The sequence below is a fragment of the Geotrypetes seraphini genome, chromosome 2, assembly GCF_902459505.1.
Source record: "Geotrypetes seraphini chromosome 2, aGeoSer1.1, whole genome shotgun sequence".
Classification (NCBI taxonomy): domain Eukaryota; kingdom Metazoa; phylum Chordata; class Amphibia; order Gymnophiona; family Dermophiidae; genus Geotrypetes; species Geotrypetes seraphini.
Genome location: NC_047085.1, coordinates 177,064,375 through 177,136,463, shown reverse-complemented (window position 1 = coordinate 177,136,463; position 72,089 = coordinate 177,064,375). Strand labels below are relative to the sequence as shown.

The following is a 72,089-nucleotide window of genomic DNA, read 5'->3' as shown; positions in this document are numbered from 1 at the left end:
GGGGAAATCCTGAAAACCTGACTGGATTGCGGCTCTCGAGGAGGGACTTTGACATCTATGGCCTAGAGCAAGTCCAATGAGAAACAATGGGCCCATCATTCAGCTATAAAGGCAGCCTGGATACCTTCCGCGGTTGGCACTGACAGAGAATATTCAATATTGGGCCATTTCCAGTGACCGGCATTGAATATCTGTGGTTTTTATGGGCCGCTAAAAAGATAACTAAGTCAATATGCAGTTTATAGTGGCCAATGATAGGACTGCTGTTTACGTGTTCCAATTTGGCTGCTAACAGTAGCTGGTCATTGTGTGATATAGCCAGTTAACCTTTAGCCACTAACTGTGAATATTCAGTGGAGATAACCAGGTATCTCATGCTGAATATAACTGATTAATTGCATTTAATTGGTTAATCTGTCATTTCTGGCTGGTTAAATAGTGCTGAATATTTGCCGGAATGACCGTACTCTTTCAAAGTGATAACATGGAAGGATACACAAGAGGTAAGGACTGTTTCTCATCCGGGGAAGAGTGCATTGATCCTGCATGTTCTAAACAATGTGTTTTCTTCATTTGAAAGTGTTGTGGTCCACACTTTTGTGTTATCATATGTTGTGGCTTCTAGGATATCAAATTCTTCTGCAAAGGCTCAAGAAAAAGACTCTTTTTATTCAACAGAGCCCTTTTGGTCTCTTTTATTTTCATACAAGTCATTAAAACAATTTTTATACTTAATTGCATCTTGCTGGTATGCATAACAACAAAATAAAGACCCACTTACAAACTTTTAAAACCACAAGCAAAATATATATATATATTGGATAGTTTAAGCCTATATAATACATTAAGCAAACAAAAGATATATTGCTTTCCAAGCCATCCCAATCTTAAAAATGTGAATGTAATAATTGCAAACTCACATGAATAAGCTTAGGATTATTTTCCATCTATATTTATCCTTACTAGGAAAATAATTATACTACAAGGTATTAATAGATGAAAGCTTGTAGTACTAATTGATAAAATATTATATAATGAAGATAAAAACATATTGTAGATTTTTTCACATCTTGTTCACAGTTTCCATGTACAGAGCAGCCTTTCTTTATAATAACATTTGTTCATTGCAAAATATACCTATACCTTGTGATTATCTCTCAGAGATAGTAATGATTCTTTACAAAAGTAAGCAAAGAGAATTTTCACAGAACTTATAAGCTTAAAATATATCACATAAATGCAGGGAATAGAGGTGCACTCTTTTAAAACATGCAGTGGTTATCGGTGCATTGAGGAACATAATATAGGCCAAAGGTGAAATCTTATCAATACCTGATCTTACATTTTTAATTTGTCTGTACTTTTCAGTAATCTATTTGATTGTGCTGGAGCAGTGATCTCAAACTCAAACCCTTTGCAGGGCCACAGTTTGGATTTGTAGGTACTTGGAGGGCCTCAGAAAAAATAGTTAATGTCTTATTAAAGAAATGATAATTTTGCATGACGTAAAACTCTTTATCTATATATATAAAATCGGAGGTATGTATGTGTATATGTATGTGTGTGTGTATGTGCCGCGATCACGCAAAAACGGCTTGACCGATTTGAACGAAACTTGGTATGCAGATCCCTCACTACCTGGGATGATATGTTCTGGGGGTCTCGCGGCCCACCTGCACACGTGGGCGGAGCTACAAACATAAAATCAGATTTCACCCATTCATGCCAATGGAAAAAATGTAAAAAGCTGCCATTCTCACAGTAATTCAAAAACGGCTTGACCGATTTGAACGAAACTTGGTATGCTGGGGTGATATGTTCTGGGTGTCTCGCGGCCCCCCTGCACACGTAGGCGGAGCTACAAACAGAAAATCAGATTTCACCCATTCATGTCAATGGAAAAAATGTAAAAAGCTGCCATTCTCACAGTAATTCAAAATCGGCTTGACCGATTTGGACGAAACTTGGTATGCAGATCCCTCACTACCTGGGGTGATATGTTCTGGGGGTCTCGCGGCCCACCTGCACACGTGGACTGAGCTACAAACAGAAAATCAGATTTCACCCATTCATGTCAATGGAAAATATGTAAAAAGCTGCCATTCTCACATTAATTCAAAAACGGCTTCACTAAACTTGGTATGCTGATCCCTCACTACCTGGGTTGATATGTTCTGGGGGTCTCGCGGCCCACAACTCTATGTTGCTTGCTCAAGGGTGGGTTCACCCAAGAATTTATATGTTCTTGCTCCAGGAGGTGAAACTAAAATTGTTTATAATCACGTTTTGCGTTAGTTGTATTGTATTCATTTTGTCAAATATTTCACATTATTATTTGAATATTGTACTTTTTATTAAGCTGTAAAAAAATACTTTCATTCACCACTATAAAGTATCTTTATTTGAATCCATTTACAGTGTTATTGCTATAATTAAATACCCGTGCAACGCCGGGGCATCAGCTAGTAGTTTATAAATCTTTCCTTTTGGCTAAGTCTTAATAATAATATTGTCATTTATAGCTAAAGAAACACATGATCAAGAAACTGTTTTATTTTACTTTTGTGATTATGATAAACATACCGAGGGCCTCAAAATAGTACCTGGCGGGCCGCATGTGCACGAGTTTGAGACCACTGTGTGTCTCATTTTCAAAACAGAAAAAGTTCAAAAAATGGCACTAAGCAGCAGATGGATTTTGTTTTCACAAAAAGGTCCAAATCGCTATTTTCAAAATTCTTTCTCTGTAGTGCATCTAAATCTCAAGGAGGAATGTTAGGGATGTGTTTTGCATGGGACTAGGGTGGCTACATCAGTTTCATTAATGACTAACGGCCTCTTTCATAAAGGCTGCGCTAACGGCCCGAAGCCCATAGAGATTTAAAGGGCTTCGGGGCTGTTGCCGCATGGCAGCTGTTAGCGCGGCTTTGTAAAAGAGGCCGTATGGACCAGATTCTATAAATGATTTCCTATTTATATGCCGCTAGGCACCCTAATGGCAGCTCCCTAGCAATGCCTACGAACTTTATTTTTTTAAAGGTGAGAGTGTGGCGCAGTGGTTAAAGCTACAGCCTCAGCACCCTAAGGATGGGGTTCAAACCCACGCTGTTCCTTATGACCCTGGGCAAGTCACTTAACTCCCCCATTGCCTACCAGGACAGAAAGGGAAAAATGCTCGAGTACCTGAATAAATTTTTGTAAACCATTCTAATTCTCTGGGAAAACAGTATGGAAAATTGAATAAATAAATAAACTGGCTTAATCAGCATGGTAATTGACCATGCCAGTTTTCAGACCATCCCCAAAAATAATAAGCAATTTAAGAGCTCCATTTACTAAGGTGCGCTAGCGTTTTTAGCGCAGGCAGGAAATTACCATGCGCTACACGGCTAGAACTAACGCCAGCTCAATGATGGCGTTAAGGTCTAGTGCGTGCGGCAATGTAGCGCACGCTATTCCGCACATTAAAGCCCTAACGCAGCTTAGTAAAAGGAGCCCTAAGGGTTTGGCACTTAAGTCTTAGGACACCTAGCAACACCTAAGTGGAGGCACTGACCAATACCTAGGGACACCTAACACAGCCTGCATTAAAAAGTAGAGATAGTTATGGGCAGAGAATAGGCATTGGTGCTGACAAATTAGGCAAGTGAAAAGTTGGCCTAATGGAGTGGTGCCTATATCTAGGACACCTAATCCATTTAGGCCAGTGGTCTCAAACTCAAACCCTCTGCAGGGCCACATTTTGGATTTGTAGGTACTTGGAGGGCCTCAGATAAAATAGTTAATGTCTTATTAAAGAAATGACAATTCTGCATGAGGTAAAACTCGTTATAGTTTATAAATCTTTCCTTTTGGCTAAGTCTTAATAAAAATATTGTCATTTATAGCTAAAGAGATATATAATTAAGAAACTGTTTTATTTTACTTTTGTGATTATGATAATCATACCGAGGGCCTGAAAATAGTACCTGGTGGGCCACATGTGGCCCCCGGGCCGCGAGTTTGAGACCATTGATTTAGGCACTGCTAGACATGATTCTATTACATGGTTCCATTTTTCGATTAAGTCACAAGTGCTAAACAGTGAGGTGGAAACTCTCAAAGAGTATAGGGTTGAGAGGTCAAAATTGTAAACTGAAAATAGTGCAAACAAGACTTCTCAATATATGTCGAGCTAAAGTAAAAATGCTAGAAAATAAGACTATATAATCTTCACATACACTCAGAATTGTGTAATCCGACCAAGAGCTGAGGCTCCTATAGCCGAACCCACCGTCCCATTACTGTGTATGGCTGTTAGTGCAGGAGTGTTAATAAAGGCAAAATGCTCATTATATTTTTCAATGGCAATAGGAGGAATCACACTGCTATTTTCTTTGGCATTTGAAGTCAAGGCCTTCTTTTTTGGGTTCCTTGAAAAAGATCCTCGAAACATGGCCCATGTCGGGACCTACAAACATCTTTAAGTTAAGTGGATACTATTTGTTCCTCCTATTGCCATTGAAAAATATAATTAGCATTTTAAGAGCATTTTGCCTTTATTAACACTCCTGCACTAACAGCCATACACAGTGATGGGACGGTGGGTTCGGCTATAGGAGCCTTGGCTCTTGGTCGGATTACACAATTCTGAGTGTATGTGAAGATTATATAGTCTTATTTTCTAGCATTTTTACTTTAGCTCGACATATATTGAGAAGTCTTGTTTGCACTATTTTCTTTTTATTTCCATTTTTCGATTGACAACTATGCTGAGTAGCACCTACAATGTAGACACCACTTGGTGCTATTTATAAAATCTTGCCCTAAGTGCCAAAAAGGTACTCAAACTGACCAGATGACCACCAAAAGGGATAAAAAGCATGACCCCCCTTAATTCCTCAGTAGTCACTGACCTCATCCCACCCCCTAAGAGGTAGAAGAGACAGTGCATAGTAGGCTCTATGACAACTGCAGATATAATGGACATTCTTCTTAGAATAATAAACAGGTCCCTGGAGTAACCTAGTAGTTGATGTTCCACTTTAACTGGTATGCTTGTGGTGGAAAGTGTAAGCATCCCACACTCTACAAATTATGTTACCTACTGCAGTGGTTCCCAACCCTGTCCTGGAGGACCACCAGGCCGGTCGGGTTTTCAGGATAGCCCTAATGAATATGCATGGAGCAGATTTCCATGCCTGGCACCTCCGTTATATGCAGATCTCTCTCATGCATATTCATTAGGGCTATCCAGAAAACCTGTCTGGCCTGGTGGTCCTCCAGGACAGGGTTGGGAACCACTGACCTACTGAACACATTGGGCTCCTTTTACTAAGCCGCGTTAGGGCATTAACGCATGGAATAGTGCAAGCTAGACGCTAATGCCAGCATTGAGCTGGCATTAGTTCTAGCTGCATAGCACGGATTTAGTGCGCGCTAAAATGTTGGTGCTAAAAATGCTAATGCAGCTTAGTCAAAGGAGCCCATACAGTATATAGGTAATACCTGCAGACATAAGGGCTATTGTAGTGGTATACTGTACAGTTGGGTACAGTACATTTTTTTACTATTCTTAGAGGGATTACCATATGATGTAATGGGGTTATCATGTGAGGTATACCTGGAACCTTTTATGTGAAGTTCATTTGGGGAAATCCACTGCTTAGTCCTAGGATAAGAAGGATAAAATCTGTTTTGCTACATAGGATCTAGCTAGGTACTTGGATTGGCCATTGTTGGAAACAGGATGCTGGGATTGAAGGACCTTCAGTGTGTCCCAGTATGGTAATTCTTATGTTATATTCTTACCCCCCCCCCCTCAGGCTTCCCCACTACCCCACCACTCTGCTGAGATGCCTGTGTAAGACTACTGACTCCCAGATATCTCAATGGCTTGTTTTTGTGCATTTTCCTTCAACAATTTTTATTTGGAAAATGATCAAAAATGTCTATAACACAGTTATTTTCAAACCATAAAGATAGATATTTTTCTGGGTCAAAAATGACCATGTTTGACACTAGATTTCTGGACACTGTTTGCAAATTGTCCAAAATCAGATTTGGATACAATATCGAAAATACCTCTCCACATGTAAAAGAAAAGGCATGTTCAATTTAGAAACATTCTTCCATTTGGCTACTTCATAAATACACTAGACTACATTTTCTACTGCTTTAATAGAATAGACACAGAGTGAGAGAACACCTAGTGAAAATGTTCTTTTAGACTTTAAGGCTGATGTCATGATGGTTGTGGTTGTCTGGGTCTTGCCACATCTGATTATGTTGAAGCAGCCATGTTTCATCTAAAAAGTAGGCTGCATTAGGGGCTTAAAACAAAAGGGATCCACTAAAACAGGGGTGCCAACTGTGAAGTATTTTGTGCGGCCCCGGTCGAGGGTGATGCAGTGTTTTCTTCTGCTGCCCCCAGGTGTTTACCATCTTGCTGGCTCCCTCCTCTGTCTTGCTGCAGCGTTTACGCGTTTGTGCAGCCCCAGAAACATTTTTTTTGGGCCAATGCGGCCCAGGGAAGCCAAAAGGTTAGACGCCCCTGCACTAAAATAACCTTCCCTCTATAGGACAAACAGGCAGAAAGCCAAATGTAGTCACAACACTACAGTTCATTTTTGAGAAGCGCTAGTAAAGGGAAGGAGTGAGGGGGCTGTGCTCCTGCCCCTGACCCCCACTGGAATACCAGGTATACACATAGGTCTGGGGGGGGGCTATTCAGACATTGAGGGGGTAGGCAGGTGGGGACCATTTCGGGGGGAGGTTTTACCACAGGTTAGGGGGAAGGGGAGGGAAAGAGGACATTGTTGGGGGCTCAGGAGGGAGTTCCCCTGCTGATATTCAGTGAGGGCTCACATAAGTGAAGTGGATGAATTTAGGACAGCTTTTGATCTATCCTAAATTCACTCACTTTGCTTGAGCAGTCCTTGACTAAATATTTCTAGCTCTCACATAATACCTGGCTGCTCCCCAGCACTACCCCCTGGCATGTTCCCGACTGTCCCACTTTTTTGGAACCAGTCAGAGATGATATTCATCGGCACTGATACCAGCGGTTGGATGTTGATAGGCGAATTAAGTGGACAAGAGCCTCTCTAGCCCATTTAAATTGCTCTATCGGCCTCAAATGTCCCTATATTTAGCTGACTAGAAGGCACCTATGTGGCACCTGCTCTATAAAGAAAAGTAGTTGTCTACTTTCCTTTATAGAATACTAGTATAACAGGTTAGATAGATGCCTATAATTTAGGCATGGGTTTTTATGCCAGCTGTAGAGCTTGTGTAAGAGCTTGAACCTAACTGCTAGAGATGTGTGTGAAAGTGTTAGTCCTACCCATGCTCTCCCCAGTCTCTGATTACGAGTATGCCCATCTGTCAAATACACATCATATAAAATATGTAGATATTTATAGAACAGTACTGCATATACTGGAATATAAGTCGATCCGAATATAAGTCATAGAAACATAGAAATAGACGGCAGATAAGGGCAACGGCCCACCAAGTCTGCCCACCCCAATAACCCTCCCCTACCTCTCTCTGTGAAGAGATCCCTCCCCCCAAAGGAGAAAAAATAGTTAACTCGAATATAAGTCAGGCAGCTTAATATTCAAGTGCCCTGCCCTATCAGGCTCTGCACACAGCACCCTTCCTTCCTTCACCCATCATACTTTGCACCCTCCCTTCCTCCCAGGCTCTGCACCCTGCCCTCCTCCCTACCCTAGCCTCATACCTCATCTGTTGATATCCGTCTCAATAGTCAAAAAACAAACACGCATTTTATCATGTTATCTGCCCTCGTTCTTTTTTTAATTTAATTTCTGTTAGAACTGAAAATCCAAGTTTGCAAAGATAAGATCCAAACTCTAACAAAGCCTTGATTGCTTTGTTGCTCAAGTTAGGATAAGTACTGCTTAAAAAATAAAAATAAAATTACTTGCAGTTAGTTTTCAAGGACCAATCACATCAAAGAATGATGATTATCTGGGTGGTTGTATCTTTACGCACCCAGATGCTCATAACATTGGCAGACTCTTGCGTACGCATGTCATCTATCCTAGTGTATACTTGTGAAGGAAATTTTTAATAATAAAGTAAAAATTTGGAATCTTTTGTGGCACACAGTTTGAAAGACACTGGGCTATTCTTTATAGATGACGGGGGAGAGAAGGGTTCTGCGCTTATCAATACAAAAAATTAAGAAAATAGCTATCCATGGCCTCTCTATAAATGCAATAATTGGGGAGCTAGCATATTATGAACCTTTCAAAAGGCATAATACTGTTGGGAGTGAGGGATGGGAGCTTTTGCCAAATAGCAAGGAATTGTCCTCTCTATATAAATACAGATGATGATATTAAGCTTTGGTCTTAGAGGGGGACAAGTAACTATTTCTGACCTTTTGAGAGATGCTGTGAGTGTCCCTGACCTCCCAATTTTAAAAATGTAACATGTACACAGACTGGATAGTAGTTTCCCTCTCCCAATTCTTCTCTTACCACCTCCGCAGGTGCCAAGGCCTCCCCTCCGGAGGAAGACGTGCTCTCTTTCTTGCTACTGCTGCTGCATCGGCAATGAATGGGAACTAGAGTGTGAGGGGGTAGGTCCCGAGTATCAGTTCTCAAGTAACCTGGCACGCAACAGCTCATTTCGCACACTGAAGCGGTGGTGATGGCGCACATGCATCTACATAAGCTGGCCTCACAGCATCTGCAAAATGCTGTCCCAATTGCCACGTGGGGAATAGCGGGTCCGAGAGGTGGGACGCGTAGAAAATTATAGTATCCGTACCATACAACTATATTAAGACTGTCGCCAGGCTGCTTGTTGGGATCGGCAGATGGGATATGAGGCTAGGACAGGGAGGGGGCAGGGTGCAGAGCCTGGAGACGGCGATCGGAAATAATTCTGGGAGGGGGCGTTGGTTCGAATATAAACTGGGACCCCCATTTTTGGGCCAATATTTTGGCCCAAAAATCCCGGTTTATATTCGAGTATATACGGTACTTAGGCAAAATTCTGGCATTTTACACATACGTGTGCACACATATGAGTAATAAGTGCATAAATGTAAGTGCCCACTTTACAGAATTACCCTCTACAAGCTTAAATCCACTAGTTTGCAAATATGCATGCTAAAAACAAAATAATTTCTTACAATTCAGAGACTGGTGATCACTCAACCAATTCCTTAATTTGATTACTATTTTGCTGTCTAGCATTTACAGTCTATCTATCTGTGTGTGTGTATGTGATTAAACTATAACTTAGAATAATGTTTATTTCTGCTGGTTAAGATTAGGGGCATTACTTTCAAATAACAAAACTGTCATTAGCATGCAGAATGGTTTCTAATAAAGCAGTGTCTCTCAAACTATTTTAGCTCTAGCACACTGAGCTGAGCAAATGCTTTTCACGGCACATTATAATTGAAATAATAAACCTGCAAAACCAACAAAAAATTAAATTTGAGAGTTATTTATTTAAAGTTCTTTAAGCTATGTATGAGTAATTGTAACAAAGGTGAAACTAGAATAGAATTGCTAATCAATGTGATAGATGTGCTTTTTTTTTATTGCAAATTAATTCTATCAGCAGTAATTCTCTTTTTTTGATTTGATTTGTCAGAGCTGAAAATCCAAGTTTGCAAAGATAAGCGGCAACAAAGCCTTGATTGCTTTGTTGCTCAAGTTAGGAGAGCTACTGCATAAATACTACAACTAACCCCCTCTTTTACAAAAGTGCACGCCAAATATTAGCGTGCGCTAAACAAACGCTAAACGCTAACATGTACATGTTATCCTAAGGACGCGTTAGCGGTTAGCGCACGCGTTGATTTAGCACACGCTAAATGCGCGCTAAAACGCTTAGCACACCTTTGTAAAAGAGGGCTTTGACTACTGCAACATCCTATCTCCCCTGCCCCACAACAATGATAAAACAACTACAAACAGTACAAAACACAGCCCTGAGACTAATCTATTCACTAAGAAAACACGACCACATCACCGAGGCATACCTCGACTCACACTGGCTCCCAATTCAAGCAAGAATACTATTTAAATTCTACTGTCTACTATTTTAATCCATAAATGGTGACAGCCCAGCCTACTTGAACAACCGCTTAATCCAAACTACCACAACCAGACACAGCCAAGAGTTCATTTTCCCCACTTGAAAAGCCAGAGTTTTGTCTAAGAAACTTTAAAAACGACAGATTTTCAGAACAGGGTACATAAACATACTGAGTTTCTTGTGTTCTTATTTGATGAGAATCATTTTAGTTAGCATGATGATACCGTGTTTCCCCGATGGTAAGACACTGTCTTATTTTTTTTGGAAGGCCAAAATATGCTCTAGGGCTTATTTTCGGGGGGATGCCTTATTTACCCTTTCATGTCCCCTCTGTATCTCTATCCTTATTCAGTAGGTCCTGCTTACCCTTTCTCTTCTTTGTGTCACTATCTCCATTTTCAGCTTTCCCCCCCTTTTCCTTTGTTACTGCACCCTGTAGCTAGAATCTTTCCACCCTCCCTCCACTCTGGCCCAGCCCAGTATGAAATATTTCCTTTTGTTTCCCTCCCCTCTCTCTTTCTCTCTCTCTTCTCCTCCCTCACCCACGAGTCCTGCATCTGGCCCTCTCCCTTCTACCTGCACCTGGCAACACCCCCCTGCTCAGCGGCTCTCTTCAGCAACTCGTCAGCAGCAGTGATCAAGACAAGCTGCCGACATCGAGGCCTTCCCTCTACGAGTCCCGCCTTTGTGGAAAAAGGAAGTTGAAACAAGCGGGACTCGCAGAGGGTAGGCCCCGACGTCAGAAGCTTGTGTCGATCGCTGCTGCTGAGCTGCCGAAGAGAGCCGCGGAGCAGGGGATGTGGCCGGAAGCAGGTAGAAGGGAGAGGGAGATAGGAAGGCTGTAGATCTCCAGAGCATGACACCGACCCCGGCCAGGATGATTTCTTTTTCAGGCGTGCACCTTACAAGTCCGGCGTCGCGGCGGGAAATAGCCATGCTGAGCAGTGAGCTCAGCACTACACAGATGAAAGCCTTGCTTGCTGATTGGTCCGGCGGCACGGCCGCCGGACCAATCAGCAAGCAAGGCTTTCATCTGTGTACGTGCTGAGCTCACTGCTCAGCATGGCTATTTCCCGCCGCGACGCCGGACTTGTAAGATGCATGCCTGTGTGACACACTACCGGAGCCACGACAAAGGTGGAAAAGAGCCGCATGCGGCTCTGGAGCCGCGGGTTGCCGACCCCCGCGGTAGACGGAGGGACCACACGGAGTCACCCACCGTACCACCCGATTCGGGTAAGCGCAGGTATCGGTGGGTGGCTTATTTGCGGGGGGGGGGGAGGGGGTGCCTTATTATACAATTTTTTCTAAAAAGGGGGGGCTGTCTTATTTGATGGCCCTGCCTTATCATCGGGGAAACACGGTAGTAGTCCGAAGAGTGCTTTATAACAAATGCAGACAAATTTAAAAATAACTCTAGATTCGAAAGGGAGCCAATGAAGTTGCACATAAATCACTAATGGAATGGAATGTTAGTTTTCAAGGACCAATCACATCAAAGAATGATGCTTGTCTGGGCAGTTGTATCCTTATGCACAAATACACTCATAACATTGACAGACTCTTAAGTGAGCAACATACATGTTATCTATTCTAGTGTATACTTATGAAATGAATTTTTACAAATAAAATAGAACTCTGGAATCTCTTCGGGGCACATTTTGAGAGACACTGTAATAAATGAATGCTAAAACTTTGTTCCCATCCATTCTTTCTTCTCTCCTTTTCTTTATATCTGTACTACAATTATTAGCATTATTTTCCTTTTTATTTATATATATATATAATATATAAATGTATATATCTTTATTAATTTTCATTCTAAAAACAGTGCATACAAAAATTGCATAACGAGTTGCTTGAAAAAAACAGCACTTATATCCATCAGTGACATACATAAGAATAATTTTCACCCCCCCCCCCCCCCCGATTTCAATATCTTCAAGATACCCCTACAATAGTACTAACAACTCATAAATAAACCAGTCCCTATACATTATCCTTCTCCTTCCCACCCACCCCCTTCCCTGGATGTAAAAAGTATAACCAAAAGTAAAGGGAAAAACCATTCAATTAGAATCAATAAAATTGGTCAATGGACCCCACGTCAGATTAAACCACTTAATATTACCCCTTTGTTCAGACATCATTTTCTCATAACGATAACACAAGCATATCAAATTCCACCAAAAAGTGAAATTTAAGCGGTCACAATTCTTCCAGTTTTTCGTAATCATTTGGATGGCTACCACAGTCATTATACCCAATAACCTGTTTTTATGCCTGTCTACTGGAGATGTATGAGATAACAGCGTCCCACATAATACCGCTGCATATGACAGCGGAACCAGTCTCCAGAATCAGAGTAATATGTCCCCATATAGATCTCCAAAAACTGAGTATCAAAGGAAAATAGAATAGATGATCCAGTGTCCCTATATCGAGATGACAGTGCCAGCATCGATTTGACTTAGAACTATCTAATTTCTGCAAACGAACAGGGGTCCAAAAACTTCTATACAACAACAAAAAAAAACAGGTTTGTCTCATAGATGCTGACGCTGAACACCTCATCCTCCAAGGCCATTCTTTTCCTTTTTAAATGATGTACAGCGCACTGAAGTTTCAACAAAAAAAGGTATATAAATGCTAATAAACATAAATGTTATATTTTAAAACTTATTCTAACCAAGTTCCCTACAAACTGGGAAAGAGATACCCATGCCAGAACTCGTAATATCAATACTAAAACACCAGACATAGCCAGTCTTCTCTCCAAACCATATGTCATAATCATATGCATACACAAACACAAACCAAGTTATCCGTGTCATGAATCCTAATGAAATAAATGTAATCCCTGAATATGACCAGGCTCTTCTAAATTGTAAATCGCATTAAGCTCCTTCAGGGGCATATTAGCGATTCATAAATACTAATGGAATGGTAATATAAAAGTAATTATTTTGGCATCACATGCTACCTATGGGATCATCATAGACTTCTCAGAGAGAGAGAAATACCGGACTGGAATTTTGGTGCCCTTTATCATCAGCATTCTGGGCCAGGGCCTCACCTGGTCCATAGGTTGAGGTAGCAATGCAAAAATAAATTTGCTGGATTCACTAACCTGCAATACTTAGGGCTCCTTTTACTAAGCTGTGTTAGGGAATTAATGCGCGGAGTAGAGTGCGCTACAATGCCGCAAGCGCTAGATGCTAACGCCAGCATTGGGATGGCATTAGTTCTAGCCGCGTAGTGCGGGGTTAGCATGCGCTAATCTGCTGCGTGCGCTAAAAATGCTAACGCACCTTAGTAAAAGGAGCCCTTAGAGGCCCTTTTACTAAGGCGCGCTAGTGCGTCTTAGCGTACGCTAAATGCTAACACATGCTAATGCATCCATTATATCCTATGAATGCATTAGCGTGTGTTAGCATTTAGCATGCGCTAATTTTTAACGCGCACTAAGACACACTAGCGTGCCTTAGTAAAAGGACCCCTTAGATACGACAAGCTAGTGAATCCTATAGTGAATATTCCTGTAGTTTAATTGCACACAAAGCACTATCTTTATCATGGTTTAATAAATAAGGCTTTTAGGGGGGAATTCATCAAACGGCGCTACCATATTAGCATGTGCTAATCACATTAGTGCATGTTAACGATTAGTATGCTAAATGCTAACGACGCCCATATAATGTGCTAACATGGTAGTGCCCATTAATGAATTCTCCCTTTAGTGACCTATATACAAAGCATTTTTCTATGCTAAGGAAATGGGAACGATTCTTTAGTACATCAGGCTGTAACCTGGCCAGCATGCTGATTCTAAGATTTTTAAATAACAGATGATACAGAGTACTAAAAGATGGATCCTACTTCGATTATTGGACCCACACCATGTGACATTTCACAAGGATCTCCTGTCTCCCCAGTACTATATAACATCTTCATAACCACTCTAAATTTAATTACATTGAAACTTGGGAAATGGCTTTTTTTCCTTATGCAATGTTTTTCTATCAAGTCCCACAAACATGGACCTAGCAAATATGGCCATCAAGTTGTCAAGACCATTAATCAGAGTTCAAGAATTGTCAGCAAGATATCATCTTAAACTAAACACAGAAAATCACAAACTGCTATGGTTCGGATGACATATACACCTAATCCCACTCACTGTTACACTAGCAAAGAGCTAGCTTCAACACTGAAAAATTGTCCAATGTTCTGAGAGTCAATTTGAATAGCTCACCGAAAGTTGATAATTATGTTAACAATTTAATCAGGAAATCTTTTGGTACACATCAGAAGTTAAAAAGAGTCAGACCCTACTTTTTTCCATCAACACTACGGAATACTTGTACAACCAATTATGCTGTCCTCCCTGGGATACAGTAATGCATTACGATTAGAAATCTCACGGAAATCGATGAAAAAAATCCAGATGCTACAAAACACTGCAGTAAGACTTATACAAATCAAGATTGGATCATGTCACACTGCTCCCGATAGAAACACAGACTGAGTTCATGTTATGCTGTATGGTATTTGAAACCCTATATGGAGATACATCTGATAGCTTCCCCAGATTCACTGAACTATTAGGCAGATCCACAGGTCATCGTAATTCTGACCAATTAAACCTATCATTTCCATCTATGAAAGGTATAAAACATTAAAAAAAAAAAAAAAAAAAACACTGCAAATCTTTTAACTATCAGATCACAGGAGTATGGAACTCACTTCCAATGGTGATCCGTGTTACCAATGTGTATACTAGGGCCCTCTTTTACTAACCGATTAGCGCGCGCAAAACGCTAACACGTGCATGTTAGTCTATGGACATGTCTATGGACATGTTTAGCACACGCTAATTGGTTAGAGCACCTTAGCATAAGAGGGGGTAAGTTACACAAATATCTGAAAACATGGCTCTTCAAAAACCTCTATGAAGGACCTAATATGTTCTACATTTCACAATGAAGGACTACTTGATGCAATGAGAATGCTATCAGTAACCCTCTAGCTATGAAAGTGTTCTGTAATATCGCTGTTTCTGTTATCTTTGTTAAAGACGTAACAAATTCTTATCATTTGCTGTAAGTTCTATGTAGCGTATATGCTATTTGTAACCCACCTAGAATTCCGCCCTGTGAGGATTTGGTGGGATAGACGCCTACACATAACAAAAGAACATAAGAGTTGCCGTACTGAGACAGACTGAAGGTCGATCAAGCCCAGTATCCTGTTTCCAACAGTGGCCAACCCAGGTCACAAGTACCTGGCAAGATCCCAAAAAGTAAAACATATTTTCTGCTGCTTATCCTAGGAATAAGCAGTGGATTCCCCAAGCCATCTCAAAAATGGCCTATGGACTTCTCTTTTAGGAAATTATCCAAACCCTGTTTAAATCCTGCAAAGCTGATTTCACCACATTCTCTGCAATGAATTACAGAGTTTAATTACATGTTGTGTGAAGAAATCTATTCTCTGGTTTGTTTTAAATCTACTACCGGTACTTAGTAGCTTCATTGCAAACACCCTGGTCCTAGTATTTTTGGAAAGAGTAAATAAGCAATTCATATTATTTATATTGGATTTTATGTAACTACTGCCCATTCTGCTTTCCATTTTATCTAGGATTGACAAAGGGTCCAAGTTTTAGTGACAGCAAATATGAAATTGCACACTTTTGTCAGGAGAAATTTCTGAGATTGAAAGAAGAGATTACCATTAAAATAGAACAATAAAAAACAGACATACTTACTACTACTTATCATTTCTATACTGCTGCTAGACATATGTAGCACTGCACATTAAGACATACAAGAAACAGTCCCTGCTCAGTAGAGCTTACAATCTAATTAGTAGACGAACAGGATGAGTAAGGGGCTAATGATAAATATTTTAGCCAATCACTTGCAATAGTCTCATCTAGACTATTCTGTCTCCTTAAAATCCTTCAAGGCATTATCTGCTTCCTAAAGTGCTGGGGTTTTTTCCATGAAAAATGTGGACATAGAGAACGAATGATTACAGAAGTAGGGGTTCCTTTTCATGGAACATAAAAAATATGATTAAGAATTATAGGCTGAAATTTAGTTCTAGTATATGATGGCATTTAGTAAGAGTACATAAAGAAATGACCAATCCAAAGAAAGATGGTAGGTTGAAAAATTTTAAACTTTCACAATGAACAACAAAATCCCACTATTCACCATGCAATAAGTGGGATAAAGAGAGGAAAAGGGTCTCAGAAACCTGCTTGATTAGTCAAGTAGAATTTTAACCAAGTCTTACAAGGTTCCATTTTTCTATCATCGACCCTGAAAACCCCTCAGTTTATTTTCTTTTTTCCTTATTCAAAACTTTTAAATATGTTTTTAAAAGATTTTTACCTCATATATTTTTATACAAGTGATCCTAATTCACGCTGTGTGTTTTAACACATATACGACATGAGGGGCATAATCAAAAGGAACGTCTAAGTCCATTTTCGTCTAAGTCGCAAGTCGTCCAAAGTAAAAAACAGGTTAGGACACATTTTCAAAAAATACATCCAAATTTTTTTGTTTTGAAAATCGTTTAAGTATATGTCCTATCATCTTTATACCACATTTTCGTCCAAGTCAAAAACGCCTAGAACAAGCCCTGTTGGACATGGGAGGGGTCTGAACATCCAGACATGGCACCTAAATAGTGGGGTACCTTACAGGGCAATGATGTGAACTTCACAAAAAGGGTGCCATATCTTCATCTCACTACAGCTCCCTTATAGGTCATGGTGAGCCCCCCAAACCACCTCCAGAATCCCCTAGACCCACTTACCTACCACCCCAATAGCCCGTATGGCTGCAGGAGCCACTTATATGCCAGTAAAAAAGGGTTTTGGGGGTGTATAGGGGAGTGCACATTTCAATATCAATGCAGTGATTACAGGGGGCTTATGGGCATGGGTCTTCCTCTCCATGGATCCCTAACCCACCCCAAGATGGTTTAAGACGTCTCTGTGCAGCACGACTAGGCTTTCCAATGCCAGGCTGCCAGGTGATGATGTTCTGGAGGCACAATTTTCAAGTTGTGATTAATATTTTATGGGGGTGGGGGGGTCGGTGATCACTGGGGTAGTGTGTGGGGGTCTGTATTATGTGTTGGCAGTGCTTATCTGGTCACTTTTTGTGGGCTTTTGTGACTTAGACCATGTTTTAAATGGTCTAAGTCACAACGTTCAAGTTTCGTTGATCCTGTGCTGTATAACTTTTGGTTATACATGCAGTACGACTAAAGGCTCCTTTTACTAAGGTGTGGTAGCGTTTTTAGCGCGTGCATACCCCATGCTAAACAAAAAATACTAACGCAAGCTCTATGGAAGAGTTAGAATCTAATGCGCGCGGCATTGTAGCACACATGCTAAAACCACTAGCACACCTTAATAAAAGGAGCCCTAAGTCTAACCCTGCCCACATCCTGCCCAAATCCCGCACTCGACACTCCTCCTGACACGCCCCGTTTAGCTATGGCCGGTCAGCGGCACTATGAAGGCCTAGGTCATTTATAAATACGTCCAAAACCCGGTTTTATTATCGGCACTTAGACGTTTTTGACTGATCGTCCAAGTGCCGACTTAGGCCGGTTTTTGAACATTTTTCTCTTTCGATTATGAGCCCCCATGCTTTCAATAACAGCTCACGCTTATCTTCTGTGTTGGCAGACAGCTTTAGCCTGACGGGATCCATTTCCCTGTGCTTAACTGGTTTCCTTAAGGGTTCTACCAGGCTGCTGAAATATTCTTATTCAGCCGCCGAACACTGTTTCTCTCAGGGCTACCTTCGGCAATTAAACATGTTTCCTCTTTATATACCATTTATTGCTTGGTGAATAGTGGGACTTCATTGTTCATTGTGAAGGTACATAAAGAAATGACCCAACTCCCTATATGCCCATACTTGCTTATCAGCCACTGAGTAAGCTCTGGGCTATGGCTCTAAACTGGTAGTAGTAGCCTGTTTCAAGCTAAGGGTTTTCCTGCCAGCATTACAATGATGCAGTCTTTCACACATGGATATAATAAGTATGAGCTGGAGGCGTTCCCTATATTTTCCTACTTTCAACTGAGAAGTATATTCAAAGTATAGAAAGAAATAGAGTTTGATCTATATTAGAGTCTATTATATTGCAGATCATAAGCATATGGGGAAGGCTCATCTCAGTGGTTTGGTGAAGCTCAGGAATGTATAAATGCCTAGATTCTCTATAAGGTGCCCAAAATTAAGCAATGATATTTGGGCACCAATCTAAGATGCTCGCCAAGTAAATTGGCTCACTAGTCAATTAGTACCAATAACTGGATGCCAATTGGCATTAGCTTGCGCCAATTTGGATTTGCGCATACATCATGCTACACACAATTCTATAACGATGTGTGCTCAGATCCCATGGTGCCCAACTCAAAAAGGGGTGTGGCCATGGGAGGTACATTTAACAGATCAAGGCGTTCCTAAAATGTGTATAGTGTTTTAGAATACAGGGCAAGTATGCCCAAATTAGGTAGAGAATTACACCTGGTTTCAGCAGGTGCAAGTTTTGGGTGACTGGTAATTGGTACTTATTCCAGCCCATAGATTGTACAAAAAGTTCTAATTCTACTAATAGAGCATCAATACAAAATCCCACATAGAGCATACTTAACATTTACTGAGCATATATAATACATTTGCATTTGCAGGCAACAGATAATATGTGGTCCAACCAGTGGAGAGTATGCGGGGATCAAGAAGACTTAACCCATCTTTATGTGTCTTCTCAAGCAATTCTGGACTGATATAAAAGCAGAGACAAAAGAACTGTAGGCCTTGCACTTACCAGAGGACACAAACATTTACATGTTCACTGTTCACATGGAATAATCTGTAATTTGAGATGTTTGTATAAGTCTTGTCTGTTCCATTCTGTGATTGTTACTTTTGTAATGCCACCTAGGAATAGGCGGTTGATAAATTTTTTAAATAAATAAATTAATAAAATATATTACTTTCCAGAGGGGCTAAGATGTGAATAATACAAAAGGCATTCAATAATTTATCAACCTCAATAGGAAAAAAAAAGAATTTTCAAATAAATGTTTGTTTCATTTTTCAATATAATCCCCTGATAGCTCCATCCATTTTTCCTGCAATGACTTTAACACCTTTGAAAATAATTCAGTTTGACTTTCAAACCAGGATGTCACAGCTTCCTTGACATCTTCAGCACTTGAAAACTACTGTTCATGGAGAGATTTCTTCAAAACTCAGAAAAGGAAATAATCCAAGCAAGCCAGGTTAGGACTGTAGGGTGGATGGTTCAGCTGATGAAACCTACATTCTCAGAAGGCAGCCTGTGATTATCGTGACATGTGCGCTGGCGCACTGTGAAGAAGCAGCACGCCTGCTGTGAGTTTTCCTCATCTTTTCTCCATGATTAACTCTCACAAAGTGATTCTTGTGTTGGTTAACTCTCCCTGGTTATGGTTGTCTTGTGTGACATGACTTCCAGAAGACAGTTGCTATGACTTTGCTTGCATAATTTTCTGTCTTGAACATTTTTGTGGTGGGGGATGATTTGTGCTTCCACTACATTGACTCCATTTTGAACTCAAGATCACTGTGATAGGCCCAAATCTCATCTCGTCACCAAATGATGAAAAAAATTTCACTTGGTCTTCATGGAGCATCTCCAAGTTCTTCTGACAGCACTTGGGCCTTGTGATCTTCTGACATGGCTTAAGCATTCTTAGAACCCATCTTGCATTAAACTTAGGGCTTCTTTTACTAAGCTGCGTTAGGGCATTAACGCGCGCTGAATTGCAGCACGTGCTAGACCTTAATGCCGGCATTGAGCTGGCGTTAGTTCTAGCCGCATAGCACGCGGTGTAGCGCGTGGTAATATCCTGTGTGCGCTAAAAACGCTAGCGCACCTTAGTAAAAGGAGCCCTTAGACATGCCCAACTTTTCATGAATTATTTATCAAACTGTACCTGTCGAGATGTCCATTTCTTCAGCTATTTGGGAAACCTTAATTTGTCTGACAAAATTAAATCCTCGACATTCTTGCACATTTCTGTGGAAGTTGTTTCCACAGGCCATCCAGTGTGAGGTTCCTCTTCAATGGACTCTCTACCCAGACTTAAAATGCTTGCTCCATAATTTTACTTTGTAGGATGATGGGGCAGACTCACCATAAACTGCAGTCATTCATTCATGGATCTCCTTTGGCTTTTTTCCATTCTTTTGTGAGAAATTTTATTACTTTAACGGTGCTCCAAATCTAGCGGTTTCTCACTTGATTCATATGAGGACTCTCCTGACATCCTATCTCTTGGAATGTTAGACTTGCACTGAGCCGCAACTGTGCATGAGTATCCTTGAGACATTTTACAACGAACAAACTTGTTTAAACACGCTTGCTACTTTCTCTACTCAGATAGATAAAAAGAGTGATATCAAGAAACTAGTGTGAACCTGGCATTTGTTGCCTTTCAACTTAGATGGTGAGACATGATCAAAAGCCCCCTTTACATTGTAAGATTGTGTGGTAATTTCAAGATATCTTTGCAAACTTTTGGAGACTAAGCTAAAACCCCTGAGGCATGCAAATTTTGTCGAACACCGGCCATATTGGATTCCCATTTTTGAATAAGCTATCTCCAACATCATTTCTGGTTTACTGTGCTTGTGTTTGGTTTATCTATCTATCTACAGTATCTATCTATCTACCAATTTCTTGTTACTTTCTACAGTATAGCTTAAGGGTTATTTTAGAAGCATCTTCATCTGTAAACAATAGAATTTCCATGTGTAAATTGCAAACAACTGTAAATAGTGATTTCAGAAAACCACTATTTACATGTGAAATCCATACAATGCAAATATATTAAAGAGTTATGGCGGAGCCATGGTTTGGATATGACATAGTTTGGCATGATGGGACAAAACCTCTATACATGTATTCCCCATTTTACAAAGGGAGGTCACATTTATGAAATAACATTTCCCTTTTGTTTTCATACCAGCTCAAAGGCACATAAAGATTTTCAAAAAGTGTTTGGTTTGGCTAGGGCTTCACACAAGGGATTAAGGGAGTTATTCTTTAATCTGTTGATTATCTCTGCCTCCAAAATGAAGAAAAATTAAAATTGCAGTCCTGCTACTTAGTTGGCAGCGCTTACACATCTCGGTTTGTAAAGTAGGACAGCTACATGTGAAAGCAGTGCCACTTATATATGGAAATTACAAAATTACTACTTTCAGCATGGAACTGTTGGCACTTCTACATGGAAACCGAAAGATTCAAGCTGTTTATTTTCAGTGTGTATATGCTGTTTTCACTACACTTGCAGACAAACATATGTGCACACCTGCTCATCTTTATATGTATTCTACAAAACGGTCCAACATTCATCAAAACCTTTGCAAAATGCCGCTGTAATGGAGTACATTCCAACGTGGACATCTTACAATCTCATCAAAACATCCACCCAAAATGGTAAAAGTGTAAAGGTTTTTCTCCTCATGACATATAAGAGCTAATTTTTGCAACATGACTGCTCCAGACTTACATCAATCTCTAGCAGAAGTAAATACAAATGAATCAGAGAAAAATAGAAGTGATTAAAAGATCTAAACATATTTAAATAAAGGATATTTATGAACATGTCGTTCAGCTCTTCTTTACTGCATATACCAATTGTCTTTTTTTTTTCAGTTTGTGGTGAATATTTTCTTTTCTGGTAAATATCAAGTGAATATCTGTTTTATGAAGGTTGTTAGGAGTGTTCCAATATTTACCTTCCACAAGCCCTAAATGTTCCTAAATATGAAACAGGAAAATATAAGTTTAATGAGAAAACCATTTAGACAAGGACTGGCTGCTGAACAATAAGCTACTAACACGTGTTATTGCAATCATGCATGTTAATATTATTAATTTGTTAGAAATTAGTTCACATTACTTAAAATGGGACCTGAGGTATATAATAAGATATGTTAACAGTGTTAATGTAAACTATCATGATGTAACCATGGTGTTAGCACACAGTAACATATGTTAGCACACATTTATAACTTTAGACTTACTCTATATTGGAATTAACCCATCTGTACTTCAGTAGCCACGTTTTAAGAAAGCTTTTGTAATTTTTGCCAGATTATTATTTAGGATTCTTGATGTGCATCCTTACAAACTCAAGTTTTATTAATCTGCACAGAAAAATGATCATGTGCACCAAAAGATAGAGACAAGTGAACAATTTGTAATCATGCTAGGCCTTAGTTTTTCAACCTTTATTATTCATTTTCTCTAATTAGAAAATGAATGGTATAAACTGAAGAACTAAGACTGGTCTTGGGCAGACTTGCATGGTCTGTGTCCTATATATGGCAATTCGGTTCAGGATCAGCTGGGCTTCGATGGGAACTCCACGACAGACCAGAAATGAACCTAAGAACAGTACTGGGGAACTTCTACAGTCTATGGCCCAGAAATAAAGAAAAAGACAATTTAATTTAATCATGAATTTATAATGCATGTAATAACTATTGAGCAGACTGGATGGACCATTCAGGTCTGTTATCTGCTGTCATTTACTATGGGATCCTTTTATGAAGGTGCACTTACCGATTTAGCGCGCGCTAAAGATTAGCATGCACTAAATGCTATAATGAATATAATGGATATAATAGAATATAATATAATGAATATAATAGAATATAATGGATGCCTTATCATTTAATGTGCTAATCTTTAGCGCACGCTAAATCAGTTAGCGCGTCTTAATAAAAGGACCCCTATGTTACTACGATTTTAGCCTCAGACGTCTGATGGCACTTGCAAAATATTTCCAAGTAGAAATGCATTAGATTTTCCCCAGCATAAGCAGGATTACAGAACAACTATGATAGTGTGATAGACCAGCTTGATGAAATCTCTGAAGAAAATTGGAGGGAATTCCAAAAATCATAAAACAAAAAACCAGATGCAGATTTGTAGATCCAACAAAATTTGCTTTGATATTTTTGAAGAATTGTCAAGTTGTTCTGCAATCCTGCTTTAAGGAAGCATATACGTATTTACTTATTAATGTGATGTACTGAATATTATTGTGGAAAATATTTAACACGAGCAAAGCATAATTTACATCTACTCTCAAATTATGGAGCAAGATTAATTCATTGAGTAATTTAGAGGAATAAATTCAAGGTCAAGTCTTAATATTTCTTGATACACCGCAAATTGCTTTGGCATCAGTATGGTTTACATCATAGTCAATAATAATCATAAAGAGTGGAGATGTAAAGAATGAGGGAAAGGAGAAAAGTTGAAGCACATATGCTGATAAGACAGAGATAGATTAGGATAGGAAAGTGGTAATAAGTATTTGGTCTGTGTTGGAGTGTACGATCCCCGACCCCAGAACAAGCTGGAGGAAGGAGAGGAGGAGAGGTTTAGTTGAAGGCATCACAAAAGAGGAATGTTTTAAGCAGTCTTAAAATGATCCAAGGAGGATTCCATGCGTAGCTCATTGGGGAGGGCATTCCATAAACTGGAACCAACTACTGAGAAGATGCTGTCATGGGTAGAGTCATAAGTAATTTGTCTGAGTGAGGATACGACAAGGTGGTTTTGCTACAATGAGCTTAATGTACAGTATGGTAAGTAGAGGATTAGAAGATTATCGAGGTATGGTGGTGATCTGGTGTGGCTTGTTTTAAAGACTAGTAATAAGATTTTGTAGGTGAGGTGATGATGAAATAGGCAGATTTTAAGAGTGTAGTTACGTTGTCAAACTTTGTCTTTCCAGTGATGAATTTGATAGCAGTGTTTTGATCTAATTGTAGATGTTTAAGATCTTTGGATTCGGTGCCCTGATAGTGTGAGTTAGAGTAGTCAATGTGAGTGATCAGGAGAGAGTGGATTAAGACATTGAGGGCCAGATTCTATAATTGACACCTAAATCAGCAGGCACTGGCGGTGTGTCAATCACACTTAGGCGCTATTTACAGAAACATGCCTTACGGTGCCTATCACAAAACTTAGGCCCTCTTTTACTAAGGTACGCTAACCGATTAGTGCACTAATCAATTTAGTGCAAGCTAAATGCTAACACGTGCATGTTAGTCAATGGAAGTGTTAGCATTTAGTGCGTGCTAATCAGTTAGCGCACCTTAGTAAAAGAGGGGCTTAGGCCAGTAATATAGGCCAGGGTTTTACTGGCCCACACTGCAGGCACCTAAGTTTTGAGCATCACGCCTAGAGGCGCCTATCTCTGTTTCCACCCCAAACAGGCCCATTTAGGTGCTAGGCACAATAGGCGCCTACCTTTCATATAATCAGGTCAATTAAATTTTTTCCAATTATGAGCTTGTTAAAGCTCATTTAGGTAATTAAGATAGGCACCTCTTACAGAATTTGTCTCTGAATGCTGGAGGATTTAAGAGGCGAGAAATAATAATAATAATTTTTATTTTTGTATACCGCCTTACCTAGGGAGTTCTAGGCGGTTCACATCAGTTAATCAGAGTTACAAACTATGAAGTCATTGAAATTAACAGGTTAGGAAAAGTACAATAAAAAGGAGTAGGAGGAAATTCCTGGCCATTAGTGGGTGGTGATGAAAGAAGTAGAAGTCAAGTGAATTAAGAGTTCAGTCTGTGGAATAAGTGTGTTTTGAGTTGTTTTCTGAAGTCAAGGTAGGTGGGGGCATCGAGCACAATTTGGGCTAGCCATGGGTTCAGTTTAGCCGCCTGGAAGGAGCAGGTTCTGTCGAGGAACCTTTTGAAATGGCATAATTTTAGTGAGGGGAAGGCTGAACAGGTGAATTCTGCGGGAGCTCTTATTGTTGAAGTTTAAATTGAAGTGTGGGTTGAGGTATCTTGGATTGTGCATAGTTTGTAGAAACAGTGTTGCACAGTGGATGAGATTTCAGATTGGAATATTAGTTTGGGATCCAGAATAACTCCCAAAATCTTTATTGGAGGAACCAAGGGAATTATGGCATTTGTTAGAAGGATTGATATGGTGATATCCTGAATGTCGCTGTAAGAAAAAAAAGGAGTGCCTTAGATTTTTGGGGGTTAAGTATTATCTGGTTATTCTGGAGCCATGTGGTGATTTTACTATGATCCTGGTTTATATTATTTATTTATTAGGATTTATTTACCACCTTTTTGAAGGAATTCACTCAAGGCGGTGTACAGCAAGAATAGGTCAAACATAAGAAGCAGACAATTGCAGAAGTATAAAGAAAATATTCCAATTATAATACAAAGTATGGCATAGTATGTTACATTACAATGTCAACACAATGTGTGACAAAACATTTTAATAGACAGCAAAGGGTGCAAACAAAGGGGTATATAGACAGAAGAGACAGAGTAACAGAGGTTAGAAAATAAGGGACTTCTTTAAAAGAAAGTTGCACATGAGGTCAGAATGGTGCTTGAAAATTATCTCATCTAGGGAAGGAGTGGATAAATATGTCCTGCTATAGTATGTGTAGTCAAGTGTCACTCTATTACTACTACTATTAATTATTTCTATAGCGCTACCAGATGTACGCCGCGCTGTATAGAGTCACAAAGAAGAAGAAACAGTCCCTCTGAACAGACAAGACAGACACACAGGATGTCATGGATACAGTTGAGAGGAAAGGTTAATCTGATGGCTAGGTTAGTGGGCAGTGGGAAGTAGGGTTATGGATTGAAGGCTATATCAAAAAGGTGGGTTGTCAGTCTGCTTTTAATCAAGGGAGAGGAAGGGGCATGGCGGACAAACTCAGGCAATTTATTCCAGGCATAGGGGGCAGCTAGATGAAAGGAATGAAGTCTGGAGTTGGCAGTGGAAGAGAAGGGTACAGCTAAAAGTAGCTTATCTGAGGAACAGAGTTCTTTGGGAGATGTATAAGGAGAGAGAAGAGAGATATTGAGGGGCAGCAGAATGAACACACTTGTAGGTCAGCAAGAGGAGCTTGAACTGAGGGGGTGTAGGAGCTGTATGTCAGCACAGACAAAAGGAGTGAAACCAATGAACTGTGTAAGAGTGAGGAAGAGGGGCCATAAAGATATTGAATAATGTGGGAGCTAATATGGAGTCCTGGGGAACACCATAGGTGAAGGGGGTAGATGAGTGAGCGAGGAAATGAACCATATAACGACGACTGTGCAGCTAAGAGATGAACCAAGCAGGTGCAATATCAGTGATACTGATGTGTTTAATACGTGTCAGGAGAATGGCATAATTGATGATGTCAAAAGCTGTGGTGAGATCCAGGGAGATTAGAAGTACTGAGTTGTGGTGATCAAGGAGGTGCAGTATAGTAATGGTGAGGCCAAGAGGGGAAGTTTCAGTCTAAAATTTGGTGTTATATGTAATCCTTAATCTGCAATCTGAATTTGCTTTATTTTCCATGCTTCCCAGGTTGAATTTCAATGAAAATTTCTGTTAACTTTTTAATAATACTGTGACAGTGATTCAGCTAACTAGACTTATGATCGCATCTTACCCATCATAAAACACTGGGCCATGTTATGCTATGGTCAAAATACTGTAGGCCATGTTTAGTTAGTCTAAAATCAGACTGTACTCCTGTTTTTGACCATGATGAAAGAAGGAAAGCATCCACTTCTTACCAAGTCTTATTATTATAATATAATTTGTACTCTGGTTTGCAAACACATTCCTAGGAAATGTTGACATCAGTCCACAGAATAATATGATACTGGAAAGCTGAATTTAACTTTCCTCATTCTCTCATACATTCATTTGCATCTTCATGTGAAAAAGACAGTTCATAAATGCTCAGAAGCATGTTTTCCAAATAGATGCAACGTCTATTTTTTTACTCTTGTAAATGATGATATCCTTTTACTGTTTTTCTTTTGAAAATTCTGCATTTGTAAGACGTCTGTAATCAGAGCGAGCACAGCTCTCCCACCTACTTTGACAGCATATAGAAAAACAGTGAGAATGCCAGTTACAAGGCAACAGGCTAACAGAGCCACAATCTTTATTTTAATAAGACTGTGCTTTGCCTTTTGGTGAGTTCATTCACATTCAGATTTAACAATGTAGGTAATCCATTTCTCTCCAGCAAAATGTTACACATGAGTACAGTTCGTGGAGGGTGGTGTGTCCATTCGGTTTTTATTTTCTTTCATACCATTCATGGCCGAATCATGGCCTATTTGGCATTTGAACACTTGCTTGTAGGCCTTCCTGAAATTTTCAGACAGAAAAGCATAGATGATGGGATTCACAGAAGAATTACTGTATGTCAGACAGTGAGCTACTATTCTGAAGACAAATGAAGCCGGAGTAAGTGGAAATATTCCAAATTCAGCCCAGAGGTGGATTACATGATGTGGCAGCCAAGATATTGCAAAGACCACTACGACCACCATTACAGTTTGTGCTGTCTGAATCATAAAAAAAAACATAAGCCAATTAGTGAAAAAATAATTTAGAAATCAAGTGTTAATCGTTACTTCTATATTATAAATTACAAGCAAGCAACAATGAATCACAGTGAGTCATTTGGCACTCTACCAGTACAATATATTAAAGCAGAAATACTATCTTTCTCATGAATAAATTTTTAAAATATTCCAAATCTTGTTATTAGTCTAATAGGAACCCCTGCCTAAACAAAAGATCCTGTGGCTCAGTGGTTAAAGTCACTGCTTCCATTTTCCAAAGGCCATTGGTTCAAATCCCAAGTATAGTCAGATACCCCAGCACATTTTTTAGTGGTATTCTGACATCTAGGTGCATATTGATGATGTCACAGTGATGTCAAGATTGTGCATCAATATGAAAAGAAAAAAGATCTCTATATATATATTCACATGTTTCAAATATTATGAGTATAAGAAGATTCACATACACTCAGAATTGTGTAATTTGACCACGAGACGAAGCTCCTATAGCCAAACCCACCACCCAATCACTGTGTATGGAATAGTGACAAAAATTAAAGGGTTAGTTACTATGTGGTGATTATTCAAAAATGTTTCTTCATTCCCAAAACTATAGTAATAAATATAACTTAGCTTTTGGGGTGTATTTTGCATGCAATATTTTATTGAACAGCTTCCCTACCCCTGTTTTGTGACTAAGATTGTGCATCAGACATGTCCACTTGCTCTGAAGCACAGCCATTGTGAGTGGTGTATCTCTTTTTTTTTCTTCACCTTTTGAAAATGAGGTTTAGTATGCAATATATATATATTTCATGTGCTTTGCTTAAGTAATGCATTATTAAACATCAAAAAATAGAAGTCCTGTTCTTGTATATGAGGACACCTCAAACACGCCTAAGTGATGCCTAAGTCATATCCACCTAACTGAAGCCTATCTAGCGTCCAACTCACGCTCAAAAGTAGTCCTGCTTTTGCAAGCAGTCCTCTTACTAAAAAATAGAGAATTTAGTATGCAATATATTTTTTTCATGTACTTTAAGGAACATAGAGGCCAAAAGAGGAATTGGACAAGTGTTGAAGATACATGTAAATCAAGAGAATAAAATCTTGGCTTTGGAATTGACACACAGTTTACTATTTGAGTATGTGTGGTGCAATGGCTAGAGCTACAGCCTGAGCACCCTGATGTTGTTGGTTTGAATCCCACTCTGCTCCCTCTAACAGAAGCAAAATCTTTTTAAAAAGGATTAAAAGATAAATAAACTATATTTGTGGTGCCAGCATTTCACTGCATACAATTTTAATGAAAAACAGCATAAAATCGCTATTCTAATGTCATATTAATGAGATGCGATAACGTTATAGACATTGTGAAGACGTCTATGCGACACCTAAAAGGCAACTCTGTAAAGGATGTCTAACTATTTAGACCCGTCTAGACTTGCTGAGCAACGCTGAGCGCGATTCTCTATAGTATGTCTATGCATTATAGAATTGCACTCAGCATTTTCTTGCTGAATGTCTAATAATTTCCTTATTTCTGTGATATATTATTCTACTGAAAAGAACCCAAAACTAAAGGGACTGCTTTCTTATGATCATTCTTAAATTTCTTAAAAATGAAGACTAAAATTTCCAGATGCTCTACAGAAAAGAAGAATGGCTTTACTCAACACCGCTGATGAATAACAAAAATAAGAAGATTTGACAACTGAGAAAATCTAAGTTAAAAAGGAGTCAAATTTACAACCCAGAGTTTTTATGGAGTGAAATAATGGTATAAGATTACCATTAATCTGAGGCTGAATATTCAGCGGAGGAGAGCATCTAGAAATCCATATAACCCTAGGTTTTGTGGGATTGTGTTTCATTTCTTAAGAAGCCAGTCATGAAGCAATTGAATCAAGAGCTGCATTCAAAGCATAGAGATCTAGGTTCTAAGAGTCAGTGAAATGGAAATCAACAATGCCTAAAAGGATTGAAGATGATAGGGGCCAAGATAATACCCTGGGATACCAGAGGGCAGAGAATGTGTAGTGCATGTGGAACCAGAAACCTTAAAAGAAATGTGTGGCGACACCAACAGAATACAATCAACCAACAGTGAATGATCCAGTAAGTCAAACACAGCAGTGATATAATAACGGTATCCTCCTGATCATGATCAATCTTGCATCTTAGATTATTGTGGAAACTGAGCAGCTCTAAATTCACATGGTTTGGGGAAAATTGCATGTGATTGCTGCAGAAAAGTGGTTGATTATGAGTACACATCTTTTTCAAAGACTTTCAAGGGAAAAGGAATACTCGAAACAGGATGGTAGTAGAGGGGTTAGTTACTATCTACAAAGGGGCCTTTCAGGATAGGTCAAAAGATCACATGTTTCTGTGAGAAAATTCCCAGAGAAAGACTGGGATTAATAATGCATTAAATAAAAGTCCTGAGCTGTCTTTCTTATAAAAAGATGGTGGGAAAATATCTGGCAATGCGAAGCCTGTGGACATAGACTTCAACACTTTGTTCAAGGAGAAGGATGTAGTGGGTGAAAATATGGACCAAACAAGAGAATGCAGAGTGTGTGTGTGGGGGGGGTGTCAAAACTCAAAGCGATTTAACCAGCTCCTGTGTAGGGTTCCCTTTATTTTTTGTTTCATCCAAATATCCTTCAGTGATACTTTAGCTCAGGGGTGTCCAATGTCGGTCCTCGAGGGCCGCAATCCAGTCGGGTTTTCAGGATTTCCCCAATGAATATGCATTGAAAGCAGTGCATACACATAGATCTCATGCATATTCATTGGGGAAATCCTGAAAACCCGACTGGATTGCGGCCCTCGAGGACCGACATTGGACACCCCTGCTTTAGCTTATATGGAATAAAAAAAAGTTTGTTAAGGTTAGTACATCTTTCTTTTCTGTCAGCATAAATGTTTCTGACCAGAACTAATACACGTATTCTGCATATGTGTAGCAATTTCACTAATCTTTCTCCATGCATATAGAAAGAATTTTGCTGTACATGAAGAAAGACACAGTACATGAAAAGAATTTTGATCATTGTTGCTCACAGACATTTTAGAAAACAGCTAAAAACCTATCTTTTCTCCAAATACCTGACTAGCTGACTTATTCAAATATACGATTATGTTTAATGTTTATAATCTTTTATAAACCGTATAGAACTTTTTGGTAACTCGGTCTATAAGAATAATGTTATGTTATGTTACTACTCAAAAGGGTCCAGAGAAGAGAGACTAAAATGGTTAAGGGGCTGGAGGAGTTGCCATACAGTGAGAAATTAGAGAAACTGAGCCTCTTCTCCCTTGAAAAGAGGAGCCTGAGAGGGGACATGATCAAAACATTCAAGATAATGAAGGGAATAGACTTAGTAGATAAAGGCAGGTTGTTCACCCTCTTCAAGGTAGAGAGAATGAGAGGGCACTATCTAAAGTTAAAAGGGGATAGATTCCATACAAACGTAATGAAGTTCTTCTTCACCCAGAGTGGTAAAAAACTGGAATGCTCTTCCGGAGGCTGTTATAGGGGAAAACACCCTCCAGGGATTCAAGACAAAGTTAGACAAGTTCCTGCTGAACCAGAACGTATGCAAGTAAGGCTAGTCTCAGTTAGGGCACTGGTCTTTGACCTAAGGGCCGTCGCGTGAGCGGACTGCTGGACACAATGGACCACAGGTCTAACCCAGCAGCAGCAGCAATTCTTATGTTCTTATGATTATAAACTATGTAAATCAAGCAAAATATACATGGCCCCAAATTCTATAAAAAGAGCTAAAAATTGAGCATGCAAATTTGGGTGTGCAATTTAACTGACTAACAAGCCAATTAGTACCAATAATTGGGATCTTAATGAGCATTTACTGGTGCTAATTAGTTTAAAATAAAATTTACATGTGTAAGTTTAGGGGCCTGAGTGGATTGGGGGCATTCCTCCAAGGTATGTGCATGGTTATAAAATAAGGGGGAAGGGATCTGTACTTAATTTAGGATTGAGGATCTGCACCATTTATCCATTTAGGTGCAGTTCCCAGCATTAAGCTCTATTCTATAAATGATGTATAATTTTGAGCGCCGTTCATAGAATATCGCTCAGCATTTTTTTTTTCGGCACCAATTTTTTTTTGGTGATGTATATAAAATCTAGTCCATGGTGCCAAGAAAGCATGCCCTTCTGTGCAGTCTGTATGTAAGTTTGTTCTGAGGTGGAGTTCAGACAGAGGTCGAGTGCGTTTTATAGAGCGAAAAATATGGTAGTTCAATGAAAAGATATCATCTTAATTCTATTTTCTATTTATATTTATTAACCTTTATAAACATAAGTACCACACTACTTTATCCTGAATTAATAATAAAATTATTTTTTCTACCTTTAAGTTCTGGCCATTCACTTCTCTGGTTTCTGCTTTCCTCCATCTTAAGTCTCTATCCAGGATTTTTCTTTCTTTCTTTTCCTTTCGGCTTTCTTCAATTTATTTTTCTACCACTGTGTTCAGATTTAACTTGTTCTTACTATCTAGTCTTCAATTCCCTCTTTTTACAGTCTGATGACAGTTATCCATGTCTTTCCCTCACCCTGGCACTCTTATTGTACTTTACTTATTCCCAGTCTTTCACTAACTCTGCCCTCTTTCTCTCCCCTACCCCTACATCTGCCTTTTATTTCCCCTTCCATAATTATCTCCCTTCTTTCTGTCTTTCCCCCCAATTATCTACTCATTTTTCTCCCACTTTCATCCAGCATCTGCCCCCTTCTATACAGCATCTCTATGCTCTCTCTCCCCTTCCATCAGTATCTCCCTCATCTGTCGCTTCTCCCTTCTTACAGTCTCCCCCCTCTCCCCTTTCACTTCCTCCTTCCATCATCTCCCTCCTGTCTCTCCCCTCTTCCATCCAGGCTTTAGTCTCCCTACTTCTATACAGCTTATTTTCCCCTCCCCTTTCCAACCAGCATCTCCCCTCTCTCCCCTTCCATCAATATGTCCATCCTCTTTGTATCTCTCCCCTTCCATATCTGCCCCTTTTTCTCTCTCACCTTCCATCCAACATCTCCTCTTTCACTTCCCACATTCCATCATTTCCCTCCTCTCTGTACCCCACCCCCAACATCTGCACTCTATCTCCTCTTTTTGATCTAGAGTCTGTCTTCCCACTTCTATACAAAATCTACTCCCTCTCTCTCCTCCACTCCAAACCATTTCCACCAGCTTATTTCCCCTCTCTTTCCTCTCACTCAACTTCCACCAGTGTCTACCCACTCTCTCCCCCACCATCTCCACAAGTGTCTGCCCCATCCCTTTTCCACCAGAATTTTCCAGCTTCTCTTCCAGCAATGTCTGTCCCCACCCCATTTCCAACAGTTTTTACCTCCTCTCCTAACCACCCCACATCCCCAGTGCCTGTTCCCTATCTCTCTCTCCCCCACCCTACATATACCAGCGCTTGCCCCCTAGCATCCCCACTACTGATGCCACTTTCCTAAAGCAGCAGTAGCAAACTGAAACAAACCAGTTGTGGGACCTTCCCATATATACCCGGAGTTGCCGGCTTTGCCCCTGAAGAACTGGCATTGGAGAGGATGGGCCGGCATCTGCAGGTATGTATGTGAAGGTCCCACAGATGAATTGTTTCAATTTGCTGCTGCTGCTTCAGGAAAGCAGCAGCAGTGGTACAAGATGAAAGTGTGATACCTGAGGGGTGCTGGTCCCGACTCCACCAGCTGCACGGTGGACCTGAACAGCTGCATGGACTCCTGCTAAAAGGTGCACAGGCTCATGGTCGTGCAGCTAAGAGGGAACATGAGTTCTAACCCAGATTGATTGCTGTAATTCTTTACATAGAGATCCGAGTTCATGTATGGTACGTAAGCTACAATTGATTCAGAATACAGTAGTTTAGACTGATTTTTGGCTTGAGGAGATATGATAGTATCTCTGACACTTTTGTTAGACTTCACTAGTTACCAATAAGAAAATGAATCGAGTTTAAAGTGGCCTGTTCGGTTTTTCATATATATTAGAAGTAGATTCCTTGGAAATTTTAATTCAATTCTTTTCTCATTTGTATTATTTTTCTACTAGGATAAAGGATATTTGTTTAATGACGTTTCCCTCTTCAAAAGGCCAAAAGGTCAAAAAAAAAATAAAAAAAAAATTTGCTGCTGTCTTCATTTACAACAGCTTACCCTGACAAGTTAAGGTTGAATAAAGCTATATGGGTTTTTGTAAAAAGTTAAAGACTTTTTAATATGACAGTAATTCATTTGTATTGTATTTAGTATATATTTTTATTTTTGTTATATTTTGTGTTTTTTTAATAGAAATTTGATTTGTATAATTACTTTATTAATGTCAGGGTTTCATGTTTAATGTAAATCACCTTGAACCTTATTGGTATTAGTGTGATTAAGAAATTGTGTATTAGATTAGATTAGTAGTAGTAGATTAGATTGTACTTGGCTGGGATGATATCCCATTCATGAGACTCAGTGAATCATACCTCCATAAAGTCTACAATCTCCAGGTCCACCATTAGGGCAAGCCAAAGAAAATCATTAAAATGTTCCACAGAAAGACAGGGAAAATCAAGCAGAACAGACAGAACTGTGGAATCGATGATCTCGATTTAAAAGTTTATTAAAAAGTCTTCACAAATAAAAGTGACGCAGATCAATTAGTCAATCCATATATTGCACAGTAAGAATTTTGTGGTATGGACCTGACCGGTCCATGTTTCAGTAATAAAAACCGGTCCATGTTTCAGTAATAAAAACCTTCTTCTGGGGCTGTTATAGGGGAAAACAACCTCCAGGGATTCAAGACAAAGTTAGACAAGTTCCTGCTGAACCAGAACGTACGCAGATAAGGCTAGACCTAAGGGCCGCCTCGTGAGCGGACTGCTGGGCATGATGGACCACTGGTCTGACCCAGTAGTGGCAATTCTTAGTTTCTTATGTCCTATGGGAATATACAACCATATGAGTGTACAAGTGAGTTAGATGAAATGATTGTGATGTGGTATAGGTGATAAATCCAAATGCAAGAAATCAGAACAATTGTGAAATGTGATGATACAAAAGACTAAAGAAAATTTTTTGGTGAACGAGTATATTGGAGTTCCATACTAATTGTGATATTTTAGTGAGCGTGATCACAAAAATGGTGAGCATGCCATTTGGGTTGATGAACAATGTAGTACTAGATAGTGAATGATAAATGAATAAGAAGAGCAAATAAAAAGGAGTGGGAAAGTGGGAATCAAAATTAAGCCATACCAATATGATGATGCCACAAAAATAAGATATGCTGAAAAGCATCCAAAGTACTGCGAACTGGAGAGAAATATGGATTGTAAGTGAAGGCAGTATTAACTAACACAACTATATAGCTGATGAAGGTAAAGTAAGTGAAAATAGAGTTTCATAATGACCTCAGAAGAAGGTTTTAGTTCCAAAACACGGACCGTGTTGGGTCCACACTACCATTAGGGATTCCAAATCAGGAATGTATTTTGGCTAGACTAGGAGCATTTGTGCTTATAGCCTTTCACCAATATTTAAATAGTTTGTATATATTCTGTAAAATTTTAGATTTATTTTTTTATTCAATTTTCTATACCGTTCTCCCACGGGAGCTCAGAACGGTTTACATGAATTTATTCAGGTACTCAACATTTTTCCACCTGTCCCGGCGGGCTCACAATCTATCTAATGTACCTGGGACAATGGGGGGATTAAGTGACTTGCCCAGGGTCACAAGGAGCAGTGTGGGTTTGAACCCACAACCTCAGGGTGCTGAGGCTGTAGCTTTAACCACTGCGTCACACTCTCCCCTAAGACTCCTTTTACGAAGGTGCGCTAGCGTTTTTAACTGACGCCATAGCGCGCGCTAGCCGAAAAACTACCGCCTGCTCAAGAGGAGGCAGTAGCAGCTAGCTGTTGCAGCATTTTAGCGCATGCTATTCCGCTCGTTAAGGCCCTAATGCACCTTTGAAAAAAGGAGCCCTTAGTCACCTCCTCCCTATTGTTGAAATCATGTCTATAAAATGTAATGCTTTTGCTAGGGATGACTTCCTAAAAAATATTTTATTCCATTTATTACCCTCTTCCTGTAGTTTTAATACCTGCCCACTTATTTCCTGAGCTTCAATTCCAGCCCACTTGTGCTCTTCTGCCGCTGTGGGAGCTCCCTATAGACTTCCCACCACTTGATACTTTCAACACAGTTTTGCTGCTTTAGCTGGAGCCACCAATGGATGTGGCACTGTGCCTTGACTCTCATTTCTAGGTTAATAGCTGCTATTCATTTCCGAGTTTCTCCCAGTTTTCCTAAAGTATGGGGAGGAGCCTCAACAAGCATTTCTTCTCCATGTCTTTCCTGCAGCCCTATGTCCTCTTCAAGTCCCTGCAAGTTCTCTAGTTTCTTCAATTTTTAGTGCAGACCCCAGCATTCACCACACAACACCTCTGCCTTCAGATTCGGCTTTTCCGTCAAGACAGCAGCCAATTTCTCACCACCATAGTGAATTTAGATTTGCAACCACTTTTATATTCCATAAATTAAAAACATATGTTGATTGCTTTGTATGAGAAGACATTTCTGCAGTCATTAAAGTTTCAAGATCAATCACACATGCTGCTTAATTGTTCTCAGCAGCATTACAGCTCTTTACAATTAAAAGATAATGTTAATTGATGGAGAGTGCTGTGACAGCGTAAGTCTCCTACTGCAATACTAATTTAGGCAGTTTAAAAAAAATAAATTAAACAGCCAGGTGAAACCAAGGTACTTATTCTCAAAGCAGGAGAGCTATTTTCTTATTATAACATTTTCTTACAATTACAGCATCCCATTATACAAAAAAATAATAAACACGACAGTAATAGATCCAAGACCATCATGATGGAATGGGATTCTGTTCCTTGACTGATTCAGAATACTGTCTTCATATGCTCCATTATCCTAATTTAAAATCCTCTTGTTCATCGCAACATAGGAGAAAATCATAAGTAAAGACCAACTGATCCATCCAGTCATTTCAATTTTATTTAGTCTACACTGATAAGGATATAATCCAGATACTGGCATTGAAAGTTCACTTCTTGTAGGTAGTAAGTCTTTCAGTCTGGGTCTCTGCCTTCCTTGGTAGATGAGTATAACATTTCCCTTATTCAGGCCTTGCCTGTACAGTTAATGTCATTTCTTCTTCAACAGCTAACAAAATAAATATGAACCGCTTTTAAGAAGCGATCCTTTTTCCTGATGTTATATCCCCCCTCCCCTTTTTAAATTTGTTTTTAATGATGTATTATTAATTTTCCCCTCCCCCTTTACCCTCAAGCTCATGTTCGTATCTGTAATTTGTCAATTTAATGTTCACATTTCCCCTCCCCCCTATAAAAATTTATTTTAACCTTTCATTTTTAGCATTGTAAACCAGCCAGATACACGTCAATGGTCGGTATATTAAAATTAATTCAACTTGAAACTTGCCTATTGCATTCTGTTATACGTTATTTGTGAGCCATCCAACAGATAAAAAATCTACTGTACCTAAAGGCACACTGTTGCAATAGCCATCACACTTGTAGGTGTCTTATAAATCTGGGTATAGTAAGTATGTCTATGTTCCAGAAGGGCTCACATATTTATAAGAGTTAAAGTGGGTGAGGGGGTCAGGACCACTAGGAGATTAAAGAAGGGTCATGCCCTCATCCATCCAGAGTCGTGATTTTTTTGTAACAGATGTCTAGATGTCTTTATAAAACTTTTGTCTGGTCTGATTTGTTTGTATTGTATGTGAAGTTGTTTTAATTATGTATGCACTAGTTGTAACCCACTTTGTATAAAGCGAGATATAAGCCAATAAACCATTTGCACAAATTCTGACAGTGCTAAATTATGAGTGCTGACACACTTAGAATTACCATATTTGTTAAGTCATAAAAGAGGACACTTGACCCTGCCCCCAGTCTTAGCCCTTCCCTGGCCCACCCACAGTGTCCTGCCCCTCCCCTGCCTCCCACTGATCTCGCCCCCTACCCCGCCGCACCCCCAGCATAGCCTCTCCCTCTCCAGCTCCCCATTCGGGCTACCCCGGAGCTGGGTATGGCTCTCCAAGTCTCCCCTGTCCCCATGTACCTCCTCTGGGTTTGTAATTTCAAACTTCAGGCAGCCGGCGGCTTTAGTGACATGATCCTGCTGCCATTGGCCTGTCCCAGAAACCTTTGCTCTGCAGTGTACGGGAACAGGAAGTCACTGCAGAGCAAAGGCATCTAGGGCAGGCCGACAGCAGGATCATGTCACTAAAGCCGCCGGTTGCCTGAAGTTTGAAATTGTAGCACTGGAGGAGGTACATGGGCACAGGCCAACAGAGGAGAATCATACTCAACTCTAGGGTGGGGTTCTGGACTGGAGACTCCAAAACCCGGACAAACTCCCTCCAGTCCACGAAACCTCGACAGTCCTCTAAAAAGAGGAGATGTCCGGGTAAATCTGGATGTCTGGTAGCCCTAGACATACTGGCCTGTATACAGCAGGAAGCCTAAATATTGCTTGCGAACTACACGTGAAAGTGAGTACATCACGACTCTGCCTATGCTCTGCCCAAATTCTTACCCTAAGTACACATGAAATGGGCAGTAACACTTATGTGTTCCTTGTACGTGTAAATATTTAGACTACTAGCACTAATGTACATATGTGTACAGAAACCCAAGAAAGTGCTTCTAGGGAGGCTAAGCTCTATTCTTCAAATACCCACTTGGGTTACTTAGCATGTATTTGCTAGGTGGTGTACATAGGAAGGGCAAGGTTAAGTTACAAGTGTTCCTGCTGCATCTAGATGCCCACACTTCGACCACCTCTAGAGCCGATGTAACTGTGAGCATCTAAATATTAGGCATGCTGATACTGATTCTATTATCTTCTATAATGGAACTAAGGCGCCTAGGTTCCATTCTGGTAGTAATGGGGGGTGCAGGGGGAGCAGTCTGTTCCGGGCGCGCTCTTCCTAAGGGCGCAGCACCCCTCCTCATCTCTGCTCCCTGCTCCTCTCCTTGCCCTGCATGTGCACCCATTGCCTTCCCCACACCTTTTTACTTCCCTGGCGCAATTCTAAAATAGCCATTTTTCATGTGTAAACCATTCTTTGGAAAAATACTTTTCGTTCAAAGATTTTTCTAAACAGCATCTGTGGTTTCATTCGATCTTTTACACCAGCAGAGAACCATTGCTGAATCGTATTTTCGAAGCTAACTTGAATCCTTGCTTTCAGCAACCCTTGCCAACTTACACTGAAAGAGCCACGTCCTTACAGCTGATGTGCCCACCACATAAAGAAGTACCTATATAACAGGTTGCCTAGGAGAAGACATGGTGCCTATTGTGAGCCTATTTTCAAATCTGATGGAAATCTCAAAATGATCAAAAAAGAGGTTCATCTGCTGAAAATTTTCTAAGCACGATTTTTGAATGGCAGAATTTGGATGTTTTACACTAAAATTTGTCTAAATAACAAGGGAGTGTGTTTGAGGTGCGTTTTGGATAGGACTAGGGTAGCTTAAAATTAGGATGCCTTTCAACAATAACAAAATGAGAAGAAATATCAAAGTATAAAAAGAACATTTTTATCTTAGATCCGTTTTAATCACAAGCAGTGTAAAAAAGGTAACCTGATTGAGGAACTGACCACTGAATGGACGAGGGCATGACCTCTCCTTAATCTCCCAGTGATTCTTAATATGTGAGCCCTTCTGGAACATACATAGAAATATACCTGTATTTCTAAGATGCCTGTAAGCATGATGGTGTGAGAGATTTCTACATTCACCCAAGCAGCACACATAAACCACTTTAGAAGGTACAACAAAATGTTTTATTGAGACATCTACCCAAGCATATTCCCTCATAGGTAGGGTTACCAAACATCCGGATTTCCCTGGACATGTCATCCTTTTGAGGGCATGTCCAGGAGTCTGGACTGCTTTTCAAAATCCAGCACTTTGTCCGGGTTTTGAAAAGCTCGGCTAGCTCTCTCACTCCAGTCCTCCCCAGGGCTTGAATGCAGCCACGGCTAGGGAAGGTTTCTCTCCTTCTAGATCCTTTTACTCAGGGACCTCTCCCCAATGATTCTCCTCTGAGACAGATAAATATCTCCCTGCTTAACCCTGCCCCCTGACTCAGCAGGGTTACCTTGTTAAGGTAGCTCAGCACTAAGCTATAAAGCCCAGTAAGGTCTGGGACATGTAGACCGTTCAGTCTTGGGCTGGCAGCCCCTGCTGTATGGAGGTGGAATGGTAGCATTAGTGGAAGATAATCACTTACTCTTTCACAGATGGCTATTGTAACGGTGTACCTTTAGGTACAGTAGTTTTTTATCTGTTCCTGGAGAGCTCACAAATAACAGAATTAAGTGGGATTTGTACCCAAGTCCAATAGTATAATGTCCACTGCACTGACTACTAGGCAGTACAAATGAAGCCAGACGTGTTCATGCCTGCTCTTTTGACATTCATATTTTGAACATTTCATTTTGGATGTTTCAATGCAAGAACATTTTTCTCACATATTTCCTGTTTTTGGATGTTATGTATGAGCAGACCATCCCAATTTTGACTTGGACAATCTTTTGAAAATGCTCCCCCCCATATATCTTTATAAAATACTAACACAAGTCCTACAATAATTGCAGTATATTGAAGCAATATACAGTACATTTACACCTGCTCAGAAGTGGGTGCACATTGTGACCAGCCAGAGATTCTCCCTGCTCAGGTCCCAGGTAGGACAGAGAAAAAAGTAGAAGAAAAGAAATCCTGGAGAGGAATTGGGAAGGGACAGGTAGTTCCTGAACATAATAATAACACTGTCCACCGGGGGAGCCCAAGAGGCCCTTGGAACACTGCCAGGGCTGACAAAGCAGGGCGTTTCCCCAAGGTACTTAAACCTGTGTGTAAGAACAGAGAGGGAAGCCAGCTGGGGAGGAGGTTTAATCCTTTCCTCCCTAAAAAGTCTTCTCAGCCAAGCAGGAGCAATGGCCCCGTTCCAATGGAGGTGCTAGAGGAAGGTCAGGTTGAGGATCCTGTGTTCCCTGAAGAGCTGCCTATGGAATTGGAGGAAGGCTGTTCAGAATTTGCTCCTCAAGTCACTGAAGCAATGCAGGTGGACTTTGCCTCCATTTCCAAACAGTGAGTGTGATTTTGGATGCTGGACTGTTTAGAGAATATTTTTTTTTTTTTTTTTTAAATTGCGGTTCCTCGGATGTCCTGCAGGAGGTGCTATATCCCACTCCTGACACCAAACTATGTGGTCCACTGAGGCTCCAAACAGTGCTCAATAGCACCCTCAGTGGCTAGCCACAAAATAGCACCCTGACGTGTGGCCCGGCCTGGAGCCACCCTGCAGGACTGGATTCCAAGATGGAATCAAAAACAAAACAAAGTCATTATCATTTATTTCTTCAAAACAATAATCTTATTTATTCTTCCTGAATTCAGGTAAGTAGTTTTCTTCATACAGCTGCTAAATTGGTCAGAATGTTTAAACAGCAGCACAAACAAAAATAAACAACTCAAATAGGACAAAGCCAGTATACAAAACCAGTCCTTGCCTTGCCTTCAGAACTGAGGACACTTCAGCTGTGTCCTGGGTTTGTAGTCCAACTCAGTCCAAACCCGGGCTGCTAATAAAGCAGGCAATTTTCAAAATCAACCAACAAAAAAACAACAATACAGTCTTAGGCATTTATCTTCACTTCCCAAAAATGCCAAAGTTTTCACAAGCCTCTGGCTAGTTCCACACACTGCCAGGAAAAACCAGGGAGTGATAGGTTTTGCAAACAAACAGTCATTAGTTTGACTTTCACAATTCCCACCCAGGATAACAGCAAAACCTCTCCCCAATAATCACTCCCCAAGCTTGAAAAATAGCAAGAACAAAAAAGAAAATATTCTCTAAACAGTCCAGCATCCAAAATCACACTCACTGTTTGGAAATGGAGGCAAAGTCCACCTGCATTGCTTCAGTGACTTGAGGAGCAAATTCTGAACAGCCTTCCTCCAATTCCATAGGCAGCTCTTCAGGGAACACAGGATCCTCAACCTGACCTTCCTCTAGCACCTCCATTGGAACGGGGCCATCGCTCCTGCTTGGCTGAGAAGACTTTTTAGGGAGGAAAGGATTAAACCTCCTCCCCAGCTGGCTTCCCTCTCTGTTCTTACACACAGGTTTAAGTACCTTGGGGAAACGCCCTGCTTTGTCAGCCCTGGCAGTGTTCCAAGGGCCTCTTGGGCTCCCCCGGTGGACAGTGTTATTATTATGTTCAGGAACTACCTGTCCCTTCCCAATTCCTCTCCAGGATTTCTTTTCTTCTACTTTTTTCTCTGTCCTACCTGGGACCTGAGCAGGGAGAATCTCTGGCTGGTCACAACATGTACTCACATACAATACACATAACTGCATATATTTTCAAAGAATGCACATACCAAGCTATGCGAAAATGCAAAGAGAAACACAAGTTTCTGGATGTCCATGATAAAATAATTTATTCAAAACAAACACTTTTAAAATCAAGGTAACAGCAACAAGGTGAATTGGGTACAAGTTGTGTCACTAATAGTACATGCTCACAAGTGGCATTAGGTACCACACATTTGTGTCTGTCAAATTAGGACCCCTGAGGAAGGCATCTTTCTTGCCGAAACACGGACAGTGTAGGATTTGAGTCTCATCAGTGACACAACTTGTACCTAATTCACCTTGATTTTAAAGTGTTTGTTTTGAATAAATCATTTTATCCTGGACATCCAGAAACTTGTGTTTCTCTTTGCGTTTTCGTATCACGATTTTGTCCAGGGAACACTGGTCCTTTCTCCTTGCTTGTGTTTGCATACATGCCCCAAGCACATTTACACCTGAGTCACATACATGAATGCAAAGGATAATTTTATGACAGGCATTTTACATTCATAAAATGGCATATATGTATGAAAATGCCATCATAAAATTATACCCTACAGCTCTGTCTGTTGAAGGCTCTAATTTCATCTAGCTAGTTTATATATGAATAGAATGTGTACTGAGCCACCGCATAGTTTGGGCTGACCTGAATCTTTGCTATCAGCAGCTGTCTGCTAACTCAGGTTGGCAGAGTCATTTCCTCACTGCTGATGCCATCCAAGCAGCATATTAAGAGGACATTTCTATAATGGTGCACAGATGCACTTATAAATACCAATATTCTCACTATGTGCTATTCTACAGTATAAACTGGAGCCTAAATGTTACAGCTTGTAGTTTGAAGGTGAGTATACATATAGATAGAGACAAGGCAGAGCTGAGTGGGATGCAGTTATGTGGATAACTTATAAAACAGTATAATTTACATACAATTTTGGGCAATCTAGGTGCAAGCACATGCACCTGATGTAGAAGCTGACCAGAACCTTTTTTTTTTTCCATTTTGACCAAAACTGAACATGCAACTGAATTTTGTCACTTGGTTTGGGCCAAAATGGAATCTGTAAATGAAACTTTGCTGCACCCTCACTCCCTCTTCCAAAACAGGAGCAGCTCATCTCCAAGGCCCAGAGAACTCACCTATGAGGTCCAGGCCCTCCTCCCAGAGCAAAAGTAATGTAAGGCTCCACCCCCCTACCCCCCCCCCGGGGAGTGCAGAGGAGGAAAGAGTGATCTGCATTTGCTCCTGCCCTTGCCAGCTTCATTGTCAATATGGCTGCCAGGACTTGAAGTGGTAAGTTTTGACACCTATATTAGGATTGGGGCCGGCACAAATAAGCAATCAATCCTACCCATTCAGTCTTCAATCTCAACATAGCTGCCAGAACTTCAAGTAGCAGTCTCATATGACATATTGACAACGCAGAGACGTTCAGGGGCAAATCTCTCTTTTCCACTGCACCACCAATGCAGTGGAGTGGGGGGGAGGGGCTAATGAGGCCTTCTGCATTGGATGGAAGTTGCTCCTGGGGGAGAGGGATGGAGCAGGGGCTGCCTCAAAGTTCAATCCAAAAATACACTTTTATTTTTGGCCAAAAAAAAGACCAAATTAGAATTTCATGTTGATTTTGACACTAAAACCAAAACCATACCTGCTAACGCATCCATAGGATAACATGAACATGTTAGTGTTTAGCGCGTGATTAGCGTGCACTATTCATCATGTGCTAAAAAGCATAGCGCACCTTAATTTTGAATGTTTTGTTCCACTAAAGAGCCTTTCTACTAAAGGTCATTAAGCAATTAGGGCCAGATTCTATAAATGGTCCTGAAAAATGGGTACTTGTTATGTATTAGCACCAAACGGGATTTTATAAGGGGTGCATGCCCTTTATAGAATCACACAGTGCCAATTCCCATGCCCTATCTTTGGACAAAAGACGTATACCTACTGAAAACTGGTGTACATGCTAGCGTCCAACTTGGGAATGGAGACTAATATTCTGTACTGATGTGCATAACTTTTTGGAACATCCCTGACACACCGATGCTCCTCCTGTTGCCTTACTCCCTTTTGAGTTGCACAAAATAGGTTTTGGGTGCATTGCATTATAGCAGTTTGCATGCACATCTTAATTGGTGCCAATTAACATCAGAAATGGGTTAAAAACCAATTGTTGCTCATTAATGACTCGTTAGCCAATGAAATCCTATCCACTTTAACCTTTCCTCATAGGGAAGTCATTCCAGCCCCTTTATTATTTTTATCACCCTTTTCTGTACTTTTTCAATTTCCTCTATTAATTCATTTCATTTTCATTATTATTCTTTTGTTTTTATTCTTGCTTTATAAAATCATTAAGATACCTTTGTTATAGTTTCTTTTCCTTACTCTTTCATTATACAGTGGAACCTTGGTTTGCGAGCATGATTAGTTCCAGAAGCATGCTCGTAAACCAAAGTGCTCGTATATCAAAGCAAGTTTCCCCATAGGAAGTAAGGGAAACTCGCTTGATTGGTTCCACATCCCAAAAACAGACACGCACACAGACCCCGAGGCCATTGGCGCTGCTCACTTCCACCCCACACCATGATATCCCAAAAAGACCCCCCCCCACAACCCCGAGACCACTGGCGCGCTTCCACCCCACCCCTGAGAACTGGCATCATGCCCCCCTCTCCAAGAACCGGCATCGCCCACCTGCCCAAACCCAAACCCTTACCGCGATCTGTCATCGGCATGCAGTAACAACCCACAGGATGTGCCGGTGCCGGAAGAGCCTACCTTTTGTCGCTGATCTCTGATGGGCTGTGCCTTGAGCATCTGCGCATGCTCAAGGCCTTTTGGTTCCCGCTTTCTCCGATAATCTCATTAGAATCTCGGAAAAGCATGCGCAGATGCTCAAGGCCCAGTCCAGCAGAGATCAGCAGCAAATGGCAGGCTCTTCCAGCAATGGCATGTCCTGTGGGTTGGTGCTGCATGCCGGTGCCAGATTGCAGTAAGGGTTTGGATTGGCAGGCGATGCCGGTTCTTGGGGGGTTGGAGCTCGCAAATCGAGTCAACGCTCGGTTTGGGAGGCATGATTTGCAAGAGTAATTTACTCATCTTGCAAAAAACTTGCAAACCGCGTTACTCACAAAACGAGGTTTGACTGTTTATAATAAAAATATTTGACCTAAAACAAAAAAAAAATACCTTGAAACCACCAGAAGGACAGATATATGTTTCCTAATCCTTAACATCATTTTTCCTCTGGTTTTGCATGCATGCCATGTATAAGAAGTATTGGAGGCAGTAACCAGATCAGTAGAGACCTCTACAGCTCATTATGATATCAAATATTGATAAGAATATATGAGCACATATGGGTTCAAATGAACAGTGACTGAGAAGGGGGGCATATTTAACCCCTGTAGCTTGGGGTATATAAGCTTTGAACCATAAAGGAGAAAAAAATTATATAAAGGTGGTGTTAACAGTGGTGTAGCCATGAAGTGTATGGGGGTGAGGTCTCAAGGGCTTACCTTCCTGCACACTTTAGCCCACCTAATGCCACTTCCGACATTGGCCACACCTATTTTAGCATTCCACGTCCTAAAGCGGCTACCTACCCATGATGCCTGCTGCCTTTTATTTAGGCGTCAGTAGGCACTTCAACATTGCCATTTTTTTACGTTTCTGACAGCGTTTTTCAATTAACTTAGGCATCAGCAGGGCGCCTACCAACGCCTAAGTTTAGGCGCTGGTTACAGAATTTCTTTGAAAGTGTATAGCGACGTATTTAAAGAGCTCAATATGCATACTTTGAAGGAAAGAATTAAGAGGGGAGATTTGATAGAGATATTTAAATACCCACGTGGTATAAATGTGCATGTGGTGAGTCAATTGAAAGGAAACGCTGGAATGAGAGGGCATAGAATGAGGGTAAAAGAGTATAGACTCAGAAGTAACCTTAGAAAATACTTTTCCACAGAAAAGGTGGTGAATGCATGGAATGACCTCCCAGTGGAGGTAGTGGAAACAAAAAGTGTATCTAAATTCAAGAAAGCTTTGGACAAGTACAGAACATTAGGTCTCTAAAGGAGAGCAGAGATAGCAGATGGCATGGTCAGGCAGACCGGATAGGTCATATGGTCTTTAAGTGCCTTCATTTTTCTATGTTTTCTATAAGGAATTAAAACTCTTTACTATAAATACACTATAAAGAGAGGGACTCATAATCGAAACAGAAATACGTCTAAAAATCAGCTTAAATCAGCAACTTGGACGATCAGTAACACAAGTCGTCCAAGTGTCGATAATCGAACTGGGTTTTACACGTATCTAAAAACAACTTAGGCCTTCACAGTGCTGCAATATGCCAAAAGGGGTGTTTCAGGAGGAGTGTCGAGGGTTGGATTTGGGCGGGATGTGGGCCGTCCTAGACTTAGTCATATTGCATGTATAACCGAAAGTTTTACAACACTGCTTAGACGGTACTTGTACGTTGTGACTTAGGCCATCTAAAACTAGGTCTAAGTGCACAGAAGGTATCCAAAGTGACCAGATAAGCACTGCAGACACAAAGTACAGACCCCCACACACTAGCCCAGTGATCACTGACCCACCCCCCAATAAAAATCATAACAACTTTACATATCTGCCTCCAGCACATCAGCATCTGGCATAGGAAAGCCTAGTAGAGCTGCACAAAGGTAGTTTAAGTGGTCTTGGGGGGTGGGTTAGTGAATCATGGAGAGGAGGACCCAGGCCCATAAGCCACTCTAATCACTGCATTCATGGTGAAACATGTGCACCCCCCAAAAAAAAAACCCAAACCCTTTTGTACTGCCATATAAGTGGCACCTGCAGCCATAAGGGCTATTAGGGTGGTAGATAGGTGGGTCTAGTCAGTTCTGGGGGGTGTTTTGGGGGGCTCACTATGACCTATAAGGTTGTTCTGGTGAGATGTATATGTGGCACACTTTTTGTGAAGTTCACAGCAGTGCCCTGTAAGGTACCCTACTACTCTGGTGCAATGTTTAGGTGTCCAGTCCATCACTTTGCTGACCCCGCCCACGTCCAAAAGATCTTTTTCTAGGCGTTTTTGACTTGGACAAATTTTTGGATGAAAATGGGGTATAAAGATGGGCAACTTATCGGCCTGGACAATCAAACGGCTGGACGTACAGTTAGACAATTTTTTGAAAAAAAAAATATATATGTTGGACATATTTTTTGAAAATGGACATTTTCCCTGTCCGACTTTGGGCGACTTGCGATTTAGGCCCAAAATGGACTTAAGATGTTTCATTTGATTATGCCCCTCCACATGTATGAAATAGTGTGTATGATAAAAAGATGTTTTATTTGCTTTTATAAACTGCTTTGTACATGTTTACAAAAATGCATAATAAAAAGTCAACACAAGGTTCATATGAACTTTTGGTTGTTAAACGTTTATCGGTATCAATAACTATTAACCCAATTCATTTGTAACTAGCTTTGTCCTCCTGATTAGCTGAAAATTTGGTCTTTGCAATCTTCTGTATTTAAGACGTGCCATACATAAATTGGTCATATAATCTGACAATGTGCAGCATCTGTTTTTACTCCATTATATCTATCTTGCTCGATTCCAGAGCTCACTTCTTAATACATTATTAGTATCATTTGTAACCAAGGAAACACTACATGACTGCTCTTGTTTGTTTAATGTGATCTCTATGAAGACTGTCCATAAAAAGTAAACAGAATGACTGGAATATTATTTTAAAGCCATTGACATTAATGCCATATTTATGCTATTGGTCAATAAGCCAATGAAAATGATATGCTTACACATATTTATGGTTTGTTTGTATTTGTGATTATTTTTATTAAAATGAAGATCCTAATTCTCAACAAGAGTCCTTGCAAGACCTTGTTTCGCAGTAAGCTGCGTCAGGAGAATAACCTCCCCTTCCAAGACTCAAAACTGGCTTTTCTTCTTCTACATCATAAACAACCATTCAGTCCGTATATATGATATATGTTTAATCATCTTAAATAATTCCCCAGTATTGCCTTATATAATAACTGCTACTCAAAAAAAAGGAAAAACCAATGAGACCCATATGACACATACCCCCTCTTTTACTAAGGTGCGCGATAAATAGTGCACGCTAATCACACGCTAAACACCAACACATGAATGTTATCCTATAGAAGCGTTAGCAGTTAGCGCACACGTTGATTTAGCGCGCGCTAAAACTCTTAGCACACCTTAGTAAATGAGGGCCACAGTATGTCCCAAAGATTGTGTGAATCTCTGTGACTTTGTTGTGCCACTCCACAAACTGCGAATATGCTCTAGAGAAGGGTTCTCAAACCTATCCTGTGGGACCACCAGCCAGTCAGGTTTTGAAGACATCCCTAATGCATAGGCAAGACAGAGCTTTGCCTATAAAGAAGGTAGTAGGGCCGGATCCTGTAACTGCCACTAATATTGGCAGCCGTCTTAAAAGCAGCCACCGATCGTGTTCAATCACGCATCAGAGCCAGTTTCAAAACTGTGCCTACAGAAAAGATAGGCACCAGAAATGTAGACCAGGGTTTTCCAGGTCTACATTTCTGGTGCCTCAGCGGCCTAAAGCACCTACATAGTCACAATTCCAATGTCTCTTATTTAGGCAGCAGTAGATGCTTCAACCTTGAAGTTTTAGAATTTCCCCCATAGACAAATCTCTCTCTTGCATATTTATTGTGAATATCCTAAAAATCTGACTGGCTGGTGGTCTCCCTGACTGTTCTAGAGGGAATGCAATGCTGAGTAAAGTTTGTAAACTCATTAGGATGACCTGTATTTTAGTACAATTTATATTCAACATATGCTCAAATGCTTGATGAGAGAAAAATAACCACAGTGAATAAATAACTCAAAAGGATATTTTTTTGTGAGTTATTCAATAAAAAGATTAAATAATAAGTATCCTTGTGTGAAAAAGTATTTGAAACCTTCATGCAGTAACTTGTAAGGTATGCAAAGAAAGCACAGTTACTTACCGTAACAGGTGTTATCCAGGGACAGCAGGCAGATATTCTTTACGCATGGGTGACATCACCGACGGAGCCCCAGTACGGACCTTTTTAACTAGAAAGTTCTAGTTGGCCGCACCGCGCGTGCGCGAGTGCCTTCCCGCCCGACGGAGGAGTGCGTGGTCCCCAGTTAGGATAAGCCAGCTAAGAAGCCAACCCGGGGAGGAGGGTGGGACGTAAGAATATCTGCCTGCTGTCCCTGGATAACACCTGTTACGGTAAGTAACTGTGCTTTATCCCAGGACAAGCAGGCAGCATATTCTTTACGCATGGGTGACCTCCAAGCTAACAGAGAGGGAGGAGGGATGGTTGGCCATTAGGAAAATAAATTTTGTAACACAGATTGGCCGAAGTGCCCATCCTGTCTGGAGAAGGCATCCAGACAGTAGTGAGTAGTGAACGTGTGAACTGAGGACCAAGTGGCAGCCTTGCAGATTTCCTCGATGGGCGTGGAACGGAGGAAAGCCACAGAAGCAGCCATAGCTCTAACCCTGTGGGCCGTGACAGCACCTTCCAGTGATAGACCGGCCCGAGCATAACAGAACGCAATACAGGCAGCCAGCCAGTTGGAAAGCGTCCGTTTAGAGACAGGATGACCCAGACGGTTAGGATCGAAGGTCAGAAAGAGCTGAGGGGACGAGCGGTGAGCCCTGGTACGGTCAAGGTAGTATGCAAGGGCACGCTTACAGTCCAGCGTGTGCAACGCCTGTTCCCCAGGATGAGAATGGGGCTTAGGGAAAAAGACAGGCAACACAATGGACTGGTTGAGGTGAAAAGCCGAGACCACCTTGGGAAGGAATTTAGGATGGGTACGCAGAACCACCTTGTCATGGTGAAAAACAGTGAACGGTGGATTGGCGACCAGTGCATGCAGCTCACTAACCCTCCTGGCAGAGGTGATGGCAATGAGGAAAAGCACCTTCCATGTTAGAAGTTTGAGCGAAGTTGTGGCAAGAGGCTCAAAAGGAGATTTCATGAGGGCTGATAAAACCACATTCAGGTCCAAGACGACAGGAGGAGGCTTCAGAGGTGGTTAGACATTGAAGAGGCCTCTCATGAACCGGGAAACCAGTGGATGAGCCGTCAGAGGTTTTCCGAGGATAGGCAGATGAAACGCAGTGATGGCACTGAGGTGGACTCTGATTGAGGTAGACTTGAGGCCAGCGTCGGATAGCGAGAGCAAATAGTCCAGTACAGTTTCCACCGCCAATGAGGTGGGACCGTGATGATGCCGTCGACACCAAGAGGAGAACCGGGTCCACTTCTGATGGTAACATTGGAGGGTGGTCGGTTTCCTGGAGGCGTCCAAAATGCGATGGACAGGCTGAGATAGATTTTCTGGCGAGGTCAGCCCGAGAGAAACCAAGCTGTCAGGTGGAGCGAAGACAGATTGGGATGCAGTAGAGACTGACGTTGCTGCGTAAGTAGAGTAGGAAACATAGGAAGAGGAATGGGCTCCCTGGAGCTGAGCTGAAGAAGGAGGGAGAACCAGTGTTGGCGAGGCCACCGAGGAGCGATGAGAATCATGGTGGCCCTGTCCCTGCGGAGTTTGGACAACGTGCGCAACATCAGAGGTAGTGGAGGAAAGGCATAGAGAAACCGATCCGTCCAGTCGAGCAGGAATGCGTCTGGGGTCAGACGATGAGGAGAGAAGAGTCTGGAATAGAACTGGGGCAGCTGATGGTTGTGAGGGGCTGCAAAGAGGTCCACCTGCGGAGTGCCCCAGCGAGCAAAGATGGAGTAGAGTGTTGAAGGGTCCAGAGTCCACTCGTGAGGTTGAAGGATGCGGCTGAGATTGTCGGCCAGGGAGTTCTGTTCGCCCTGGATATAGACAGCCTTGAGGAAGAGATTGCGGGCCCTGGCCCAGGTCCAGATGCGGAGAGCCTCCTGACAAAGGAGGCGAGATCCGGTGCCGCCTTGCTTGTTTATGTAGTACATGGCGACTTGATTGTCTGTGCACAGGAGAAGAACCTGAGGGCAGAGAAGGTGCTGGAAGGCCTTGAGAGCATAGAACATGGCTCTGAGTTCCAGGAAATTGATGTGATGTTGACGCTCCTGAGGGGTCCAGAGTCCCTGGGTGCATAGATCTCCGAGGTGAGCTCCCCACGCATAGGGGTCGGCGCCTGCCCAGGTTTGATAGGGGGTTCAGAAGAACTCGTCCTGCTTCCTGCTATGCCCAGAACTGGGTGGCCCCGAAGGTGGACGCCATACTGAGTCATGGGGCGGAGTAATAGGTTCCAAGGGAGGCAGGTCACTAAACGAGGCTTTCCTCGAGGGGATGGGCTCCAAGGGAGGCATATCACTAAGGGAGGCCCTCCTCGAGGGAATCGGTTCCAAAGGAGGTACAGCGCTAATGGAGGACCTCCTCGAGGACCCGGACACCGCTCGCCGCTCCTCCTCGCCGAGCAACGAGGTCGTGCGGCGAGGAGGAGGAGGAGGTCCGCCCCTCGAAGCCGAAGCTGGAAGGTCACCCTGGATGGTGGCAATCAGCCGAGGCCCCATGGTCTGCATGAGCTCCACGAACTGAGCCTCCAGGATGGACCGCAACGAAGCCGATATGGAGGGATCCGCACCAAAAGGGGGCCCTTCCGCACGGTCTCCGCGCTCCTTGGGTGCTACGTGCTTCTGCTTGCCAGTCTTTGGCACCTTGAGCACCACTGGTGGAACTGTCGGGGTCGATACCTGCTCCGAGGAGACGGATGAAGGCACCGGCGCCGAAGTCGGGGCCGAAACCGGTGTGAACGATGCCGGTTTCAGGAGGCCCGAAGCAGCCAGGGAGGCAGAGGGCTTCGCCGATCAGAGTGGAGCAAGGCCGGCACGATTTCGGGAAGTGATCCGGTCCCAGACACTGTAAGCAGCGTCGATGAGGGTCCGTGAGCGAAATCGCGCGCTGGCACTTGCTACACTTTTTAAAACCGGTAATCGGCCGGGACATAGGCCGGAAAAGCTCCGCCGCAAGGTCGAAGGCGCGGGGCCCCATCCACGCGGCCGACCCGGTATCGGAAGGAAAAATTTTTTGAAAAAAGAAATCAAAGAAAGAAAGAAATGCACAGGAGAGCCAAAATAACTCAACCTGCGGCAAAAAAGAAGGCAAAAAAGAGATTCAATGGGCGCAAATTGAAGATAGACTTCTCAGCTCCGCGGAAGAAAAAGAACTGAGGAGACACGCCCGGTGCATTGGGCGGGAAGGCACTGGCGCATGCGCGGTGCGGGCATCTCGAAACTTCTGAGTTTCTTCAAGCAAGACATGCTTGCAAGATGTCCGTATCGGGGCTCTGTCGGATGACATCACCCACTAGTGAGAATACCTGCCTGCTTGTCCTGGGATAATGTCAGTTATGCACATGAGTTAATTGCTAAATAAACTGCTAATGCATCAACAACTAATAACAGAATATTATTGGGGTTAATTGGTATTAATCGTCAGTAATTTTCATCAAGTTTCACTTTTGTGTTTGTGCGAACAGCAGTTCACATAAATCTCTACCTGGAATTCGAAGTAAATCTATTTATCTTTATTTTGAATCCAATAAGATATAGAAACATAGAAGCATGATGGCAGACAAGGGCTAAATGGTCCATCTAGTCTGCCCATCCACAGCAATCATTATCTCTTTCTCTCTCCGAGAGATCCCACGTGCCTATCCCAGGCCCTCTTTAATTCAGACACAGTCTCTCTTTCCACCACCTCTTCCGGAAGACTGTTCCATGCATCTACCACCTTTTCTGTAAAAAAGTATTTCTTCAGATTACTCCAGCCTATCACCGCTTAACTTCATCCTATGCCTTCTTATTGCAGAGTTCCTTTCAAATGAAAGAGACTCAACTCTTGCATATTTACATTATGTAGGTATTTAAACATCTCTATCATATCTCCCCTCTCCCGCCTTTCCTCCAAAATATACAGATTGAGATCTTTAAGTCTGTCCCCATATGCCTCATGATGAAGACCACACACTATCCTTTTATATATTTTTGAAGGTAAAGCCTCCAGAATTGTACACAATATTCTAAATGAGGTCTCACCAGAGTCTTATACAGAGGCATCAATACCTCCTTTTTCCTACTAGTCATACCTTTCCAGTGGCATAGTAAGGGTGAACGGTGCCCGTTGCTGTGGATCCCCTCCCCGCCCACTTCCCCACCCCTCTTGCATACCCTCTTCCCTTTCCCCATACCTTTTTAACTTCTCTGGAATGAGCAACATGTCCGCGTCGGTGCTGGCTCACCCTTTAACGTCACTTCCTAGGTGCGGGTCCTTGAAGTGACGTCAGAGAGAACATCAATGCGGGCAGCAAACTTGTGCCAGGGAATTAAAAAAGGTATGGGGGAAGGCAAGGGGCGTGCATGCGTGGCAAGGAGAGGAGTGTGGGGGGAGGGAGAGGAGGAGAAGTGCCATGCCCTTAGGAAGAGCACACCTTGGCAGACCCCACCTCTCCCCCCCCCACACACCCTTACTATGTCACTAGTCAAGCCTCACATTTTGGGTGGACCACTGGGTAGGCACATGTAATCTCCAAAGCCCCTCCCTCTGACGCCAACTCAAAATAATAAATATCTGAGTTGATGGGGATCCCCAAGCCCCACCAGCTGCAGGGTCCTCTAGTTGCAAGAATAGCTCCCTTTCCTGTTTACTCCAGCTGGCAGCACTGTCCACTCACTGCTGCTGCCCCACCCCCTGTGCATGTTCATTTTATGTGCATTTGCAAAAGCTCACCATATGCAGTAAAGGGAGGCTAGCATAATGGCAGCACATGGACAGTGCTGTTGGCTGATGCAAGTAGGAAAGGGAGCTGTTCTTGCCACCAGAGGACCTCTGCAGCTGGTGGGACTGGGGATCCCCACCACCAATAACAAAGACAGAAGAATTGTGGGTGGGTCTGAACCCAAAGTGGATGGGCCCAGGCCCACCTGGGCCACTTGTGGTTATGCCACTGAGAACTAGGGCTTTTAATGAAAGTGCAGACACTGCAAATGAAGATAACATCCTTGCTGTAGTATATGAGTAAGCCATTGTTTATGGACCAACTGCAACAGGATATAGACCATGAAAATTATTGAAAAATTAAGATTACCTACAGTTATGCGTAGCCCTGCCGATAGAGAAGATAATGTACTGCTTCCTTTACCCCTGGCAAAAATTAACCCTTTTTGGTGTCATTACTCTGAGACAGAACTCTGAGATTCTCAGAAACAGACTTCTTCAGCAAACCTTTACATGAAATTATGATAAAACTTTCCATGTAGAGCTTTCACAAATATTCAGAATTCAGTACTGAAAGTTTTTTTGTTTCCTAGAAGAGCAGCCTTATCAGCACACATTGGGGCCCTTTTACAAAGCTGTGCTAAAAAAGTGGCCTGTGCTAGTATTAGCACATGGGTTTCCTGCATGCTGAGGCCACTTTTAGTGCAGCTTTAAAATGGCTGCATTTTCCATTTTCTGAATCAATGGCCACACGCTAATTTCCAAATTAGTTTGTGAGCCCCTACTTCTACTTCTTTACTAGGTAGTAAGGCCTCCTGTGCTAACCATGCAATAATTAGTTAGCACTTAGGGCTCCTTTTACAAAGCCGTGCTAGGGCCTTAACCCGTGGAATAGCGTGTGCTAAATTGCCACAATCGCTAGCCACTACTGCCTCCTTTTGAGCAGGCGGTAGATTTCTGGCTAATCTGGTGTGTGCGATAAAACCGCTAGCGCGGCTTTGTAAAAGGAGCCCATAGTGATGTAGATGTGCTAAACGATTAGTGAAGCCGTGTTATGGTTTTTTTTTCTTGCCGGCCATGGCGGTAAAAATTCCGACGCTCATAGGAATTCTATGAACGTCTGAGCTTTTACCACCATGGCTGGTGATAAAAAAAATAAAAATAACGCAGCTTCATAAAAGGGGGGAGGGGGTAAATTATCAAATCACACAATTTTTGCATTAGTGCTAGCTTATACGGACTAACATGCCCAATCCAAACAGCAGCTGATTTAAGAATGACACTTGTTCGGCCCCCTCTCAAACATGTCCAAGGGCCTAATAATAAATGATTTCAGATCAAAAGTATTTAAATAGCAACCTAATAACATTTTTAGTATTGATCACTAACATTATTGCTAAGGAGGAAAAGACCTCAGAGGTCCGGAGATAAATCTCTACAGAGTGCTCCTGTATGGACCAATTTCTCTTTCATAGATCAATAACTAAATGTTATTTTAAATTAATTTTAATTCCATTCTAATAATTGTTGATCATGTTTAAATTGTCAGTTTTTAAACTATTGATTTTTAATGTAGATTAAGGGGGGTGTAGATAAGATTGAATTAATTCATATGGAAATTAAATTTGAAAGAATGATATAAATTTGTATGAAATATTATTGTAATTCTTATTGTACTGAATGTATTTCTGTATTATCCTACTGTACTGATTATTTGATTCTTTCAATAAAAATTGTTATACATAAAATGATTTATTTTTGTAGAAAATCAGTTCTTCAGTTATTATAGGAGCTCATCAGATAAGCCACATTACACTGTGCAACTCAGCTCCAAAATTGAAAATTTAGAAAATAGACAATTTCTTTGAAGGCTTCAGCAAGTCGCAGCAGAGACAGTGCTAAATGCTGCCTCTTTGGCAGACCGGACCATTCCTCTGCCACACTTCTCCCAGAGGAAGTTGCATCAGAGCAGCGGGATGCAGCAGAGGAAGGGCCCCACCTGTCAGATGGGTAGCTTTCAACACTGTCTCTGCCGTGACTCACTGTAGTTTTTAAATGATCCACCCCCAAACACTTACAGACCATTCACAGCACACCAATGTGCTGGGAACAGCGGTTGAAAATCACTGGTCTAAGCAAACTGTCACAGTGATTCAATCCCCAGGAACAACCTGGATATTTAACTCTTCCTCTTCCTGAACAAATTCTATTAACTGCTTAGGGTCAAAAGCGAATAATTCTTGACCTGAAAATGCTACCAAATAGTTGCAAGGAAAATATTTTATAAAAGAGGCACTCGGAGCTAAAATTCTAGTTTTGAAGGCCAGAAATTGCTGATGCTACTTCTTTAAATTCTTAGCTAGCCCCTCATTTTACTAAAACGTAGAGCGGCTTTCAGCGCCAGCCACGGCAGTAACAGCTCCAACTCTCACAGGAATTCTATGAGCATCGGAGCTGTTACCGGCACGGCCAGAACAAAAAAACACGCTACATTTTTGTAAAAGAAGGGGTAAATCAGTATAGAACTCTTGCCATAGATAATTATCTTGTAATAATTAACATAAATTGCTCTGCATTCTCTTAATCTAATAGTTTAGAATAGCTGGAAATCAAAATAGAAAATCAGACCTTACCTTTTTCTTTGATGCTTCTGACTTCTTTGACAAATTTCTTAACTTTTTATGCAGATGGTTAAGGACCTGGAAAATTATATCACATAGACATTAATTAACTTAAAAAAAACAGTTCACTTTCTAATTTGGTTTGCAGTAACTAACTTACCCCCCTACTCCTCCTTTTACAAAGCCGCATTAGGCTTTTATATCACCGGCTGCGGTGGTATTAGCTCCAATACTCATAGAATTCCTATAAGCGTCAGAACTAATATCTTTTTCTTGGCCAGCATAAACTTAACCAGCTAAGTCAATATTCAGTGCTGCCTGGTTAAGTTAATAGCATCCAAAGATTTGGGCCACGTAAACAGCAAGCCTATTTGGCCACTGAACTTGACCAGTCAGCGTGGAAAATTGTGGGTTATCATGCGATATAGCCAGTAAACATTTAGCTGCTAACTACGAATATTAGTGAAGATAACCAGTTATCTCAAGCTGAATATTTGCTTTTAACTAGCTAAGTGCTACTTAAGTCGTCACTGACATTTCTAGCTGGTAAATAATGCTGAATATGGTCTGGCTTGTGTGCAAGTGTACACTTACCCAGTGGTATAGTAAAGGTGAGAAGCTCCCGGGGCATTGGCACCCCTTCCCTGTCCTCTTCCCCTGCATGCGCACACCCCCTTCCCTTTCTCCGTACCTTTTTAACTTTTCCAGTGCGAGAAGCACGCCCACATCAGTGTTGGCTCACCCTTTGACGTCACTTCCTAGGCATGGGTCCCAAGAAATGACGTCAGAGAGAGTGCCAATGCCGATGCAGGCAGAAACCTCGCACCGAGGAAGTAAAAAAGGGTTAAGAGGGAGGCAAATGGCATGCGCACATGGCAAGGAGAAGAACGGGGGGGGGGGGCAAAGAGGAGGAGGGGTGTCACACCCTTAGGAAGAACACACCTGGTGTTGACTGCCCCCCTCCCCCGCATCTCCTTTACTACGCCACTGCACTTGTCCACTAAAGTGCCAGCAGGGTGCCAAAGCCCTGTTCTGTAATGGTGTACCTAAGTAAAAAGCAAAAGGAATTGACCCCGAAATATCAACAAAGAAGAAAATCCAGAGAAAACCAAAAATACAGTGGTGCCTCGCATAACGGACGCCTCGCACAGCGAACGCTGCGCATAACGAACTTTTTGTCTTGCTCCCTATAACGAACTTCGTTTCACACAACGAAGTCGCCCGAGGGGCCCGGGGGGGGGCGGAACTACTCTCGCCGCTTCCTAATGTGAGCCGGGAACAGCAGCACCCTCCTGTCTGAATGCAGTGTTCCATCATCTCCCTCCACCTTACCTTAGATGCCGAGTTTTCCGGCTTTCTTTTTCGGCCAGCCACACACTTTCAAAGAGCAGCACATGCGCACATGCTCTGTTGTTCAATCTTCTCCTCTGACGCAACCGGAAACCGGAAGTTGCAGGAGAGGAGAACATTGATCAACTCCAGCAGCTGCGCGTGCACAGCTTTTTGAAAGCGTGCGGCTGGGTGAAAAAGAAAGCTGGCAAACTCTGCATATAAGGTGAGGTGGAGGGAGGGAAATGTAGGGCTGCAGAACGAATTATTTTGTTTTACATGTATTCTTATGGGAAAACAGGGCTGCAGAACGAATTATTTTGTTTTACATGTATTCTTATGGGAAAACGCGTTTCACACAACGAACTTTTCGCATAACAAACTTGCTCCTGGAACGAATTAAGTTCGTTGTGTGAGGCACCACTGTATAATAATAACTTTATTCTTCTATACCTCCACTATCTTGCAACTTCTAGGCGGTTTACAATCAAGATAGCTGGACATTCAGCGAAATACAATAAGCAGATATTCAGAGGAAATACAGTACAATAATCATGAGAGCTGGACATTCAATGAAATACAATAAGCAGATATTCAGAGGAGATACAGTGAGCAGAGACTTTAAGAAAGCAAGAAAATAGAAATACAAATTGCTGAGCAAGAGTTTAAGATGTATATTTTGGTGGGTGATGTCCGAGAGGCCCTGTTAGGAATGAGCCGCATATTTTAGAAAATAACACTCTGTGGAGTGACAATGTTTCTAAATGGACTTTATTTGAAAGTGTCAAAAGTTCCAAAGGTACACTGAAATCATCCACATAAAATCACATAAAAACAAATTCATCCACAAATGCAAGCAGTGTCTCACTTCCGGCTCACCACACAATTGTTTCCCACGTACTTACCTTTATAGGACCCCCAGGGACCCCTGAAGAAGACTTTTTGTCGAAACATGAACCGTGTTGGGTCCTGTATCCCTAGCGGACTAGGTCCTTTAAGACTTTTATGTGGATGAATTTATTTTTATGTGGATGAATTTATTTTATGTGGATGATTTCAGTGTACCTTTGGAACTTTGACACTTTCAAATAAAGTCCATTTAGGAACATCGTCACTCCACATGGTGTGCCTAAGTACCACAGAATGTAAATTTAAGGGGGCATACATATGGAAGAAGCATGAGAGGACATATATATATCAGTCACTTCCATGCATATTTCACAGAATATTGTAAATTGCACACATCCCTACCTCATTTACCTGACTGCTACTACGCCGGTACATAGATAACATAAGAACATAAGCACTTTTCTAGGGGGTTTGAAATATGCTCTTTCTAATGAGACTGATTTGAAAGAGTTTCTGAAAGGTATTTTTCTGTAAAAGCAGGCTGAAAATACCCTATTTTTGGCCTTTTTACACAAATTAGCTACTTTACACTTAATTTGTAAACTAATGGAAAGAGCTTGGAGGTTGAAATTGTACTTTTGAAAACAACGTTGTACTGAGACATTATGTGCCAAATTTCGCATTTATTACTCAATTATTGTGGGAGCTAAATAATGTCAAACTTTGACTTTTTTTGGAGCACTAATTTTTTCGGCCAAGTTTACTGTAATTCAGCCATTCACTCAGTGCTCGACAAAAATTATTATTGGTAGCCCTGAATAGAGCTCCAAAAGTTGTGCAGGGTAGCTAAGTTTCAGTTTTTTTGGAAACATAGCTCGTGAGATATTGTGTCTCAAAGTTGTCAGAATGTCACTGTCGTACTGTATGTCATTGCAGTATGGGGTCAAACAAATGGCTATATCTCCACGAATATTCCACAGGCGAAACTAAAACTTTACCAAAGTTCGTTTGATACATGTGGGACTTTGTGCATAAAGTTTTATCAAAATCCGTGATGGTCATGCAGGGAGCCCTTGATCACTTGACATAGAATAACCCATCAGGCTTGATGAGTCTTGACAATCTCTCTATAACACCTTGGATTTTGGAACCAAGCAGACAGAATATCTCCCAGGACATCATGTCTGCTCTGCAGATGGAAGCTTCTGTACCTTCAGGAGGGAATCGCCAACCATCACTACCTTTCGGTAGAAACTTTGAATGGGTGTGCAGAACCACTTTGTCATGTGAAAGGGGGATCTGCCATCAATGCTTGTAACTCACTGACTCTCCAAGCTGAAGTGAGAGAGATAAGAAAAACAACTTTCCAGGTAAGAAACTTGAGATGAGCTGTAGCCATTGGCTCAAATGGTGGCTTCAATAAGCTGGAAAGAGCCACATTAAGGTCCCAGACCACTGAAGGAGGTTTCAGAGGTAGTTTTTCATTGAAAAGTCCCTTCTTGAATCTGGAGACCAACGGATGAGCCATGAGAGGTTTACCCTCAACTTGAAGATGGAAAGCAGTAATAGCACTGAGATGGACTCTAATAGATGTTGATTTCAGTCCAGAGTCCGAAATGTGAAGCAAATAATCTAACACAAGATTAACTGACAAGGAAGCAGGATCATGATGATGCAGAAGACACCAGGAAGAAAACCAAGTCTACTTTTGTTGATAACATTGTTGATTGGCTGGTTTTCTGGAGGCGTCAATAATACTGCGGACAGGCTGAGAGAGATGTAATTCAGCTGAGTTCAGCCAGAGAGATAGCAATATGACAGATTGCAGGTTGGGATGAAGAAGAGCTCCTTGATTCTGTGTAAGCAGAGAAGAAAAGATTGGAAGAGGTATGGGCTCCCTGGTGCTGAGTTGAACTAGAAGGAAAAACTAATGCTGTCTGGGCCACCGAGGAGCTATGAGGATCATGGTGGCTGACTCCTGCTTGAGTTTGAAAAGAGTTTTCAAGATGAGAAGAGTGGGAGGAAACGCATAGAGAAACAGTTGCGTCCAGTCCAGTAGAAACACATCTGCTTCGAGACGGTGAGGTGAGTAAAGTCTGGAGCAGAATTGGGGCAACTTGTGATTATGGGGAGCCTCAAACAAGTCCACTTGAGGAGTGCCCCATTTTGCAAAGATGGACTGAAGAGTTGTCGAGCTGTGTCCATTCGTGAGGCTGAAGAATTCTGCTGAGGTTGTCTGCCAAGGAATTCTGCTCGCCTTGTATGTAGACTGCCCTCAGGAAAAGGTTGCGGGTTGTCACCCAAAGCCAGATATTTTGAGCCTCCTGACAAAGTAAAAGAGAGCACGTGTCTCCTTACTTGTTTATGTAGTACATTGCTAGTTGATTGTCCGTGCAAAGGAGGAGGACTTGATCGCTCAGAAGATGTTGGAAAGCTTTCAATGCATAGTACATTGCTCTGAGTTCTAGAAAATTGATGTCAAATTTGCGCTCTTTGGTAGTCCAAAGGCCCTGCATTTGAAGACCATTCATGTACGCCCCCCAGGCGTAAGGGGAAGCATCCACTGTGAGTACCTGTTGATGAGGAGATAGATGGAAAAGGAGACCACTAGATAGACTGGAAGCGGTCATCCACCAGTGGAGCAACTGTAGAAGAGATGAGGTTATAGAGATATGCTGTGATAGCCGATCTGTCACCTGAGACTACAGGGAAGCGAGGGTCCACTGAGGAGTGCGAAGATGCAGTCTGGCAAGTGGTGTCATATGAACTGTGCAGGCCATGTGTCCTAGGAGAACCATCATGCACTTCGCAGAGATTTTTTAGAGATGAAGCAGAGTGGTTAGTTGACCTGGAGGAAGAAACACCCTCATGAGAGAAAGGTCAAGAATTGCTCCAATGAACTGGAGACATTGAGTCAGTAGCTGGGACAATTTGAGAATATTGATCTCAAATCCCAAGGCTTGAAGGAAAGAGATTGCATGAGTTATCGCCAGCTCCACCTCTTGAGGCGCTGGCAAGTCCAAAGCGCCTAGAACCAGCCATGTTGGACGTGGGAGGGGTCTGCAAAGTGATGGACTGCACACCCAGACATGCCACCTAAATAGTGAGGTACCTTACAAGGCACTGCTGTGAACTTTACAAAAAGGGTGCCATGGCTTCTCCTCACTACAGCTCCCATATAGATGACAGTGAGCCTCCCAAACCACCTCCAGAATCTCCTAGACCCACTTATCTACCACCCCAATAGCCCTTATGGCTGCAGGAGCCACTTATATGCCAGTAAAAAAGGGTTTTGGAGATGTATAGGGCAGTGCACATGTTTAAGTATTAATGCAGTGATTACAGGGGCTTATGGGAATGGTCCTCCTCTCTATGGGTCCCTAACCCACCCCCAAGACAACTTAAGCTGCCTCTGGGCTGGACAACTAGGCTTTCCTATGCTAGGCGGCCAGGTGATGATGGTCTGGAGGCTGAAATTTAAAATTGTGAATAAAATTTTATGTGGGTGGGGGGGTTGGTGATCACTGGGGTAGTGTGTGGGGGTCTGTGTTATGTGTTTGCAGTGCTTATCTGGTGAGTTTAGGTGGGTTTTTGTGACTTAGACCATGTTTTACATGGTCTAAGTCACAACGTCCAAGTTCCGTCTAGACTCTGTTGTAAAACTTTCGGTTATAAATGCTGTACGACTAAGTCTAAGCCGGCCCACGTCCCACCCAACTCCCGCCCTCAACACGCCTCCCGAAACGCCCCATTTAGCTTTGGACGTTGAGCGGCACTATGAAGGCCTAGGTCATTTAGAAATATGTCCAAAACCCGTTTCTATTTTCGGCGCTTGGATGTTTTTGAGAAATGTTCGTCCAAGTGCCGACTTAGGCCGGTTTTTGGACATATTTCTCTTTCGATTAATGAGCCCCCCTAGAGTTTCTAACCTCATCTATGGCAAATATCAAGCCTTCCAAATAAGACTATTCATTCATAAGATGTAATACAAGAAATGTGCTGAATACTGGACTTTCATGTCAGAAAAACAATCTCCAGCTTGGTCCGGATTGTATCTGCTCTATGTATTAATCATAGAAGCACAAAAATACCATCAGAAGAGTTCTCAGCACAACATTCGCTCACAAGATACAATTGACATAGTTCCCACCACAAATCTTTTCTCTGTGGCTCATCTTCTGACTGAGAAGAGGTTATTCTCTGGCACCTTCTCCTTCAGCTGACTGATGAGTATAGTACTCACCCGTGGAGGCTACCACTGAAGGTTAGTTATAGCAAAGGGCATGAGAAAGAATTCTGTCTTTTCATCCTCTACTTGTTGGTAAACAGAAGCTTCTTAGCTTCACAGAAACTAAGAAACTGAGGGACCGCGCGCCTACGTCGGGCGGGAAGGCACGCGTGCATGCGCGGTGCGGGCTATCTTTCTAAAGACTTTCTAAACTTTCTAAAGACTTAAAGACTTTCTAAAGACTTAAAGTGGCGATGCACTTTTAAAGTGTCCTTACCGAGGCTCCGTCGGTGACGTCACCCATGTGTGAGAATATGCTGCCTGCTTGTCCTGGGATAAACACAACTTTTAGTGAACCAGGTAACCAACTGTCAAATAAGTATAAGCTTGAGGATATTCAACATTGTCCAATATTTACAGTTTCAGAAAGAAATTATTTCTTCACTTAATTCAATATAAATAGAAAAACATTACCTTAGATTTCAATAGTCCACCCCATCTGAGCTCAACCTATATAAAATTACATTGGTACGTATGTTATATTATCTATACATAGAAGCTGCTTTTTTTTCCTACATGCAGTTTGGTAAAATCACTGCTCCCACAGAATTTATCAGCAAATGAGAAAATTTAAAAATATTGGGATAGGATGCTAAATCCTCTCTAGATTTGGGGTACTGGTTAAAAAAACAGAAAAGTACTAAACAGTCAATTTTCTCAATGGAAAAAGTGAATAGTAGAGAATCTCAGGGATCTGTATGGGGGTCAAATGCTTTTTAAGATATTAAAAATAATGTGGAAATGGGAATAATTAGGACTGGCCCAACCAGTAGCAAGACTAGGAAGTCACTTAAGGTGGCAGCTAATAAATTAACAAGAGAAAATAGGTTTGCCATGGGCATAGTGAGGGAAGGAGGCACTCGGGGTGGTGGTGTCTGGCATCGCCACGCCATGCACTCCCTGCTCTCTTTCCTGCCACGCCCACCCCCATACTCCTCCGCCGCGTGACTCCCAAATGCCTTTTCAAATCTCCGCCAGTAGTAAGCAGCATCTCCTACCTGGCTAGACCCAGTGGGTGGCACTTATCCAGGAAGAAGTCACACCTGCCTAAAGTAGTGATGTTGAATATCAAATGCTATATTTGTGCTCCCCAAACCACCCTCAGGCACACTTAGTCAGTTCAGCTTTCAGGATATCCACAATGAATATGTATGGGAGATATTTGCATGCCACCAAGGAAACAGTGCATGCAAATCTATCTCATGCATATTAATTGTGGATATCCTGAAAACCTTGGTCCTCTGATGCAAGATTGCCACATTTATACATGAAACCATCTCAATATGTGCACCTCTTGTCTGGAAACAATTGCAGTTAGAACAAGACTATCTTCTTTTAGGAAATTAATGAAAGCTTGGCTTCTTACTGCTGCTTATTAAAATTTACTCTCCCTTTTACGAAGCCGCATTAGGCTTTTTTATCACCAACTGCAGCGGTATTAGCTCCGACGCCCATAGAATTCCTATGAGCGTCAGAGCTAATACCACCATGGCGAGTGGTTAAAAAAAGCCTAACACAGCTGGTTTTAAGAAAAGTTTGGACATGTTCCTGGAGAAAAAGTCCATAGTCTGTTATTAAGAAAGACATGGGGGAAGCCACTGCTTGCCCTGGATCAATAGCATGGAATGTTGCTACACCTTGGGTTTTGGCCAGGTATTAGTGACCTGGATTGGCCACCGTGAGAACGGGCTACTGGGCTTGATGAACCATTTGTCTAGCCCAGTATGGCTATTCTTATGTTCTTAAAAGGGGGATTTAATATAATTGGGTTGAACTGATATTGTTTTAAATTGTTACTGATGTTTTATACGCATTTTTTTTTTTATTTTGAGAAAAATTTTATCGTTTACATTGTCCACCAACGTGAGCCCTTTCTAGGTAGATTCAGTGGAGTTCAATTAATAAATAATTCTGACATGGTATTAGTCCAAAAGCTAATGCCCCATTTCACAAAAAAATCTATTGGCTACCATAGCCAATAGAACTCCACATTGAAAAAAAGTGGGTAAAACAATACCTTCTTGGCACCCGGAATCAGTAATTTTCTAAGATACCTGGTATGTCTGTTCCCCATGAGGCAGAGGCAATTCATTTGTAAATGCAGTTGGACTGTACCCCCCCCAAAAAAAAAAATTAAATTTAAAAGCAAGGAAGGGAACACCATAACTCTCACTCTTGCACACACGAAGCTACACGGTCTGTGATGCACACGGGAAGGAAGTTGATAGCAAATGGATCACACTAGTTCATTGGCCAGTAGTGTAATTCTTATACAGGGGACCTATTTTGGAAGAGGACTCAATAAAACTGAAGACCAAGAAAATAAAGGATAGGTTAAATTAGAGAGGTGTAAAAATGTACTGTAATAGACATGAATGGTGATAGAGGGTCAAAGACTGAAAGGAAATTGATTGGCTTGGGGGGGATTTTTCAGTAGTATGTTGAGACATGATGCATTTGGTACAGTAGCTATTCCCCTGTCATAGCAGAGCTTGTAATCTAAGATTGTGTACCTAAAAGTTAACCCCACCCCCTTTTTACAAAACTATACAAGAGGTTTTCAGTACTGGTCGGTGCACTGAATGCTCTGTGGTGCTCTGACAGTCACAGAGCTCCTATAAGCGTCGGAGCAGCCCAGAGCTCTCAGCGTGCTGGCCGGCGCTAAAAACCTCTTGCACAGTTTTGCAAAAAGGGGGGAAGGAGTGACTTGTTCAAAATCACAAGTTAAACAACAGCTGCAGGATTTGAACACAGTGGCTTTGCTAGTTCTTGGCTTGCTGCTCTAGCCACTACGCTGCTCCTTGAAGTGGATCCACCAGCCTGCTCTGCTATATGTAGGCTGATGGAAATCAGTCTGTCCTAGGACTGACTCAACAACTTGACATCATTCAGGAATTTCTTAAGGAAAATAATTTGCTTTTACATTTTAAAAATGACCCTTTCCGGGTATTTCATGGGGGCTACACTTTGTTATTTTTCCTTATAAAGACAAAAAAAATAAGTAATGCATTTAGGAGTTCTTTTGCGCTAATGCAGTGGTTTTCAACCCTGTCCTGGAGAACCACCAGTCAGTCGGGTGTTCGGGATAGTACTAATGAATATGCATGAGAGATTTGTATATAATGGAGGTGACAGACATGCAAATCTGCCCTATGCATATTCATTAGGGCTATCCTGGTGGTCCTTCAGGACAGGGTGGCGAACCACTGTGCTAATGGATATTAGCACACACTAAATACTGCATGTCCTTTTGTATACCTATGGGTCACTTGGCATGAGCTAGGCTTTAGTTTCAGTATAAGGACTCCTTAGAGAAAAGGGTTACTTTAAGAAAGCATTTTTACAAAAATAGTTTGAGATTGTTTCAAAAGTAATAAGCAATGATGAAATACATGTTTCTAGCTTTGCTCTCTTACTATACAGAAGGTCTTAGTCTCCTGAAGGAGATATCATAAGCAAGGCTCAGAAAATACTTTCAGTGTTACTTTAGAGAGTTATCTATTGATGCTACTACTACTATTTATCATTTTTATAGTGCTGAAAGGTATACACAATGCTGTACATTTAACATTCAATAGATGGTCCCTGCTCAAAAGAGCTTACTATTTAATTTTCACAGATAGGACATCTCAGGGTTGGGGTGTTTCTAGCAGAGGGAATGATATGATGGGTTCATAGACAACGGTGCGAAAGACAAAGACGCGCCCAGACAATTGAGCGCAGCGTGGAGGCGCGCGCCGCTCAAAATTACTGTTTTTAGGGCTCCGACGGGGGTTTTTGTTGGGGAAACCCCCCTCCCCACTTTACTTAATAGACATCACGCCGGCGTTATGGGGGATTTGGGGGGGTTGTAACCCTCCACATTTTACTGTAAACTTAACTTTTTCCCTAAAAACAGGGAAAAAGTTAAGTTTTCAGTAAAAAAAAACCCACACCCCCCACAACGCGACGTGATGTCTATTAAGTAAAGTGGGGGGGTTCCCCCCCATTCCCCCCCGTCGGAGCCCTAAAAACAGTAATTTTGAGTGGCGCGCGCCTCTGCGCTGCGCTCAATTGTCTGGGCGCGCCTTTGTCCCGGCGCGTTTTTGATCTGACACCGATATGATGAGTTAAGGTAATTGACGGTGAGTGACAGTGCGGTAAGAAAGAAGGGACGGAGTCTGGAGTTGGCAGTAGAGGAGAAGGGTACAGATAAGAGGGACTTACCAGATGAACTGAGTTTATGGGGGGAGAACATGGGGGAGATAAATGAGAAGAGATATCGAGAAGCTAGTAAGTCAGTAAGAGGAGTTTGAACTGTATTTGGAAATGAATGGGGAGCCAATGAAGTGATTTGAAGAGAGGAGTAATATGAGCACTCGCAGAATATGAGTCGTGCAGCAGAACTGATAAATTATAGTTTTCTCTTGAAATAAAAATGCAAGAAAATAAATCATTTTGTTCATGAGTATAGCTAATAATAAGTAGTCACACTTCATTTAATTCAAAATGTTTTTGAAATGAGTTTAGGAAATGGAAGTATGATTTCATTACCCATCAGAATGACACTGGTTAAACAAAATAAAAATCAAGATTTGAGGCACTGTAAATATGACTTGCACAGATTAAGGAGGTTAATGAACTAACTTAAGAGGGGCCATTGAAAAGTTCTCAGCCCAACCAACAAAGTTGGGGCAGTCTCCATTGCGGGCTACACACTTAATCCAGCAATTTTCCACTTTGTTCCATATTTTTCTGATGGAATGAAAAAAGTGAAAAATCGCTGGACTACGTGTATAGCCTTCGATAGAGACGGCCCCAACTTTGTTGATTGGGCTGAGAACTTTTCGGTGGCCCTTCATAATTGCTCTCGGCTCCATGTGGCAATGCAAAGAGAAATCAGAGCAAAGCCAGTAAAATACAGTCCCACAATAAAGGAGCTGTCCAAGATGTAGGGTGCTTAGCAAACAAAAGAACAAACCTCAGTGCTTAAGATTGTGAATTTAGCAATATGCAATAAATATTTGAAACACTGTATAGAAAAATGCTCAGTGACTCAAGACCAGATGGGAACAAACCCCATGCAAAAGCTAACATCTACTTCCCCATGTGTAGTTTTTGTAACCAGTGGCGCAAGATTCTCCTGCCTTCTTTTTTGACTTTAGAAAGATGTAGGGTGGCCAACTCATGGAAGATCAATCTAATCCAATTCTGTTTACCCTCTGGATATATGAATTTGTAGCTATGATTTCCCCTTTGAACAACATCAGATCTTGAAATCCATGCATGCCACAGAGTAAAATTAGACTAGCTGGGACGTGGTACAGCAGTTCCCTTCCTCCTCATCCATAGGTCTGGCCAATTATTGTCAAATTATCAGAATTCCAAACTGCCATTTTCACAGGTCACACAGCAGAAAGAAAAATCTTCAGCACGTGCTTAGACACTAGCGCCCTCTACTATTAAATTGCGCTAACAGTTTTTAGTGCAGAGAGCCGCGCTGAATGGCCTGCGCTGCTCCCGACGCTCATAGGAACTAGAGGTCTGCACAGGAACGGGGATTGCGGGATTCCCGCGGGTCCCGCAGGAATCCCCCCCTAACCCAGGGGACTCCAACGGAGACCCCCCCTAACCCACGGGACTCCAACAGAGACCCCCTCTGGCCCACGGGACTCCCACAGGGACCCCCCCTCTAGCCAACGGGACTCCCACGGGGATGGAAGGCTTTGGAAGCAGGGTTCGTCCATATAATATAATGGACATGTCAGCCTTAGTAAAAGAGGGGGTTTATAAGTTAATTACCTGAACAGAAAACAAAAAAAGGGTTCCACTACAGAGATTCCACAAGGAAAACAGCAGCACAAGCACAAAAGAAACTGGAATTAATGATCCTGTCAGAAGTAATTGCTGCTTTTTATGGGGACAGGCGGGGATGGAGGTAATTCCTTGCGGGGATGGGTGGGGACGTAGAGGATCCTGGCCGGGACGGGCGGAGATGTGTGGGATTTCTGTCCCCGCGCAACTCTCTAATAGGAACTCTATGAGCATCGGGAGCAGCGCGGGCCATTCAGCGCGGCTCTCTGTGCTACAAACTGCTAGCGCAGTTTAATAGAAGAGGGGGTTGGGTTTGGATACATAAAACATCTAGGGACAGTAATTATCAGAGAAGGAAACTTACTGCTATGTTTTGTGGGGATTATTTCTATGATACACCAGTGTGCTCCCATGCAAGCGCTGTGTGTGCTTTTAGAGAGGCAGAAAAAGGTGGCCAAGCCACTCCACATGGAAGCAAAAAGCTGCAGAATTAAAAACCTCACACACATACCCAAAAGATAAACTGACATCTTTGGTTGTCAGTCACCAGAGAAATTTACCAAAAACATTTTGTTCCACGATATAAAAGCAATATAATTATTCTACTGTGGACAATAAGAGAGCTTTTACCACAAACTTCAAACTTTAAAATGTCTGCAAATGTTGTCTGGTAACTTAAATTTGGAGGAGGCCTCTCTATATTAATTTACCCTTTTGCAAGTCTGACCTCTCAGAGTTCTTCATCTGATGTCTCAATCCCACTGGTAAACTTCACAAAGCCAAGTCAAAGATTTCACTCACTGTCAGCCACTAATGAAAGAAGTCACCACATTACAGGCTAGCATTTATCAGGAATGCAAAAATCTGCTGCACATTCTGGGAATGTTATCATCTGGAATCTTACCGAACACCAAAGCGTGCTCAGGGAGTGCAACTTGTATTATCGTTCAAAGATGCCCCTGCTATGGCAAAGCTACTGAGAATCAAGCCACAGAGAGCAAGTTAATCCACCAATAAACAGTAACAGCAGCAATAGGTCCCAGAGTTAGAAGATTAACAGGGCACAGATTCGGTCAGTGATGACAGTAATCAGGGAAACATAACCAGAAGCAACTGCAATTAGAAAATTTGTCAGGCTGCCTGCACTTTTCTACATTGAACTTAGGACTTCCACCACGGTTGCATCCAGTGCCTTTCAATGGTGCTCAGCAGTCCATTACTACTACTAATGTTGGCAACACTAATAACAATAATGCATTTTAAAAAAAAAATGAAAGCACTGACATTCACTCTACCTTAGCATAGCAAAAGGAGATGAGAAGCAGGGGCAGCAGGTAGCCAAAGACGAAGGTGCACACCACGTAGATTTTCTTGTGCCTCAGGCTGGCCCACTGCTCCCAGCAGAAGGTCAGGTTGCCCACCCGGTGGATCAGGCGCTGGTTGTAAGCCACCGGCGACGCCATGGCGACGGACAGGGCCCAGATGAGGCCGACCCCGGCCAGGGCGTTCCTGGACACGCGGATGGAGGACGACCTCCGCGAGTGCACGATGGCCACGTAGCGGTCCACCGACATGGCCGACAGGGTGAAGATGCTGACCAGCATGCTCAGGGTGTAGAAGTAGTGCACGGACTTGCAGAGGAAGGCGCCCAGCACCCAGGTGGGCAGCACGTAGACGGTGGACTGGAAGGGGATGCAGAAGAGCAGGTAGGCCAGGTCGGCCACGCTGAGGTTCAGGATGAAGATGTTGGTGGTGCTGCGCGCCTTGCCCGGCTTGCTGCGCGCCAGCACCGTGATGACGAGCGAGTTGCCCAGCACGCCCAGGGCGAAGATGAGGCCGAAGACGACGAGGATGAGGAAGTTGTCGAGGCCGATGCCCAGGAAAGGCTCGTCCTCCGCCGGCGGCCACGGGGCGGTGAGGTTCTCGGGGCTCTGGCTTCGGTTGAGGGGGGAGGCGGCCGGATCCATCTTCTCTCTCTCTCGCTCTCTCTCCGCCGGGCGGGCCGGAACCGCTGGGGCGGGCAAAGGTCTGCGGCTCTAGTGAAGGCGAAAGCAAGCAAGCAACCCCTCCCCTCCCCACAAAAAAAAAAAAGATGCCTCTACAGACCGTGAAGAAGAAAGAAGCGAATTGGCCACTTGACTTAAGAAAGTTAGGACTGACGCACGAAAAGCAAGACGAAGAAACGAAGGCGCTTCGAGAAGTGTTAAAGCTGCCCCAACTTTTTTTTTTTCCCCCGGGCTTTTGCTCCCCCACCAGAGCTTGTGTGTGTGGGGGGGGGAGGCGACGTCCTCCGCTTGGGATTCCCGAGTCCCCAAAAGAGGACGACAAGGAGGGGGGGGGGAAAGCGGCTAGGCTGCAAACTGGGAAAAGCCTCGCGCGAGGTGCGAGGAGGAGCCAGCTCGAGCTAAAGAGCGGGAGATTGACTAGAGCGCAGGCGAACTGCTTATATACAGGAAGGAAAGCGGGGGGGAGGGGGAGTCCGTGCTCGCTTTTCTCCAATGTGACTCTGAAGCCGAAAGCGGACGGACGGACTGGGCGCCTCTCTTTGGCGCTCTCTCTCTCTCTCTCTCTCTCAGTCTTCGCTCCCCCCCTCTGCCCCCCGGCTCCTGACTCGGTGTCGCTGCCAGGATGCTTTTGCCCCACGGGCGCTCCGGCGACACCGGAACAAAAGCAGCCCGAGGCTAAAAAAAAAAAAAACCCTTTCTCTTCCCGAGACCCCCTCGAGCAGCTCGTGCTTCACCCTTCTAGTCCGTCAGGTCCGCGTTTTACCCCTTCCCAATTTTGCACGGCATTCGTTTCTCCCCTCCGGCAAGAGAAACGAAAAGACGGCATATCTTTTGTTTTCCACTATTATGGATTGTTTTATTCCATACTTTGTAATTTTGTAAAAATTCAATAAATAAACATTGACTAAAAAAAAAAAATAGGTAGCACCTTCCAGAAAAAAAAAAAAAAGGACGTGCCACCTTGAAATGGAGTTTTAGCTGGCCAGGGCTGAAAAGCATCCTTGGTACACCGCTAATGCTCTAATGAAATCAGAAATGAGGGTTAAAAAAATAAAAAAAATGACTGCGGTCCCCTTCGGCAGGGAAATGTCACCAGCACTTCTATCAGGACCGTACGAATTTGGCTGGAATTGCCCACATATAGTCATCCTTTTTTCCCGTTTGACACTCTCTGGCCATCAACTTCCCCTAGCAGCTCTAATCACGCGCCCCATTCCTGCAGCTAAAGTGTGTGGGGGGGGGGAGGGGGGTTCTGGAAGAGTTTCAAGAAAACCAAATAAAACAAAACAGAGTTTGGATGTTTTCTTCAGCTAATCGACGTCTGATGATTAAGTGTTGTCTTTTCTGCGTTGAGAGCTCTTGTCACAGCAATAGATGCTCTCAATATTGCCTCGACTCTGCTTGAGGTGCATATTATAGCTGCAGAGGAAACTTGAAACACAAATAAATAAA

General features: G+C 42.0%; 1 protein-coding gene across 3 annotated transcripts; it reads right to left on the bottom strand.

Annotated features, from left to right (window-relative positions):
- Positions 1–20,906: 20,906 nt before the first annotated feature.
- Positions 20,907–71,030, bottom strand: GALR1 (galanin receptor 1). Of its 3 annotated transcripts, none has more exons than XR_004537961.1 (4): positions 69,927–71,030; positions 56,385–56,450; positions 26,606–27,518; positions 20,907–21,915 (listed from the first exon to the last, which is right to left on the bottom strand). XR_004537961.1 is itself a non-coding variant. In XM_033929507.1 (3 exons), exons 1-3 carry the CDS (start codon positions 70,596–70,598, stop codon positions 27,201–27,203), a joined length of 1,056 nt encoding a protein of 351 aa, XP_033785398.1. In that variant the 5' UTR covers positions 70,599–71,030; the 3' UTR covers positions 25,991–27,200. The 3 variants fall into 3 exon arrangements, 1 of the variants encoding a protein (XP_033785398.1); XR_004537963.1 differs by having other exon boundaries at positions 26,733–27,518; XM_033929507.1 differs by lacking the exon at positions 20,907–21,915 and having other exon boundaries at positions 25,991–27,518.
- Positions 71,031–72,089: the final 1,059 nt, after the last annotated feature.

Coding starts and splice junctions, on each gene's coding strand:
- GALR1 (XM_033929507.1), bottom strand. CDS start 70,598: ATGGATCCGGCCGCCTCCCCCCTCAACCGAAGCCAGAGCCCCGAGAAC. Junction 56,451..69,926: donor TCTCCTTTTGCTATGCTAAG/GTAGAGTGAATG, acceptor ATAATTTTCCAG/GTCCTTAACCATCTGCATAA. Junction 27,519..56,384: donor CAGAAGCATCAAAGAAAAAG/GTAAGGTCTGAT, acceptor TTTATGATTCAG/ACAGCACAAACTGTAATGGT.